This window comes from Gadus macrocephalus, chromosome 12, assembly GCF_031168955.1.
Source record: "Gadus macrocephalus chromosome 12, ASM3116895v1".
NCBI lineage: Eukaryota > Metazoa > Chordata > Actinopteri > Gadiformes > Gadidae > Gadus > Gadus macrocephalus.
Genome location: NC_082393.1, coordinates 11040835 through 11112923, shown reverse-complemented (window position 1 = coordinate 11112923; position 72089 = coordinate 11040835). Strand labels below are relative to the sequence as shown.

The following is a 72089-nucleotide window of genomic DNA, read 5'->3' as shown; positions in this document are numbered from 1 at the left end:
TGGGTTCTGAAGCGTCACATTATGCACCAGGAAATGCTTAACGTCATGTGAGCGCCCGCTGTACCGTATTGGTCCGAATATAAACACAAACCCCATTGTAAGACGACCTATATTTGGAAAAAAGATTTGAAGACCAGATCCGGTTTTTATGAATAAATAAATTGTATTCATTGAAATAATATACGAAAATAAAAAGGCATAGAATAAAACACTGCATTGCCACTAAACAGTAGTGCAAATAGGCCGTACTGATGTGTACACCAAAGACTATTCCTGACACTCCTCTGCCCCGCTGTGTTCGCTCTGGCTGTGGTCGCTCCGAACTGTTTCGGCCCGTGGCAAAGCGAGTCATCCTCGCTGCTGTCCAAGGCATTTTGAGACGCAGCATTTATTTAATGCTCATATGACCTAGTGCTGAAAAAAGGTTACATGAAAAAGTGTGAGGGTAGCGGTGGTGCGCTAAACTTGTTCTGTGAGCAGCAGGATGTGAACCATGGTGTGAAGGAAGTGAACACAACGATCGATTTTCAACTGTGCGCGCATGCACTGGTGTAATTGAGCTGCGCTGCTATATATCTTTTTTTATCAATGTAACGAGTTGCGAGTCTAGTGCAGGCTGAGTTTTTCTTTTCCAGCACCCCCTGCTGAGAATACGTTCCCGCGGCTATGGTTGCACCAGATGTTATAAACATTAAACGGTCACATAAATCATTACTATTTTTAGAAAATGTATGTTTGTTTCATATAATTGTATTGGAAGTCCTGGTTTTCACTAGGGTTGCCGCGGTGTGGACATTTTCACACCGAGTAATACACTCGTCTCAACACCGGTATTACCGAGTATAAACGGTATAAACTTTGAAACTAGGTCAACCGCCACACAAGCATCGGTTTTTAGACCCTTCTCGTCCTTCAGTTGCCGCCAACGTTCGAAAGCAGCGCCTAGGATTATTCTTGATTTCAGTTTTTCTCTTTCAGCGTTTTTATCATCAATTACTCTCTGAAAAAGAGTTTTCCTTCTCTTTGCTGGTGGTGGTGGTGGTGGTGGGGATGCATGCCTGCCATCGAAATTGTCTTCTACTGCTAGGTCCAAATGTGGATTAACTAGTTCCAGTAGCTACCGCAGGATAACAACAAACAGGAGCTTGCTCTGGGTCACGAGTACTGCACGAAGGGGTCGCGCGCGGGGCGCGGGGGAGGGGGAGTGCAGTACGACTGTTTGATAGACGTACTTACTGTCCAATGCAACGAGGTGGCAATCCAAATGATTGGCTGGAGTTTTTCGAGCCCTGCCCGTTCCACAGATGATTGACTTGTTTAATTTTCATGTCAGTACTTCTAACTCAGTGGCTGTAAGCGGGTTATGATAAGGATTTCAAGTAATTTTGCAAAAATGGCCAAAAAAGCAAATTCCGTACTCAACCTTTAATATTGATATAATAATAATAAAAAAAAGTTGTATTTTTTTATTTTTTTATTATTATTTTATATAACTTACATAATTATGTATGTCATTGCGGGCCGCCAGGAATGATTCCGCGGGCCGTCATTGGCCCGCGGGACGCACTTTGAGAACAAATGCTTTACATTAAGCAGCGATTTACAATAAGTACATTTGTCAGAAGAAAGAAACAATATATCGCTGTCAGTACAAACTATCCTATATGGCGACACATTAGTGCCATAAAGCACTCATGTGATTAAACATGCATTCGGGCGTATTATATTATATCACACGCGTAGATATTAATTGCGAGTGCGCAAATTATCTCTGCACTTGCGCGCACTCAGAGCGCTGCTCCCCGAGCGAGGAAAACAGCTCCTCGAGAGCATTACCTCGTTGCAAGCGAGAGCGGGAAATAACTTTGGTCGCACAAAACAGCCTCAGCCTCTCGCGAATGATGTTCTGCTCTCGCGCGCAAATTTAGTTTTGGCACTATGGGGAGGGAACCAAGGCAGGGCGGGCTTTCCTATGATTGGCCGTTTCTGAAGCGCGATATTTGATTGACAGCCCTCCTCAGCCCTCCTCTCATTCAATTCTGAATTGTACAGTAAATGGCTGAAACGATAGTTACGTATTGTAACTCTAGATTCTATGAGTATAGGCGCAGCCTTTTAAGTGTCGGCCTCATTGTCCTTTAAATAGCTGAAGAAAAGCTGTTTATTGAGAGCAGAACATCCGCCGGCACGCGACTATATCTGCGAAATGCAGACGTCGTTGAGGCACGCCGCACGCGGACGTAATTGAGGCCCACGCTGTTGGTGGGCGGGGATTACACATTTTTCAGTGCTACGGCTCACGCCTAGGGATAACCCAATAGCGATAGCCTTAAAAGGCTGCGCCTATACTCATATAGCCCTCCTCAGCCCATTCAATTCTGAATTGTACGGTAAATGGCTGAAACGATAGTTACGTATTGTAACTCTAGATTCTATGAGTATACGCGCAGCCTTTTAAGGCTATCGCTATTGGGTTATCCCTAGGCGTGAGCCGTAGCACTGAAAAATTTGTAATCCCCGCCCACCAACAGCGTGGGCCTCAATTACGTCCGCGTGCGGCGTGCCTCAACGACGTCCACATTTCGCAGATATAGTCGGGCGCCGGCGGACGTTCTGCTCCCAATAAACAGCTTTTCTTCAGCTATTTAATTTAATGTAATATTAATGAGGCCGACACTTAAAAGGCTGCGCCTATACTCATAGAATCTAGAGTTACAATACGTAACTATCGTTTCAGCCATTTACTGTACAATTCAGAATTGAATGAGAGGAGGGCTGTCAATCAAATATCGCGCTTCAGAAACGGCCAATCATAGGAAAGCCCGCCCTGCCTTGGTTCCCTCCCCATAGTGCCAAAACTAAATTAGCGTGCGAGAGCAGAACATCATTCGCGAGAGGCTGAGGCTGTTTTGTGCGACCGAAGTTATTTCCCGCTCCCGCTTGCAACGAGGTAATGCTCTCGAGGAGCTGTTTTCCTCGCTCATGGAGCAGGGCACTGATTTCATCACCATGGACAGCACTATGAAATCACGGCCCAACACAAACCACACACATTGACAAAAAAATTCCTCCTCGAACTACAATACAATTTCAAATGCACAATAAAAATCCTCTAAAAACAAAAATCCAACCACACACTTTTGATAAGTTTACATATTGAATTAAAGGCCATTTGCGCTGGAAATGTGAAAGACAACCTCCGCAATAAATACAAATGACTGAATATCCACTTAGCCCGAATGAATCACTGGAAATAATAATCAAGGTGGTTAACATAGGCCTACCTTACATGAAAACGAAATCCATTCGTCTGTCTTTCTTTGTGAAGTGGGCGATGGCAGCGTTGTAAAGTTTGTCCTTTGACTTGAGCTTCAAAATAAGTCCTTTCTCTATGGACATCAGTGCCAAAGCTCCCAGGCGATCACGTCCAGTACTGTTTCTGGCGTACGTCTTGATGTGCTTCAGAGCCGGGAAAGACCGCTACATGGAGGAAGTGGACACGGGGATGGTCAGCACCGGGCAGGTGAGGTGATACAGCTGCGGCATGCTCTCAGTCAGCTCTTTAAGTGTCAGAAAGTGCAGCAGGTCTGATGGGCTCCTTTCCTCAAAGTTTGCCATGTTGTACATTGTTGAATGTTCAGTCTTGAGCCTGGGGAGGTCAAAGTGAAGCCCGTAGTTTTCAGCGAGGCTCTGAAACTCAGAGCTGGGGAAGTTTTCTCTGTATGAGGCAAACTTCTTGGAGACATGACGAGGTTCAGAGAGTGTGCATAACAGTGAACGAAGAGAGCTTGTGGTATTATTTCCTTTATTTTAGCTTGGACCCCTTTCAGTCCAGTGGCCATGACTGCAGTTCCATCGTAACACTGGGCAATTACCTTATTGGTGCAGGCACAGTCCTCCAGAAACTCCCACACTTGTCCAGATATGGCTTCTGCACGCTTATCCCCACTGACATCACCATACTGGAAAAAGCGCTGAGCGGTGTTACTTACGTCAGTTGTCTCGTCTACCATAACGGAGACAAAAGGCATGTTCCTCACCTCCTCCCTCATTGCCTCGGTCATTACATCCGCCACCGATTGAATCAGATCATTCTGAATTTTGCTGGAGGTGTCGATGAAAACAGTGGCCGAATCCAGATGACAGCTCAGAGGGCTGTCATACTCTGATAAAAAATCCATTAACTCCAAGTAGTTCCCCTTGTTTTCAGAATCTTTACTTTCATCATTTCCTCGAAATGCCAGCTCTTGCTTTCCAAGAAATGTGACGATATTGATGAGACGTTTCAGGATCTCTCTGTTCTGCCTGACCTTTTTGTTATGGGCCGTAGTATGATTACGGCACTGCTCATCTAGCTGAAGATCAACTCTTGTGTCCCCAAAAGTTTTCAAAATGACCGTCGCTTGCAGGTGTGCCGCAGAATCTTGCTTACGACCCCGGAAGTAACGCCGACTTTCCCCATGCTGCTTATCGGAGCAGGCAGTAAGTTGGCTCCCCCAGCGCGATACGCCGGAGAGCCGGAGCAAAGCAGGATATTTTTTATTGACTGTTCTATTCATTTTGAATTGAATCCTCATGCGTTTCCCACAGACCGGTCCAAAGTAGCGTTTATGATTTCTCACCTGACCGGGAGAGCTAAGACTTGGGCTGCCGCTGAATGGGGGAGGGGCTCGCCCGTTTGCCTTTCCCTAGCTGACTTTCAAGCAGCACTCACCAGAACTTTTGATCCGGTAACCATGAGCCGTGAGAAGGCACAAGAACTAAGTAGCCTTAAGCAAGGCAGCAGCTCTGTGTGTGACTATGCCATTCGCTTCCGCACGCTGGCGGGGGATAGCGGGGGGATAGCGGGTGGAACGCGGATGCTCTCTATGATATTTTTTTTAAAGGACTTAGCCCCAGTATCCAGGACCTCCTCGTTCCCTTGGAATTACACACCGACGTGGATGAACTCATCGCCCTCGCAATCCGGACGGACAACAGACGCACCCAGCTCCAGCGGCAACGGGATGGGAGATCTACGAATAAAGAGAGTCAGCTTCGCCCTCAACCTTCACCAGGAGCAGCTCTTCACTCTTCACCGCAGGACCAGCTTCATCCGTCGGCTTTCGCAGGGGAGGAGGAACCCACGCAGCTGGGGAGGGCTCGACTGTCTCCGGAGGAGAAGAGAAGACGTCAACTGGAGGGCAGATGCTTTTATTGTGGAGAGACCGGTCATCTCGTCGTCTCCTGTCCGACCAAGAAATCCCTAGCAGTGAGCCACGTCACAGCATCGAGCCCCACAGCTCACACTCTCACCAAGGTCCAGGTAAAGCATCACACCGACACCGAACTTGAAGCCCTCATAGACTCTGGGGCAGATGAGAGTCTGATGAACTGGGGACTAGCCAGAAAATTGGGGCTTAAAATTGAACTTCTGGAACGGCCCGTCAGGGCCAGCTCCCTTAATGGGATGGAACTTTTTCTTATCACACACATCAGTGAACCAGTACACCTACACTTCAATGACCATAAAGAACTGTTACGCTTTTACCTGTTCAGATCCTCCTCCCATTCTCTGGTGCTGGGGCAGTCATGGCTGCTGAATCACAATCCCCACATCGACTGGAGAACGGGAGAGATCAGAGGATGGGGGGACAGTTGTACACAGTCATGCCTTGTTCCCCTCTCTCAAGATGAGTTTGTCACAGAAGATAATTTGTTCTCTACCAACCCGACCTTAGAGGCCGAGTTCCCGGACCTGAACACGGTACCTCCCTGTTATCATCACCTCGGTCAAGTCTTCAGCAAGACCATGGCTCTGTCCCTTCCTCCTCATCGTCCATCCGACTGCGCCATAGACCTGATCCCCGGTTCCACCATCCCCAAGGGCCGCCTATACTCTGTTTCCGGCCCTGAGAAGGAGGCGATGAGGGAGTACATTTCAGCTTCTCTTATAGCGGGCCTGATTCATCCTTCTTCGTCCCCTGCTGGCGCTGGTTTTTTCTTCGTTGGAAAGAAAGACGGCTCACTAAGACCCTGCATCGACTACAGTCCACTCAATGACATTACCATAAAGAACAGGTACCCCCTCCCTCTCATGTCCTCTGTCATCGATCAGCTCCAACAGGCCAAGATTTTCACTAAACTAGACCTTCGAAACGCCTACCAACTTGTCCGCATAAGGGAGGGGGACGAGTGGAAACAACACAGTGTCACACCGTGTCGCGGGTCTGGTGACTCCCCTGATCCCTGATTGTTTCCGCCTGTGTCTCACCTCCTCATGTGTATATAGGCTTTGTCTTCCGTTGTCTTTGTTGGGAAGACAAACGGCGTTCAACACCCCTAGTGGCCACTACGAATATCGGGTTATGCCCTTCGGACTCACTAATGCCCCCGCAGGGCATTTCAGGCCATGATTAATGATGTTCTCCAAGATTTCCTTGATTGCTTTGTCTATGTTTACCTGGATGATATTCTTATTTACTCTCCTGACCTCGACACCCACCGTAATCATGTCAACCAGGTTCTCGAAAGACTGCTGGCTAATCACTTTTATGTCAAAGCAGAAAAGAGTTTATTTCATGCCAACACTGTCTCTTTCCTGGGCTTCATCGTAGCCCCCGGAAGTGTACAGATGGACCCGGCTAAAGCTAGCGCTGTGTCCGAGTGGCCCACCCCCGACAGCCGCAAAAAGGTTCAGCAGTTCCCGGGTTTGCTAACTTTTACAGGCGGTTTGTCAGAGGCTTCAGCGCGATAGCAGCTCCTCTCCATGCTCTCACGTCTCCACAGGGGCAGTTCCGGTGGAGCCCCGAAGCCGAGAAGGCGTTCAGTACACTCAAGCGTCGGTTCACCTCCGCCCCCATCCTCACCTTGCCAGATCCCAAGCGCCAGTTCGTGGTGGAGGTGGATGCATCCAATGAGGGGATTGGGGCAGTGCTGTTGCAACGCTCGGTTGTCCAAGGCAGAGCGCAACTACGAAGTCGGCAACCGGGAATTGCTGGCTGTTAAACTCGCCCTGGAGGAATGGAGGCACTGGCTAGAGGGGGCCGACCTTCCGTTCGTTGTCTGGACAGACCACAAGAACCTCGAGTATATTAGAAAAGCTAAGCGCCTCAACTCTCATCAGGCCAGGTGGGCGCTGTTTTTTAATCGCTTTTCCTTTTTTCTTTCATACAGGCCGGGGTCCCGGAACGTCAAACCGGATGTCTTGTCTCGACTATTCGACCCCGAGCCTGAGGCCAAAGAACCAGAAACCATCCTCCCACTAACCCGTGTGGTTGGAGCGGTTACTTGGCCCATAGAAACTGAGGTAAAGCGAGCGAATGGTGGTGCTCCGGCACCTAGTGGGTTCCCCGCTAACCGTCAGTTTGTCCCCATCGAGCTGCGCCCACAGGTGATCCACTGGGCTCACACCTCGTGGCTTTCATGTCACCCGGGAGTCAAGAGAACGGTGTTCGCCATCTCCCGGCGGTTCTGGTGGCATCCATGGAGGTGGGGCTCAGGGAGTACATAGAGGCATGTGCGGTCTGCGCCAGAAACAAGACTTCTTCCCGGGCTCGCATGGGGCTCTTACAACCGCTTCCCATCCCCTCCAGACCGTGGTCCAACATCTCACTCGACTTCGTCACGGGTCTCCCGGCTTCTCAAGGCAACACCACCGTTCTCACGGTGGTGGATAGGTTCTCCAAGATGGTCCGATTTATTGCTCTGCCCAAACTACCGTCTGCCAAAGAGACGGCAGAAGTCATGATGGACCAGGTCTTCAAGATCCATGGCTCCCCCAAAGACATAGTTTCTGACCGGGGGCCCCAATTCGTGTCATTGTTCCGGAGGGAGTTTTGCCGGCTCATTGGTGCCACGGCCAGCCTGACCTCAGGCTACCACCCGGAAGCCAACGGCCAGACCGAGCGCCTTAACCAACAATTGAAAACCGGTCTTCGCTGTGTGGTTTTCCAGAACCCCTCAACATGGAGCAAGCACCTGGTCTGGGTAGAGTATGCGCACAACTCGTTACCCACTTCTGCCACAGGTTTTTTGCCATTTAACTGTGTTTACGGTTATCAACCGCCAGTATTTCCAGACAATGAGCTGGAAGTGTCGGTTCCCTCTGCCCATGCCATGATCCATCGCTGTCGACGCATCTGGATAGCCGCCCGCCAGGTCCTGATTCGACAGGGGGACCGGGTTAAGAGAGCGTCCGACCGCAGGAGAAGGCCGGCTCCAGACTATCAGCCAGGACAGAGAGTGTGGTTGTCAGCCAAGGACTTACATCTCAAGGTCCCATCCAAGAAGCTTGCGCCACGCTTCGTGGGCCCATTCCCCGTCACCAGGAAGGTCGGGCCCGCTGCTGTACGCCTTCGCCTGCCTCGGTCCCTTCGTGTCCACCCGACGTTTCATGCAAGTCAGGTGAAACCGGTCAGGGAGAGTCCGATGGTTCCGGGAATGCAAACAATAGGTCCCGCTCCCGCTCCTAACAAGAAGCCGAAGAAGAAGTTGAAGCGCCCGTGGCTGACTGCTGAAATGCCCAAATCTTCAAAAAAGCTTTGTAATTCGGTTCTAACCCCCAAATTCAGAGCCGAACAATATCCAAAGCACTTCTATCAATCAGGTGATCAGCTGTTTTGTAGAGTATGTATACATGCTATATATTGGAAACGCAAAGATACGTGCGATCATAGGCGTCGATTACGGGGGGGACAGGGGGGACATGTCCCCCCCACTATTTGAAATATGAATTTTGTCCCCACCACTTTTAAAAATGTGCAAACCAATTGCGACTGAAAAAATCCCCACATACTCAATCGAATTCGTCGAGTCTAAAATCATGCGATAGGCGCGCACGAAGACATCATTTATTAGATAGACCTACCTAATAAACCGTTGGAACACACACGACCGGAACCCATAGCAACGCCGGTAAACAAACCCAGACTCCCGAGAAGCCCAATCCCTATGAGCTCCCCGCGCTACGGCCATCAGGAGGCGCACAGAGCTTTTTGCCATGATGTTATATATACAATTATATTATATGATATACTATTATACATAGAGCTCCGAGAGTCGCAAACGGCAACAATCACTTTCTCCTCCATGCTGCAGTTCACCCCGGACTGCACTGCACCGAGTTTGACGGTTGAACGCTGATTGGCTGTTACGTTACACATGTCACTCAGTGGCCACGCTGTTGAACGCTGATTGGCTGTCATCACGCGAAATTCGTGTCAAAGTTCAAATATTTCAACTCGAGCGAATTTGTCGCGCCACAAATCCTTGTGAACGCGCTCGCCTGTGCACGGCGAAAGTGTGGCGCGACAAATCAAAACAAATCCAAAAAAATCGCCCGATACGCGTCTATACGTTCACTTTGTATGGGATCTTGTTGCCCCGTCGCGTTTGGTGTGAACGCACTGGAGAAGTTTCAAGATAGACAGCCAAAATTGACATTTTTATTCAGAAAATAGCCGGTCCTTTTGCTTCCTGTAAAAAGCATGTTTGTGACACGATATGGATACATCATTTAGCCTGCATGTGGAGGGCCACATAAGGTAAGAAATTGGTTTACGTAAACTTTGCTGCTGGTTCTGTTTGCTCGTGATGACCTGGCCAAAGGTTACCCACGGTCCTAAGCAATTGTGATCTGATTCTGGTTGGGGCTCCAGCTAGTATGCATTGTATAGATTGCAGCTAGTAGCAGCTACACACGGTGCGATTGCTATGCCAATGTGGTTATAGTTGTTTTGTCTGATTGAGATATGTGACGACTTGGAGCCTGGTAGGCCTATCCTGACATAAATATGTTCTCGCATAACCTGTGTGATTATCCTAAACTGTAGGGGATTTTATCTGCGGGCAATTTGCTAATGATGTTGCAATGAGTGAAGTCTACATTGGTCCTTCGCAAGTGTTTACTGGTGGTCAGGATTTGGCAGATGCAATTCTCCTCTGGGCGCTTGTTTTTTTTGTTTTTTTTAATGCAGCATAACATATGCTACCAGCAGCCCTTGCTCGTCTTCAAAAGGCTGATGCTCAGTACCTCGTTTCATTTCGTACCCCCTTTACAGTCTGGCATTGTTTGTCTGGTAAACTTTGTTGATTTCAAGATAAGTGTTAAATTGCCAACACTGTTCTTTGTCCTGTGTGTATTAGTATTACATATCCCGAGCCAATACCATGGTGTTTCCAACGCAGTTTTAAAAAACAATGAACGCCGTAGCCAGGGCACGCCCCTTCAAACCACAATTTGAGTTTATAAAAAAAGAGTTTATAAGCACTTTATTAATTAGGTCATGTTTCTATTTGAAGCACTAAAAACAGTGCAATGTTGTGATGTTTTAATAAATGTAGTCTTCTATCTGATTAAATTGTAAGAATTTTATTCGTTCGCACTTATTTGACACTCGTTCTGATGATTTAAATAGCTTAAAGGGGTAGTTCGGAATTTTGGACATAGGGCCTGATTCCCAAGTGAGCATTGGTATTCTATATCACTGGAGACAGTTTTCAACACATTTCATACAGTCCTTCTAGTTGCAGAGTTCGCTCGTGCTAGGCTAGCGCAAGTCAACGGGCAATGCTAGCCTGCTATTAAAAACAGTCTTACCCACTCCACAGTACACCCGAGGTAAATCAATTATAACGCCAGACTATAGATTTAAATGTCTGTGTTGATAGAATAATGTTAGAAATAAAACTAACCTTGCATCGCATGAATCATCGAGGGACTACTCTCTCAGCAGAAGCGGAATTTTACTATGCGCTGGTTAGGTTTGTAACCGAATCACGACAGAAGAACGTAAACAGAGAAGCGTGGGACAGAAGCGCAATTGAACGACTAGGCAACATGATGGTTCAGTGTGCTTTTAGAAATTGTAGAAATAAACGGTACAGATGGGCACCACAAAGTTTCCACCAATTTCCAGTGCGAGATCCAGAAAGGACTCAACTGTGGCTTGTTGCTGCTGGCTTGGACATCAAAACACCGGCTCGTACATGTACGGTTCGTTGGATACAACAAATTCCTCATAATCGTCTTCAAAAGCAGATGCATCGCTAACTCCTCCAAACGTGGGCATATCTTGTTAATTGAATACGCTTATAGAATTCCTTCGTTCACTGTACTCTGCGTTTGTAGCAATGACAGCGGCAGGTAACCTAGGTATCAGTCCGCCGCTGCCGTAGCCTACGTACAGGAATATAAACACTGCTGCTGAGACCCCGCAATTCCCTCAAAATGCAATGCAATGCAAGGTTGGTTTTATTTCTAACATTATTCTATAAACAGACATTTAGATTTATAGTCTGTCGTTATAATTGATTTACCTCGGGTGTACTGTGGAGTGGGTAAGACTGTTTTTAATAGCAGGCTAGCATTGCCCGTTGACTTGCGCTAGCCTAGCACGAGCGAACTCTGCAACTAGAAGGACTGTAAGAAATGTGTTGAAAACTGTCTCCAGTGATATAGAATACCAATGCTCACTTGGGAATCAGGCCCTATGTCCAAAATTCCGAACTACCCCTTTAAAGTGTAAAAACTGAATTCATGAAAATTAAAACGGAAAAAACAGAATTTGGAAAAAAATAAAACGGAATTTGGAAAGAAATAAAACGGATTTCATAGGGCCCTATTATTGTCCCGCCCACTTAAAATCGAACCGTTTTTGGTCAATTTTACCATCACTCTCCAAACCAAAACACATAGCTTGGCCTTCCCTGAGATTCGTGAAGTCCTAACCAATTAATGAGCCAGCTAACCGGGCTTCGATAGAGACAGACTATTCTGATTGGATAACATGTTTCAGGACAGTAACCCATTCATTGCTGATGTGAACTTGACAGTAAACTTTAGATTCTAGAACATAGATGAGAGAAAATGTATCTAATGTATTGTATTAAATTAAATTAGTAAGATTTTTTTTAAATATATACATATATTATTTAATATTTTTTGGTTCTGAATTTTTTAAGGCCTTCTCTGAAGGCGTAGAAGGCCCTGAGGGTTCCCCTCTGGTAGTAACGCGTTGCAACTAACGCAAATGAGCAAAAAAAGTTTTTTTTCCGGGTAATGAGTACTTTTCACGTTGTTTTTTACTCATTTTACTCTTACTCAAGTAAATATTAGATTTAGAATTCTACTCTTTACTCAATTACATTTTCCATTGTGCCTTCATTAAAATGAGTATTTTGATAAACACATTATCTTCATTGGCTGTAATACAAGCTTACACAACGCACCCTCCCTAGGTTGCAACATTGTTGCGATTCCATAGCTGAGACAAGTCGATGCTGCTTTCATATCAAAAGACACATTTGTGGACCGTTCGCGTTGTCGCCCAATTTTTGTCATGGGACAAATCATAATCTGTTGCTGTGCAAGTTTTATCAGGCGAATTTGTCGCGCCACATCTTTTGCCCGCCAACTGTGCTTCATGCCAATTCATTCTCAACCATGGCCGAGATGACCGCCATTGCATGTCTTTACCTGTTTTGGAAGAGGGAGAGACGTCGGAGAACCAGACGCAGTCTATTCATAATATTGTAATGACCACGGAAGAGGCAGTGAATGAAGTATTGATTAGACAGCGATTTATTAGATACCTAATAAACCGTTGGAACACACAAGACCAGTAACCATAGCAACGCCGGTAAACAAACCCTGCAAAGCCCAATCCCTACGAGAGCTCCCCGCGCTACGGCCATCCGGAGCCACACAGAGCTTTTGGCCGTGATATTATATATACAATTATATTATATTATTTACTATTATGTATAGAACTCAGGGAGTCGTAAACGGCAACAATCACTTTCTCCTCCATGCTGCAGTTCACCCCGGACTGCACTGAAGGGAACGGTTGGCCGGTTGAAGGCTGATTGGCTGTTATGTTACGCATGTCACTCAGTAGCCACGCTGTTGAGCGCTGATTGGCTGTCATCACGCGAATGTCGCGGTAAAGTGGAAATATTTCAACTTGATCGAAAGTGTCGCGCTGCAAATCCACGTGCTCGCTCGTGCCGGGCAAAAGTGTCGCGCTGCAAATCAAATCTTGTCGCGGGTTCTCTCTAGCGAAAAATTTGCCCGATTCACGTCTCTACGTTGACTTTGTATGGAATCGTGTCACCCCTTCGCGTTTGGTGTGAACGCACGACTAGAAACGCCGGGGGGGGAGTACAGTCCACATAAAATGTATAGAATTCTAAAGATACAATGTTACATAGGCTCTGTATTCTGCAAACCACTCTAGAACTTGTTGTTGTAGTTGTTGTGTCTGGCTGTGAGTGTGCGTGCATGCTATGCGTAGGCTGAATCGCAATCGCGCCAAGACAAATCTGATTGGCCAATCAGCTAACCAAGCCATCCTGGATAGTGTTCCTACAAAGCTCTTGCCTTTTGTCATATGTACAGAGCTGAAATCAATTTAAATTTTTAGTGTGTCAATTTGTTTGAAATGACATGAAATTAATTTGGTTTTATGTATTGTTGTATGTATGTTTAATGAACAATACACACAATGAAGAAATGTTTTAAGAGTACATCTTTCTCTCTCTCATTCACTCACTCACACGTTATGTCTTTTTCACTGATCCAAGCACTGCAATACAAAAATGTGAAGTAACTTGTAATTTGAGTAACTTTTAAACAGCATACTTTTTTACTCAAGTAGGTATTCCAATTGGAATATTTACTTTTACTCAAGTAGATTTTGAAGGAAGTAATTGTACTTTTACTTTACTTTTACTTTTATCAACAATCTTCATATGTACAGGACATTGTATCAAGCCGGGATGTACGAAACAGCTTTAAAGAAACACTTTTTCAGGGGCGGCGACCCTAAACCGGCACTAGTTTCGACAACATTGTAGTTCATGTCGGCACCAACGATGCTAGGTCGAGACAAACCGAGGTCACAAAAAGATAGATTCATAGATAACTGTTCCTCCTTGTGGGGTTGCCCTGGTGTGCTCATGAGAGACGGCCTACACCCTACTGCAGGCCTATTCATATGGCTGTCCGCGGGCCACATCCGGCCCAGAAGCCCCTTCCGAGTGGCCCAGCCCGTGGTCCCGCAAAAAGCGCATAGAAATAGTACAGACCGTGAATGCAACACTCAGCGCAAACTAGCAACAGGAACCTAGCATCATCCAACCCTCAATTCCGCGCGTTGTGTTTATTATGTCCATGGTCTGTCAAGAAAGTGTTTGAAGGCAAGTCGTCTAATCTGATATAACATGGCTTTGTCAACTCAAAAACGCCAAGTGGACACTGAAAACCGTCGGTTCAACCCTGCCTGGACTGACAAGTATTTATTCATTTTGCCGCCAAATCCAAACGCCAAACCGATGTGTTTAATTTGTAATGAGTGTGTTGCGGTACTTAAAGATTACAATGTGCGGAGACACCACATTGATAAACACTCAACTTTCCGCTCAAGCTTTCCTGAGGGATCTCAGGATAGGGCTGCAAAGATGCAGAGTTTGCTGGCATCTTACAACCGGAGCTGTGCTACTATGATGCGGACATGCACGGCCCAAGAGAGAGCTACAGCTGCTTCCCTTCGTGTGTCATGGATCTTGGCAAAAAAGAAAAGGCCATTTACAGACTCTGAAACCGTGAAAGAGTGCATGCTGGCCGTCGTGAATGAGGTTATAAATGACGACAAAGTACAAACAAGCGTGACCTCTGCCATTAAAAAGGTACCCCTGTCAGACACCACAAATATTCGCAGGGTTCAACTTCTTGCTACTGATGTGTTCGAAATGCTTTTAGAAGACCTGAAGAAAGCTGATGTCATGTCTATAGCAGTAGATGAGTCCACAGATAAGACGGATACCGCCCAACTGTGCATATGTCCGTTTTTTTGATGGCAAATGCTTCAGAGAAGAACTGCTCAGCTTACTGCCGTTAAAAGGACACGCAACAAGCGAGATTTTCTTTGAGAAGATTTCTACTTTTTTTGAAGACAATGGCCTTGATATGAGACGTGTGTGCATGCTTGTAACGGATGGGGCTCCATCCATGACGGGAAAAGTTAATGGTTTGGTTGCACGTTGGTCCGCTGTTGCACTTCAAATGATATCCCTACACTGCATTGTACATCAGACGGTATTGTGCGCAAAACTAAGCGTAGAGCTCAAGTCAACAATGTGATGGCAACAATTAATTTTATCCGCTCCACATCAAGCCTCCAACACCGCTTATTCCGTATGATGCTGTCAGAAATGTCTGCTGAGCACAATGACCTGCTTTTGCACAACGATGTCAGGTGGCTGTCCAAAGGCAAAGCGCTCGAGCGTTTCTGTGATCTAAGAGGGGAAATCACAGCCTTCCTCGGCAGCAGCAAGCATAAAAAATCCGAAACACACTTGAACCGAATGCTGGATGACAACTTCATTGGCGATGTCTGCTTTCTCAGTGACATATTCAAACACCTGAATGACTTAAATGTGGGACTACAAGGCAGAGACAAAACTGTCATTGAACTGGTGGAACAGATGCGCGCATTCCAAGTCAAACTGGATCTTTTCAGAACTGACTTGAGCACAGGCCGAATGTTGCATTTTCCGACGCTCTGCAAATGCATCTCATCCCCGGCACGCATTACCGCTGTAATGACGGATTTCGTTGCGAGGTTAAAAGAAAACTTTGCTGATCGATTGGATGGACTTGCTTTGCCAACAGAGGTGATGTGTTTTGCCAGAGACCCGTTCACTGTCGCAATAGAAGGGGCTTTATCCGCCAAAGCAAAGGAGGTGGCCGTTCCCATTGACGAGGGGAAATTCATTCTCGAACTTGTGGACATGCGGTCATCCTTAACCATGGCACAGGAGCTGCGCACAAACGGGCCTGCCAGGTTTTGGGCTGATGTCAACCCACATCAGTTCCCTAACGTCAAGAGAGCAGCAGTCCACGTGCTAAGTATGTTTGGCTCAACATACACATGTGAATCAAGCTTCTCACACATTAACTCAATTAAAAGCAGCTCTCGTTGCTCACTGTCTGACGGTACACTTCACGAATGCCTTCGAATTGCATTGACATCTTATGAGCCCAGAATCACTGCTCTCATTCAGAACAAAAGATGTCACTTCTCCCACTGAGAACTCAGCAGTGAAACTGTTGCATACATAGCAACAAAATGATGTGTAACTAAGTGAGTAACAAAGTATTCATGTGTGTTAAGCTAGTTGGTTATTTCTTTTTTTTTTTACCAAGCTTTAATATGGTTCTGGTTCTGTTTTTTTCATGCACTTTGTCATATTGATCCAAGGGGGGATATGCTTGTTTTAATATGTGACCCAAATGTTTATTTTAATTATTTAAATAAAGAAAAATCAGATAAATGTGCAATATTTTGTTTTCAATGCACCTTGTATTTTGCTTATTGGTCAGATATGACAAATATTTATTTTATTTTGTTTCAAAAAGGAAACTGCCTATTGATAGGCCTAATATTTTGCACTATTTTGAGTGCAGAGTTTTGCCTAGGTCAGATTCACCAAAGATGTATTAATGTAATTTTTCAGATATGACAGTTAATAAAACGTTTGTGTGTTTCAATACATTCATTTGTGTTGGTCCAAAATTTGTCATTATTTGCTGCTGAAAATGTCTGGCCCAACAGAATTTCTTGTTTTGAAAATCTGGCCCAACTGACTGGGTTAGGCGCCTCAATTATGTCAAAGATGTCTTAGCCAGGCGTGACTCATCCAATCACAGCACGCTGGAAAACCTGCTAGCAACATGAAAGTTTACGTTGCAGAGTCTTGAACAGCAGGCGGGTTAGCTGAACCAGTTTACCAGGATGATGTGTCTATTGCACCAACCCTTTCAGAGCTCGGTGTTAACTGGACTATCTCTGAAATTAATGATGTACCTATATGTACGGTGGTGCAAAATTGCATGTCAAATCGCATGACAAATCGCATGTCAAATCGCATGACAAACCGAATATTAAACTGCATGTCAAATTGCATGTTAAAAACTCTTTCCGACTCCCTCTGAAAAAAAACCTGTACCTATGTGTACGGTGGTGCGGCCTCGCGCTGTGTCGATGTATAAAACGCGCAGGCGAAGGCCACGACCAGTTTGTCGAAATCTCGCTATCCCACTGACCGCCTCAGAGCTTGGTGTTAACCGGACTCCCCCTGAAAATAATAAAATGGAAGTAGGGATGGGCGATATGGCCTAAAATCCATATTGCGATATAAATTGCAGCCCCTTGCGATAACGATATATATCACGATATAAAATCATAAAATAACCATTTCAGAAAAGGTTACATAGACCCTAAGGAAAGCCAAACTGCTAAATGTATTTTAAAAAAAGAGAAAGATAGTATGTCGTTTTGAGAACATTTATTGTGCAACACTGTAATCATTCAACATAATGTTGCAGATAAATAAAATTCAAGCACAATAGCTGCAGAGACTTTATCAAAGAAAAAGCGTCAAGTATTGGGTTTCTTTCCTTTAGTGCAAACCATTCTAAAAGGCACGACACTTAGTTTAAGTCCTTGGTTCTTAAATGCCACCCAAGATGCAGAGAACAGGAAAAACTGGTCTCCTTTTAGATAAGGAACAGACACTGTACTGACAATTAGGGATGGCTATGATTAATTGATGATCAATCATTGATTGTTAAGAATTTTGTCGATCACGTGATATTTTTTATCGATCAAATGGAGGTTGTGTTCCATAGTGTGAAAGCGGAACAGCCAAGCCGTTGCTTGTCTATTTGATACAGATTTTGTCTTTTTGAATTGATTCCTGTGTTTAGTGCGCACTAAACGAGTTCGGTCCCTTGGTGCGGACATTCTGGGCTGTTGCAAATACAAACCATCAAACTCAGGAACGGACCAAACAGCCGGTCCGAGACCCAGCCGGAGAGGTGGTCTCGGTTCGCTTCAAAACGAACCCTGGTGCGGTTCGCTTGAGATGTGAAAGCGAACGCACCTTGGTCCGATCAAGTTCTAAAAATCATACGCCTTTTTGGACGTAACAGGCCGCGCGCATTATAAGAATTATTGATTGACTGGCGGTAACTCCAAGATTAGCAGAACATTGTTGGACCGTCGGGTGAATTAGTCGTGGCTCAACATGGAGCAAAGAGGAGACGGAACGTCTATTGGATATTTGAGTCTGATATCCTAAAGAAATTCCGTCTCCTCATTGCTCCATGTTGAGCCACGACTCAATTTCACCCGACGGCAGGGGCGGACTGGCCATCGGGAATACGGTGGGCCGATGGCCCAAAATACTATTATGTACCGGCCCACGCCCATCATCGCATCAGCCCTACAATGGTTATCACAGCGGCACAAGCGTAATTTTCTCCAAGAGCTATACCTATCTAATCACAATCTCACTGACTGACTTTTATACTGCTACTCGCAATCGGTCTTCACACTCATGGTGACTATTTTTCGATTTTTTTTTAAGTGTCTTCTAATATGTGTTTTACAGACTTCGGAAGTCCAAAGTAAGAAAAGATCTCCACCTTATCAATAAACACCTCTAAATTGGTTCTTACACAGCCGAAGTGTTCTCAGCTGTGCGGATTGAGGTAGAGAATTTGGATTTGCATACATACACGCAACGCGGCACCCAGTTCTACGCATGCGCTCAACCCATGAGGAGAAAGGGATTGTTTGCGGCGAATGTCTCCAGCTTGAGACCCGCTGAGGGACCACCGCCGGAGGCGGAGGTGCCTAAGCGCTGCCCGGCAACGATCCCTTTCTCCTCCTTGTCGTGGTTCAGTCTACTTCACATTGATGAGGACGTTGAATAACCAGGAACGTCGGAGAACCCAACGCGGTCGTTTGAGATTCATAATATCGGCTCACACATATTTTGGCCGTTATAATATTATATGATATAGATATCTATGTAGGCTATATGATAATATTTTGATATAGAGCTCCAGGACTCCTGTGTGTTCTAGAATATTTACAGAACACGGCTAAAGGCTGTGTGAGCCTCGCCATTGCGATACATCCACTGTAAACAGAGCGAATGCTACCGTGGCTGCAAGCTGCTCAGGGCCACACCCCCACCCTCCTCCTTGACCCGCCTCGCTCCTCCTCATTTGCATTATAGCTACAGCCACCAAAACAGCGCATTTGGGGGAAGCTCAATGTGCGACTGGCTCGGAGTGGCTATAACTCTGCACCACGGCTGAATTTCGGGAACGTCGTTATGTAACTTACTGTTTTGTTATGCACCTTCAGCACCCCTACACACACAAACAATCACACACCCAGCATGCAACACTACTGATACCACTGATGTTCACACCCCATCGTATGTTCTGTTCTGTTCATTTCTAATATATTGTTCATGCTAATTCTATCCTCTGATTCCAGTTTCTTTATTGTGTGGTCTTTCTCTGCTGACATTCATTCCTTAAGGCTTTGTAGTTATACTTGTATAACCATCTGATACTAGCCAAGAGTTAAGCATATTCATCTAGCAAACTATACCTACCTTGGAGTGTTACAATAGCCAATAATCATTTTATTCCATGTGTCCATCCAGGCAAATTGGTGGATCCAAATGTTATTAAAAAACAAACATACATATATGATGGAATTTCTTTGTAATCATCCAAAATAATGTTAAGTGTATGGGTATTTTTCCCAGAAGGCCACTGACTGTTCGATACGCGCAATCCATTGAGTGGGCAACGCGGCGTGTACTTAGTGGGCCGCGCGCCGTGTATTGAGTGGGCCGGTCTGACAGAAACTCCCGGGCCACTTTTTTCCCCCAGTCCGCCCCTGCCCGACGGTCCGACAAAAGCAAGTAAAAAGTATGCTGGAAAATATACATACAAATGGAGATGCATTTAACACATTCTGAGTCAGGATGAGTGAAAAGTCTTGGACCGGTCTGCAGATCAATGTATATCACGCTGGATATCCATGATTGTTAACTTTCACCGGCACTTTCTCCTCCTTTTTCCTTTAGTACTTTACCCCGCCCCAGACCTTTTTGTCCAATGATTGAACGTTCTTTGCACACATGCAGGTTTGTTGACAAATTCTGGCACTGTTGCGAAAATTGCAATGTGAAATGGAACCGTACCAAACCAAAAATTTAAATATTTATTTTGCGTCATCAACATGCATTATCGTGATAGAGCGATATAATTAAAATCACTATCGTAGGCCATTTTTTATCGTTCATATCGTATATCGTTTATATCAGAATAGCGCACTCGGTCCAGGATCTAATTGTTGATAATAAGATCGACATACTGGGCCTTTGTGAAACCTGGTTAAAACCAGATGAGTTTCTAGCCCTAAACGAAGCTACTCCCCCCAATTACGTTAGCGCCCAAGTATATAGAGAAGTAAAGAAAGGTGGTGGAGTAGCCCTGATATCTAATTCTAAGCTTAATTTAAAGCCAAAGAATATATATATATTCAGATCCTTTGAGGTGCTCGCGTTCTGCTCCTCAGCTCCCCGACAAGCGAGATGAGTTCCAGACTCTTTCGTTTTTCGTCTTTCGCTGTAGTATACCGTCCCCCAGGACCGTATTGACTATTTGTTGATGAGTATTCTGATTTTGCAGCTGATGTGATGTTTTGCTTATTGGGGATTTCAACATTCATGTGAATAACCCATCTGATGCCCTCGTAAGGGCTTTTCTGTGCATTACAGATACGCTTGGCTTCAAACAGCTCGTCCAGCACCCAACCCACATTGATGGAAACACGCTGGACCTCGTTTTGACCCGCGGTGTAGACATTTCACAGCTATTGGTCTCTCCCTACACCTCAGCATTATCAGACCATTTTTTGCTCACTTTCCAGGTGGTGGTATCCTGCAGCAGGCTACTTTCAGCTGTCGCCGCATCACCCCTGCAACCAGCTATGGCAGATAAGTTACCCCGTTCACTTGCTCATCTTTGTAACTATAGGGGTCTGTGGAGTGCCTTACTGATGACCTCATCATTGCCTTGTCTGCTGCCATTGACTCAGTTGCTCCGCTCATAATTAATAAACGATCATTGAAAAAAACGGATTTCACGGATTTCTTTGAGAATAAGATTCAATCGATTTGAGAATAAATTGAAGCTTGCCGTGCAACTTGTCCTACAAATCCTTCGGGGCAGGATGGGGAACTCTAACTGTCCGTCCACACCAGAAGCGAATTGAGCGACCAAATCGCCGGAAGTCATTCACTTTCTATGGGCAAGAGCGACCAAAGCGACCAAAGCGACCAACGCTACCAGCGGCCAAAGTTGAGCGACCAGAGCGTCAAAAAGAAGTTGAAAACTTTTTAACTTTATGCAAATGACTATTATTCGCTTCAGCGACCAAACACTGACAGCCAATCGGAATGTAGACGCTCTTCGCTTGCGTGGATCCCAGGGAACATCGGCAGGCACTTTGGTTCCTACCTACCTTTATTCACTCACTGAACAAAATGTCGGCTGAAGTATTAATCGCGGCTGTAACTGGGCACCCGGTGTTGTACGAACACACCCTTTTTCAGTTCAGTGATCGAAACGCCATAGTGGTTTGGATATCAAGTGATGATAAGCGGGAGTATTTATAGGCTACATCTAGAACGTTCGTATTTAAGCGGGAATCATTATAATTTGCTCTACATGCCACCAATCTAACCAACCAATCGCGTGTAGCATGCTTTAAACAAAACCGTCACATAAACAAACTAATCGACAAGACGAGGGATAAATGACAAGGGATATATCTCTTGTCTTTTATCCCTCTATTCCCCACTATTCACGGAGCCTGAGGTGAATAATTTTTAATTAAATAGTCAGATAGATAGATAGTCAAGTCTTTATTAATACCAAACGACACAAATCGTCGGGAATTCATTTAGGTGGTTCGTCCCACACAGGACAGTAGCCTACAAGACCACACAGAACAAGTCTGACTGGACATACACACAATACATCACATTAAAACTAGACACGCGTTGATAGATAGATAGACAGAAAGACCTAGATAGATAGATATGTTCCATTATTTGCCTTGCGGAGCCAACCAGTCCTGTGCACGTATGCAAATTAGCCATGTGCGCTAACGTCTATTTGTTTTAAATGCGACGAATGAGTGCAGATCATGATTTGCAGATCCAGATCAGTGAAACATATTTCAACTACTACAGCACGCAGGGTTTTTTGTTCTCGGTTGTAATTAGCCTACATTTTAGGATTTTTATATTGGGGGGAATCACTGTCCTACTTGTTGTCGAAGCACTTTATCGAACAAGCAAAACCGTCTCGGCAATATGGCCAAGGTGTATGGGAGAGTTCAATATTTGATATGGCTGACTGTAGGGCCTACTAAACGCATACGGCTCCTTTAAATGCGTCTGCATAATTGAATTGTACGTCATGAGCGACCAAAGCGACCAAAGCGAACAGAAAAATTCGCAGCGAAAATTCGCAGCGACCAAAGCGTCTTTGACGCTTTGGTCGCTCCTGGTGTGGACGTACAGTAATGCAACTCTCCGGGAGTTCAACGCAATTCCTCTGGTTGAACGTGAAAGGGTGATAAAGGCATCGAAACCAACAACTATGTTGGATCCTCTACCTTCCAAGGTTCTCAAAGAACTTCTTCCCACAGTGGGGCCTGCAATCCTCTTGCTTATGAATCTCTCGCTTTCCACAGGAATTGTTCCCTCCAATTTCAAGGCTGCGGTGATAAAACCGCTACTCAAAAAGCCTGGACTAGATCCTGAATTAGTCAGGAACTATCGGCCTATATCGAACCTGCCCTTCCTGTCCAAGGTACAGGAAAGGATTGTAGCAAAGCAAATCGTCGATTATCTGATGAGGAACAATCTCTTCAAACTTTTCAAGTCGGGGTTCAGGAATTTCCAGTCAACTGAAACTGCTGTTACAAGAGTTGTAAATGATATCCTTCTTGCTTTGGATAAAAATACAAGCTCAATGCTTGTGCTGCTGGACTGCAGCTGCTGCATTTGACACGATCGACCACAGCACTCTTCTTCACCGTCTTGAGCACTATGTTGGTTTCGGGGCTACGGCTCTTGGCTGGCTTGAATCGTACCCCACAGATAGAACACAATTTGTGCTCCATGAGGGTTCGGAATCAAAGCACTGCAAACACCACAAGGGTCGGTCCTTGGTCCATTACTTTTTGCAATCTACATGCTTCCATTGGGTTATCCGCAGCTTCGGAATTAGTTTCCACTGCTACGCGGATGACACCCAGCCCTTCATTCCTGTATATTCAGGGGACTCGGCCCAGATCCAGAGGGTGGAGTCCTGTCTGGCTGCGGTGAAGAGCTGGATGGCACAAAACTTCGTACAGCTTAAAGGTGCCATGACATGCTATTTTATGGATGCTTTAATATAGGTATTAGTGGGCCACTAACACAGTATTCAAAGACGTAAAATTCAGCCGTGGTTCAGTTACAGCCACTCCGAGCATCTATATCATATAATATATATTATCACGGTCAAAAGCTGTGTGAGCCGATATTATGAATCTCAAACAACCGCGTTGGGTTCTCAGACGTTCCTGGTTCTTCCACATCAATCTGAAGTAGACTGAACCGCGACATGGAGGAGAAAGGGATTGTTGCCAGGCAGCGCTTAGGCACCTCCGCCTCCTGCAGCGCCGAGGCGGTGGTCCCTCGGCAGCGGGAAGTGGGGCTCAAGCGCGAGACATTCGCGGCCAACAATCCCTTTCTCCTCCATTTCGTGGTTCATGTTCTTGAGTAGGGATGGGAATTGATAAGAATTTCACGATTCCGATTCTGCTTATCGATCCGATTCCTTATCGATTCTCTTATCGATTCTCATTGGGTGAGAAAATAAGTACAAATGTGTTTGTTTGTATTAAATCTCTTTAATATATGATCAGAAGTGCGTCTAGTATTAGGAAATTGTACATTTTCAAATCAATTGGTCCAGACAAAAAAATATGTTTGGGTTAGGGTTAGCCATCATTATGTGCCATAAAACTAAAAACACAGAGTGAAAACAGTCAAGTAAGAGCTTCTGCCTTTTGGAATACTCCTTTTGGAATGTTACAAGCTCATTTGCATTCAACTTGTAACAAAATTCAACTGACGTATTGATTAGACAGAGATTTATTAGATGGGCCTACCTAATAAACCGTTTGAACACACAAGACCGGAAACCATAGCAACGCCGGTAAACAAACCCAGAGAAGCCCAATCCCTATGAGCTCCCCACGCTACGGCCATCCGGAGGCGCACAGAGCTGTTGGCCGTGATATTATATATACAATTATATTATATACTATTATATATAGAGCTCCGGGAGTCGCAAACGGCAACAATCACTTTCTCTTCCATGTTGCAGTTCACTCCAGACTGCACTGCACTGAGTTTGACGGTTGAACGCTGACTGGCGGTTACCTTACACATCACGCGAAATTCGCGTCAAAGTTGAAATATTTCAACTCGAGCGAATTTGTCGTGGCACAAATCCTCGTGAACACGCTTGCTTGTGCACGGTGAAAGGTTGGCACGACTAATCAAAACTTGTCGCCGGTTTTCTCTCGCGAAATATTCGCCCGATACGCGTCTCTACGTTCACTTTGTATGGGATCTTGTCGCCCCGACGCGTTTGGTGTGAATGCACAATGCGCTTCGGCGGCGCCATGTTTGCTGCGTTCTGAACCAAAACAAAGAAGCGCGTGTGTGACGTCATGACGCATTTGCCGTGACCGGAACCGATAAGCGGAATCGTTAAGCAGGCTTGCTAATGATTCCAAGGAATCGGTTGACTCTGCACCGATTCTGAACAAGAACCGGTTCTCGATTCCCATCCCTATTCTTGAGGGAGTCAAAGTCAAAGTTCCTTTCCCCCAATTCATTCTCAACCATGGCTGAGATAACCCCCACTACGATTCTCGTTGTAGAGATACCAGAGATGAGAGTCCGACGTGTTATGCGCCATAACACCAAAAGCAGAACGGTTATCCAAATAACCAGGAAGTGTTCAACACTTGCGTTACAGTCCTGGAGCTCTATATCTAAATAATATATAATTATCACGGCCAAAAGCTGTGTGCGCCTCCAGACGATATTATGAATCACAACGACTTTGTCGGGTTCTCCGATGTCTCTGGTTCTTCCACTTTCACATCAATCTGAAGTAGACTGAACCGCGGGCAGCCGGCAGCCGGGCGGTGGTGCTTCGCGGCGGTGGTGTCTCACAGCAACCGGCGGCATGTCGCAGTTCATGTACTTCAGGGAGTCAAAGCCAAAGTTCCTTTCTCCAGATTCCTTCTCAACTATGGCTGAGATAACCCCCACTACAGTCTCGTCGTGGAAATACAAGAGACGTCAAAGAACCGACAAGCAACACTAGCGTTTCAGTGGGTGTTTTCACACACACACACACACATGTGGCGCTCGCAAGGTCGTGTCTCATTTGCGGGCCAAATTCTCTGGGCGGGCCAAGCTGAGTAAGGGGAGGAGCTTAGATGCTATGTGACGACGTATGAAACCAAACCACATTCCAAATCAGCGCGCTTGAGCCTCCGTTTTTTCAAAGGTGAGCAGAACACCTAGTGCTCGTTTTACACCGAACGCAAGTTTTAGCCACTGGGGGACCATAGGCAGGCTAGGGGAACTCATATTTATGTTAGAAAACCTCATAAAGTGAGATTTTCATGCCATGGCACCTTTAACACTGGGAAGACAGAGCTGATAATTATCGGCTCAAAGCGGGACCAGAGAGAATTTGAGGATGTCTCACTGTGGTTGGATGGCCTCGCCATCCCAATGAGTGCATCTGTCAAAAATATTGGTGTCCTGTTCGACCCTCAACTGTGCTTTGACCAACATGTTAGAAGTAAAACTAGAATTGCCTTTTTCCATCTGAGAAACATTGCAATAATCAGACCAATGTTATCTGCAGCGGATGCAGACACTGATTCATGCATTTGTTTAATCAAGACTGGATTATTGTAATGCACTGTTCTCCGGACTACCAAACTCTACAACGAAAAGTCTACAGCTTGTACAGAATGCTGCAGCTAGACTGCTGACTAGAACGAGAAGGTTTGATCACATCACACCTATTCTCGCCTCTTTGCACTGGCTACCAATAACTTTCAGATCACACTTTAAGGTGCTACTGCTACCCTATAAAGCCTTGCATGGATCATATCCATCCTACCTGAAGGACTTGATCATTCCTTACAGTCCTTCTCGGTCCCTCTGGTCTTCGGGAGCTGGCCTTCTTTCACTGCCGAAGGTTAAAAAAAAAATCGGCTGGACAGAGAGCGTTTGCCTATGGAGCCCCCTTCCTATGGAATAGGCTGCCACCTGTGATCAGGGAAGCTGACTCTGTGGAGCTATTCAAAGGAAAGCTCAAAACCCACTTCTACAATCTTGCATTTGTAACATAGGAGTGTGAAAACGACACAGATGCGATGTGAAGACCACTGTGTTTGTTTGTGTTTTTGTTAATACAGCATACATTCCCACTATATACTCCGTTCTAATTCACTTTGTCTGTTCTAGCGTGTTGTGGTGACTGGACTGGATGCCTGGACTCTCCTCATTGTTAACCAGCCAGCAACACATCACCAATTTAATATGATGTGCATGTATTTACCTGTATATCAATTATGGCACCCATTGCGCTCACTCTGACCATCCCCGGAAGAAGGGATCCCCTACTATGCGTTTCTTCAAGATTTCTTCCTTGCTGTTTTTTCTTGCCCTTGTGAGGGCCTGGGTAAAGGGGGGTGTCATAACAATTTGGCCTGTTAAGCCCTTTGAGAATGTAATGATGATTAAGGGCTATAAAAATACAATTTAATTGAATATGCAATAGGCCAGGGCCGCCGCCGGTTAGGGGTACTCCAAAATAAAAGAAATAATGGGGGCGGTTGTTAAGACACGAGCCGTACGCCTCCGGTGTGTGTTGCGCTTCAGGCAGTACTGGAGAATAAGCGCTGTGTTTCTTCCTAACTCTGCAAATACTACTCACATTACCCACAAAAAAGCCACCTGCTATGCCGAAAGAGATGCAACCACCCAAACTGGTGCAAACATTGAATTAAAAAACAAAAAATAAATAGTGAAGTAGTCCTACAAGGGCTTGTACAGACACATTTTCTCGAACATTCTATTTCATGAATCATAGCACACAACTATTATTCTGTTCCCTGAAATGAAAGTCAAAAGAAAACTGTTTTAATATGGTTTTTTTTAATTGCACAAAAAAAATACAGAAATTGTTTTTGGGGGTTTGAGGTGGAGGGGTTTTGTAACCCAAAATATTTCCTTAAGTATCGTGTTTTGTACAACTGTCACTAAAATTAATTTGACGCATTTCACAGCTTGAAGCAACCTGTCAAATATTGACAAAAGAAGAATTGCTGCCAATGGTGACATCATTCATTCCGTCATCACCTCTTCCTGAACTACAGTACATACATTTAAAAAGGAAAAAATAAAAAAGTAGTTTACCATTTAAAGAACATAAATACAAAAACTGTTTTTAATAAATGGTGCCCAGCTCTACCTTTGAAACTGCCTTAATTGTAGTTCTCAAAAGTATGTAATTTCATTGGTTGATTTGTATGTGAATAACATTACTGAAACCTTTACAGCCAGATTATATATGTTGAATTCATCATTCATCTCAGACATGACCAAACAGGCATTGCTTAACTGTAGCATGGATAAAGTGATGATTGTATCCTAAAAAATGTATGGTATTTAAGCAGAGGTTCACCTTCGACAAAACATGAAACGACAAAAGAAAGAAAGAGAAAAAGTGGACACTTTCCGGTATGTAAAACTAGAGAGGAAACTACTAAAGAGAGATCACAGACTCTGTAAGAGGACCGTATCAGAAAGTCTCTCACAAAACAAAAAAATGCAGTTCCATTAGTCACACCTTCATGTACACATATACATAGGCAAAGATACACCTTTGATTTACCAACTGGAACTTTACAATTATGTACAAATGAGCGGGGTAATCCTGCTTTGAATCAAACAGCATCTGGTTTGATGAAAAGGGCGGAGAAAGCAAAGGCCAGGAAAACTATTCCTCCAATGATGGTTACTACATGAAAAGAAAATATAGAAAATACAATATAAGGCTCAACACTTGTATTTATTATTTTTGATAATGTGGGAAAATAAAACCTTTTCACACTTTGACATGCTTTAGTCCAAAGAGAGTAGACGACAAAGCCGACATAGTATCGCAAAGCTGAGTGAAGGCTATGGAATCAGCCCACTAGGGACAGAATGCTTACCTGTTCTGACAGAAATCTTCTGGGCAATCATTCTTCCTCCGATGACAGCTAATCCTGTGCAGAGGCAGTGTCCAATTGTCCCACCTACTGCTACTCCAAATGGATCCTTTATTTCAAAACAAATAAAATAAAAAGGTATAACTTCAGGGTTTAAGATCTAAAGCTTTTGTTTGGCCACTGTTAACAAGACAGCACATGTTACTGCTTTAGAACAAAGTCCTTGAATCTAATAACCACTTCTAAAGAGACACAGACAACAAATAAACAAAGACAACACAGACACGCATGACAACAAACAAACAAAGAACTTGGCGGGGTGCAGACAGACCTCCCGGGCAGCCAGGATGATGGTGGTCAGCTGGGACCTGTCACCCCACTCGGCCACGAAGGTAAGGGTGAGTGCCTGCAGGAAGATGGGCGAAATGAAGCTTTGCCACTTCCTCTGGGGCTGGGCATTTCCGGAGCCGGCCTCGACGTCCGCTACACCGTTGGCTAGCTTGGCCCGCTGGAGCTGCACGGAGCAAACAAAGCAGGTATTTTTGTGCCTTTCCCCTAAAGACTACCTCTTGAGGAAATCCTTAGTTTAGATAATTGAAAACCATAGCCCCGGCCCCACCCATTGCTGCTCTTAATTCTCTGAGTAAATTGAATGGGGACCTTCACATAATGGCACTAGTGGTGCATTTCCATCAGCGGGTACGCCTCTGGCCCAGCACGCCTCAGTCCAGCTCAGTTATGGTTTGCATTTCCACCGCCAACAGTACCCTTATGGTAGGGTTTAGGGTTTAAGCCGGATGGCGATATCCACGGCAGCTACGTAAACATCGTGACCTTATAGCAGCCAGACACAGTGTAACCTCCAAGGAAAAAGAAGAACGAGACACAATAAATAAAGAGGAACAATGTAGGACGTCCAAGAAAGATGTCAAACTTCTGCGCAACATTTCTTGAATAAACAAAGCTTTTGCCGATGTCCAGAAATACCTTGCGCGTACTGCGTTTGTTTGTTGTTATTATCCCCCAGTTGCATGGAAGTGACGATTCTGACGACCAATCAACGGACGGCGTGTGTAGCTTGAACTTGTTGGCACACTTTCAAATGTCTAAGTACCCCAACGGAGGGGTAGAGCTCAGTCCGATTCAGTACCACTTTTGGCGGTGGAAACACAAACCGTGCCGTACCTTTGCACACCGAACCGACCCGACGGTGGATATGCGCCACAGGTTAGCATCATGCCAAAACAGATACATTTCAACTGCTTTTATTTATTGCATTAATGGGGTGTATACTTTGATCGTGTAACTTTTATGAGGTAATTAGTGTGTCCTATTTTCTTATTGAGCTGAGAGTCACAAAGTTACTTAGAGATGGTGGTTATTCAACTTGCTCAAGGATGCTTGCAGGTAGACTGCAGACATGGAGGGTTGAGCCCAGTACCCTATCCGGCCCTCATCCTACGCGTTGGGTGGATTAAATAAGGTTCAGATTCTGTACCTCTTCATCTTTCTTCTTGATCTCTGCCTGCACCTCTTCCAGCTCCTCCTGGCCTTCATCCGGACTCATCTTCAGCCCCTCTCGGAGCATCCGTATGCCAAATATGGCAAACAGAGCTGTGGACACGTAGTATGTGTAGATCCTTGGGATGACGGTGGTAGCGTAGCCAAACAGCACTTTGAAAAACCACAATACATCAACTGTTTATGAAAATGGTCAGAAAACACTGACATTTTATAATGCTTTTCACCTAGCACTCTTACCCGAGAGGCAGGTCATGACGCCCAATGCCAGCATGGCCCCCACTAGCACAGTCAGCCGGTTATAACGCATGGCCATGATGGCTGCGATGAAAAATGTCTTGTCGCCCAGTTCAGACACGATGATGACAGAGAAGGATGCCACAAAGGCATGAATGAATCCCAGGTTGCCCTTGGTAGGATCATCTCCCCTTACTGGAACTATAGGATGGGGACTTAGTGCTTTCTGCAGAATAAAGGAAGAAAAAAAAACATTAAAAAGGAACACACACAGAAGTATTTGTGGAGGTTAAAATTGTTTAAGATAGACCTAGAAAAACAAGAACGTTTTAGAATATAGTATAGCCTCTTACGAAACATGACCCAGAACATAGCCCTGCATATGGAATCTTTGTACCGTCACCATGTCTACTTTATTTATATTTTGTCTGTACGATTCCCACGAATGGTTCCTGCATATAAATAAAACCATACACAGTATTCAAAATGTACCCGGAAATCTGTTTGGCATAGCCGTTTACCTAGCACTTCGTTAGCAGTCTAGCGCTAAGGAAACTGGACCTTCCGCTTTTAGACCATTCAAATAACTTAACGATGAAGTGCTTGAAGTACAGTGTGTACCTCTTGCTGAGAGTGTTGGACTGGTTGCGGTTCCTCTGCGATGCCGTGGACCCCGAGCGACAGCAACAACACGACAGCAGCGAGCCGCTGCACGAGGATCACATCAGCCGAGCCGTCTCTTCCGCCGACCATCCGAGGCATTTCAACCAAGCAAAAAATCTATTTGTGGGTGTCCCACAGAAATGCAGCTAGTAGGTCAATTAAGATTTGTTTCTCATGAATAACACGCTGTACTTAGGAGGAAATTGGTTAACTTCATATTAGCTACCTAAACATGTATAGCGAATAACTCCGTTTACCATCAGGGAGCACTTGAAAGTGGAAAAAAACTTGCTGCTTCAAACGCAAGCATTCCGCAACCCAGATTGGACGATAGAATGAAGGACGCGCCCTCTGTCTGGTTCACGTAGCTTAAAGCTATTGGTTCCTCCGACTTTCAATACAACTCGTCATCGAGAAATAAATATGGCGAAGTATCAAAGTCACTAACTATCTTTAGTTATAAAGTATCTCGTATACAATAGGCCTACACACAAATATTTTGCCTTGCTCTCCAGCAAAAAACGGAAGGATTAAGAATTAAAATATGCTTGCAGATGTTATTTATTAATAGCTATTTAGACTAAGTTGATGGTTATTTACAAGATGTTTAACTTGTTTCCTCTCCGAGCAAACTAATTTTCGCCTTCGTAAAGATACACTTCGTCTAGAACCATATCATTGATCTTTGGAAGCTATCAATATTGCACTCATTTGATGGATTCACATTATGAAAATAAAGTGCACTCATCCATTTATTTTAGGAATTTGTACAAATGTGGGTTAACCATTGTACACATTTACATCAAAGTTTTAATGCATTACATATATTAGTTCCTGTAAAGTTAATGTTGAGTGAGATAATTGTGGACCTATTGATATATTATATTGTTTGTTATGGGGGGAGATTTTTTACATAATTATTAATAGCAGTCAGCTGAACGTGGGTCTTGCAAATGAACAATTTAATGAATGTGCAATGTTTATTAGAAATATTTATACATTTCTGATACTGATACATTGAGTACGTAACTTCTGTCTTTATTGTATACATTTTATAAATTTTATTTAAAAAGAATTTAAATAAAAGTTAAAAAACGAAGAACAAAAGCACCAAAAATTTGATGTGTCATAAGATAAACGGTATGAATGCATAGCGATGCCTTGGGTAGCCTTCAAATTTCGTCATGTAAAACTCCTGGCAGAGCTGAGCAGCCAGAGCCTGGTTGAACAGGACATAGGAGACAACAGTCCACCAGGTTAGAGACAGGCCTCCGAACACCAAGCCGAGTGAAATGTAGATAAGCAGCTCTGCAAAGTAATGCGGACAGGACACCAGCTCGAACCAGCCTCCATGGGGAACGCCATGGACAAAGGTCTTCACTGTTCCTGAAATATAAAAATAAAATAAACATGAATTAGACTGAAATGTTAGTTCTCTCTAGCATTACTCTAGCATTTTGGCCTTCACATTATTTAAAGTTAGAAATTAATCATCACATCAATTCCCATCCAACCCTTCTACGTTCAATTAATCTGCTGTTCTACTGCAGTGTTGTTAGGACATCGTCTTTCATCAGATACACATTTTCCTTCTGATCAAATAATTGAGTGAATTATGAAAGTCAGTCGAGTTTAATTACGGACTAAGCCACTAACCTGAATTCCCAGTACGGAGCATGGCCAACGTGACCAACGAGCTGTGTTGGAGCAGTGATGCACTAATGAAGAGAGCTGTTCCTGACAAATGGCCCAAATCCAGCTGGTGGAAGAGAGAGCCAAAACCTGGAAGGAGTCGGGGTTATATTTAGATCCCAATACAGGTAAGAATACTAAGCACTATAATGCACCAGTATACATTCGTTGTTGTATATTTACTGTTTAGGATAATGTATCCTAATAATAATCTACAATTATTTACAAAAATATATTACCTTGTTTACAATGTTACTGTTTAATTTTAACTGAAAACTGTAGCCACCAAGTCTGATACTGAGAAAATGCCAATCTTCTGACTTATATTTTGTGTACATGGCTTTATTTGCATTGCATGCTGCATGCTGGGGTTAATGCTTCCAGTGTGTCTTCCCATGATCATGTTCTAATATATAAAATAATAAGCTGTCAATATTTGTCCTCAAATCAATAATTTGTCATAATTTACAAAGAGATAACATTAAAAACATATAGAATCCATACCTTTTGCATCAAGGAAATTATTGGAACAAATGACTGTCAATCCAAGTATGATGTAATATCCAATGCCAAACATATATTGTGCCATATGTATGACCCCCTCCGAGTAAACACTAACAAATAGGCACTCTAGCAGTCTTCTGAGTGAATGGCTCCAGAGAAACAGTTGCACCAGCAAAGTAGATAATTGTGGAACTAGAAGACAAAACAATGGCATGAATATCAGACTGACAAGTGTCATATCTGTTGACTAAGTGTCATATCAAGCTAATGAATGTTGACTATTATAAGAAAACGCGTTGAGATGTACCTTGACTCTCATTCCATTGCATTCCACACAAAAAGCTCAAAAAATACGTCAACCACTGCGGGTATGATTGGTTCTGAAGCTTCAGATGAAGGGACAGGACTAGAAGGAGGCCGTTCCAAACAACGGATACCGCATAGAAGTGCCAGAACCATCTGAAAATGGGAAAGTATTGGATTATCACTAACTTAAAATTTTCAATCCATCCACAAAACACTTACATGTTAGTTGTCCATGACCTATATTGGATATATTTATTAGTTCAAATAACTAGCCGGCCGTCACCTTTTTGGAACATCAAGTTTATGTAGCCAATAGTCCCGATTACATTGCTTTGTTTTGCCGTAACGGATGAGATCCTGGAAAAACAGAAACAGCGGATTTTGCTCATGTTTCGTCTGGAAAGGAGGTGACAACTTGTGAATCAACAAAGCTAAAAGAAACCCTAATGCTAGGCATAACCATAACAAAACAATCACACACATCTCTCATATCTGGCACAACCTGCCGAGCCGTGTGCGCGTCACATTGTTGTGTGCAGCATGTAAAGGAGTCCGTTGAGAAATTAATGCTGCGTTCAGGTAAAGATTTTAGCAAACCAGCTCGAAAACAAACAACACAACATTACATTGTATTGCACGCAAAGCAAGACCGTGCAATGCATTTATTGGGGACAGGAACAAAGTAGCAATGTAATCAAGTGTATTAAAGCATTTGAAAACGACATTAAAATAACCAATGGGGTAAAAATGCAAAGAAAATAAATCTCTTCAAAGGGGCAGCCATTTTTGTTGAGAGCGTCATCATCACCAGTGTTGCCAACTCTCTCGAGACAAAATATTAACTCTCACATCACAACGAAGCCCAAAAGAAGCCCAATGCCTACGTCCACACCAGGAGCGACCAAAGCTCACAAAGTTTCGCTGCGAATATTTCTGTTCGCTTTGGTCGCTCAAGTCGCTCATGACGTACACTTCAATTATGCAGACGTATTTAAAGGAGCCGTATGCTTCTAGTACAGACAGCCATATCAAAGAGTGAACTCCCATACACTTTGGCCATATTGCCGAGACGGTTTTGCTTGTTGGATTAAGTGCTTCGACAACAAGTAGGACAGTGATTCCCCCCAAAAATAAAAAAAACTCCTAAAATGTAGGCTAATTACAACCGAGAACAAAAAACCCTGCGTGCTGTAGTAGGCTAGTTAAAATATGTTTCACTGATCTGCATCTGCAAATCATGATCTGCACTCATTCGTCGCACTCAAAACAAATAGACATTGGCGCACATGGCTAATTTGCATACGTGCACAGGACTGGTTGGCTCCGCAAGGCAAATAATGGAACATATATCTATCTATCTAGGCCTATCTGTCTATCTATCTATCAACGCGTGTCTAGTGTTAATGTGATGTATGGTGTGTATGTCCAGTCAGACTTGTTCTGTGTGGTCTTGTAGGCTACTGTCCTGTGTGGGCCGAACCTAGGGTTGCCAACCGTCCCGTAAAATACGGAATCGTCCCTTATTTGGCAATTAAATGTTGCGTCCCGTATTGAAGCAATACGGGACGCAATTTGTTCCGTATTTCCATAAATGTCCAATACACATGTCTGTCACACACACAAATTCTAAATCTAACAATAATGATCAAAACAAAACACAGGGAATACTACGGTCAGCAAAATTGTCGCGGCGGGATCTACGCAAGACCGGCTCCGGTCATCTGTGTGTCTGCGCATGCGTGTGGTGGTCACGGTTGCCTAGCGACAGACACCACACACCGGCGCTGCTCACAAAACCTGCGCCTTTTAAAAATGTCCGCTACACCCGATACTCCACCACGTCCTCAAAAGCGTAAACGCTTGCAGAAGTACGGACGTGAGTGGGAAGACGCACATCCTTGGCTGGACAGCGTCAGTGGAGATGTTTACAAGGCAAGTTGTAAAATATGTCGGCGAGTGTTTTCAGTGGCGCACGGTGGGCTGTCTGACATCAGACAGCATGCAACTGGACAGCATGCAACCTTCTTCTCTGCAATAATATCCTCTCTCTCTTTGAGGAAGTTGTAAAGAAGCTGGAGAGTGATGAAACCACCTGTGTTGAGTTATATTCCATCATGGAAAACTTCAAGCAAAAGCTCACACAGAGACGAGATTAACAGTTCTATGGCTACTTAACTAAATTGAAGCTGCAGCGTCTCCGTCCACTTGATGCTGACATGGCAAGGGCAGATTTTACTGCATTCCTCAACACAGCACTCTCATATGTTGAGAAATGGTTCAACTTTTCTGAAGACTACTGGTTGTTCTCACTGCAACCTCTCTCTCTGCACCATGGCACCATGACCTTTACTGACATTGAGAGGGTGACCACCAAGCTCAACCTCATCCATAAAGTCAACATGGATGAACTTTATGATGAATGCTCCACAGCAAAACCCATTCTGAAGAGGCTCAAAGAAGATGCTGAATATGAATGGAAGTCCAAAGGTGTGGCTGCCAGGTGGGTGGCTCTCTTTCGAGTAGCTGACCTGCCAAACATGCTGTCTATCACCAGACATATCCTGAGCATCCCAGCATCCACTGGATGTGTGGAAAGGATCTTCTCCAGAATGGCCAACAAATGGAGTGGGCCATTCCGTTTATTTAGTTTATATTTTAAAAGTTCATTGCTGCACACGCCACACAAAGAGATTTCATTCAAGATTTAATTGACTGCACTTTATAAGAGAATGTTATGTGGTAATAAAGCATTTCAAGATTTAAGTATGACTAATTCCTTTCTTGATCAACCCTTTACTAAAAACACCAGCACAAAATAAAACATACCACTGCTGCGGGCGCCCCGCCCCCCAGGAGTCGGGCCCGTGGTGGGCGTCCCTTATTTTAATTTCTGAAAGTTGGCAACCCTAGCCGAACCACCTAAATGGATTCCCGACGATTTGTGTTGTTTGGTATTAATAAAGACTTGACTAGGCTATCTATCTATCTAGACTATTTAATTAACAATTATTCACCTCAGGCTCCGTGAATAGTGGGGAATAGAGGGATAAAAGACAAGAGATATATCCCTTGTCATTTATCCCTCGTCTTGTCGATTAGTTTGTTTATGTGACGATTTCAAAAACTGTTTTGGTTTTGTTTAAAGCATGCTACACGCGATTGGTTGGTTAGATTGGTGGCATGGAGAGCAAATGAAAATGATTCCCGTTTAAATATGAACGTTCTAGATGTATGAATACTCCCGCTTATCATCACTTGGTATCCAAACCACTATTGCGTTTCGATCTCTGAACTGAAAAAGGGTTGGGTCGTACAACACCGGGTGCCCAGTTACAGCCGCGATTAATACTTCAGCCGACATTTTGTTCAGCGAGTGAATAAAGGTAGGTAGGAACCAAAGTGCCTGCCCGTGTTCCCTGGGATCCACGCAAGCGAAGAGCGTCTACATTCCGATTGGCTGTCAGTGTTTGGCCCTTGAAGCGCGTCATAGTCATTTGCATAATGTTAAAAAGTTGTCAACTTTTTTTTGACGCTCTGGTCACTCAACTTTGGCCGCTGGTAGCGTTGGTCGCTTTGGTCGCTTTGGTCGCTCTTGCCCATAGAAAGTGAATGACTTCCGGCGATTTGGTCGCTCAATTCGCTTCTGGTGTGGACGTACAGTAAAAAGGCGCCCAAAGCCGCTGTAACCTGTCACAGCCATAACAGCATAGCCTATTTGTATAATGAGGGAAATAATTACTTTTCCAAAGCCAAACTTACTTTATTTTCAAGTTTTACAAAGAAGAAATCTAAAAATCATTGTGCAAGACACACATTTGTGTGTGTGTGTGTGGGGGGGAAGAGAGAGAGAGAGAGAGAGAGAGAGAGAGAGAGAGAGAGAGAGAGAGAGAGAGAGAGAGAGAGAGAGAGAGAGAGAGAGAGAGAGAGAGAGAGAGAGAGAGAGAGAGAGAGAGAGAGAGAGAGAGAGAGAGAGAGAGAGAGAGAGAGAGATTAAAATGGTTACTTGGCAACGGTGAATTATCAAATACAATTCACCGCCGGAGGATTTGAAGTGCCCATGCAAGTGAACGGAGCATAAACAAAAATAATTGACAGCTGAACGTTGGAAAGGCCCATGCAAGTGAATGTAGCAGTCTACAGCATTGAGAAGAGCCGTGTAATAATGCTAATTTGCTAGAAATGTATTTACAATTTTTAAATATTTAAATATTTATTTTGCGTGTACTCTAAAGTCACACATGTGTAAAAGTATATCTGAAGTCGTAAATATTTTTTCTACCATTGTAAACACTAAATAGGGTATACGAGTTCAAAAGTCTGTGTTACAGGTGCACAAATCCTATCCTGTGCATCACAACTTCAAAGAGTCATGCAATTTATACTTTTGCTACAATCATTGCAGCGCAGTTGGTGCAAAACACATTCACACACCCGTGTTTCATAATCTGAGAGAACATGCCCAAAATGTGTGCAGTCGAAACCCAAATGTGAACCAAATGTGAACAAATAAAATGATATTGAACTCTATGTTGATTCAGCATTTTAATGAGCAAGTCCAACAAGTCCATCGCTACAACTGCTCGAATCTGCTCCTGCAAGTCTCAGCTTTGGGTGCTTTTGCAGGTAGTTTTGCAACACGTCTAGGTGGTACATGTGTAGCAAAAGTGATTTGTATCCGTATGAGGGCGGGGGCGAGACAAACTTGCAGCAGTAACCAATGAAAGTCGCCGGCAGGTGGTGCACTTTTCAAACTACACTTGGACCATCCAAGCAGACCATTAAAATACATTGAAGGACACTTGCATGTTAATGCAATCATTTGGGGGGAATTCAGTTGAACTAAGTCAGTTGAATTTTTTTTATTTTTTTTTAAAGAGTATCATGTGTAATCATGCATTAAGATGAACATAAACACAACCATTATATACGGATAGACAGATAGATAATGACGGACGGATAAATAGATTCATTCATTCAGAATAAAATAAAGTCCAGCAGCTTTGTTTCAGCTGTTTTGTACTGTACTTATCCAACCACATCTACCACCTTTTGTAGTGTCTTGCAGTGTAATGATATGAGTACACAATTAATATTAAGATAAAGACTACCACCAACCAATAGGTTGCGGCACCTGTAACCAATTGTATACTTACTAGATATATGCGTTATTAGAATAAGACGATGATAAGCCACGCTTGAGTTACTAGCACACGAGTTACAACAATAAAGCCATGTTCCTAAAGTCACGTTCTGATTAATGAAGAAACATTACATTGCAGCACTGGCATCTACTGTCGAAAACAGCAAACATGCCTGCTGTCAGCAAAATTAGCCTACCCACTGCATCTACAGCAGTGTTAATTTAGAGTGTTGACTAAGACTATCACAAAAACTAAATAAAAAGTCAGATATGATGACAAAGACTGTGAAAAATATAACTGACTATAGTCAACGAATAATAGGAGGAGGAGCAATAATTAATTATGTGTGAAAAAGGAGATTTTTACACGTGTAAAAGACATTGTCAATCATGTTTTTAATCAGTGCTGCTGTAGCCATGTTACCTAATTTATCATTCTTATATATATATCTCCACTGTAAAAAATGTCCGTAGATTTTACAGTGAGACTGTCAAATCATGACATAAAAAGACTGTAAACTTAAAAAAAATGTAATGCCGTTTTTGTAACAGTGAAATACCATAAATATATATATCTGCCAAAACATTAATTTTAGAATTCTTAATCTGTAAAAAATACATTTGATCACTGTTAAACATATTAACCATTGCATTTATTACGGAAATATCCCGTATTATTGATAACAGTCAAAACAGTATCTTTTGTGGTTCCTTTTTGCAAAACTTACATTTTATTACTGTTTAACTTATTAACCATTGTGTTGATTACGGGAAAATACCGTAATATTTATAAGAGCCAAAACTGTAATTTTGGGGGCAATGTTTTGTAAAATATACATTGCATTGCTGTCAAACTTATTAAAGGGACACTGTGTAAAAAATGCTCCCATCTAGTGGTACAATTGTATATTGCATTCAAACTAATAGTGCTCGCTTGTTCAAAAACTACGGTGGGCAGTATGTACCAAGAAGCTGTGTCATGACATCCAATGCTACCTCATCGAGTCATTCGAGTGATGATGAGGTTCGTTATTTCAAACAAATTTCAAACTGCATTGAATCATTAGTGTAAACTAATGATGTATGAGTAATTACTCCTCGAGCAAGATAGTGAATTATTTCAGTCATCATTCACGCTGGCTCAGAGTGAAAATGCATTTGCATTTCCTGTACCACGTCGTGCTTTTTGTCCCTCTCGGCAGTTCATAGACCGGAAGAACATGGAAGCCTCCATGAAGCTTACCCGTCCTATGTAACTACATATTAATTATTCTTCGCTCAGGAAGATAAGTGAGATTTTTGGTAGAGATAATTTTACACCAATGAGGACCTATTTATGAATGAATACGTTGATTTGAGGTAATAAATGACTTAAAATATTACACAGTGTCCCTTTAAGCATTGTGCTAATAACGGAAAAATACTGTCATATTTATAAGAGCCGATACAGTAATTCTTGCGGCAATGTTTTGTAAAAAATACATTTCATTACTGTTAAACTTATTAAGCATTGTGCTGATTACGGAAAAATACCTTCATATTTGTAAGAGCCCATACAGTAATTTTTGCGACAATGTTTAGCAAAGAATACATTTCATCAGTGCTTAATTTGTAAAGTGGGAGGTCCCGGAACGCAGAGGGGGGGTGGATCCGGCGACTTTGTACGGGGGTTAGAGGTAATGGAACAAAGAAAAATACACTGCCTACTAGGGTTGTGCCGATGAACGATGTCATCGTCCGTCGTGATGGCTGACTGACATCAGGATGGAGGGCCACCATCGTGATGGCATGCCCCCCCCCCCCCCTTTCAGACGCACACTAATCCTAGTCTCTATTGAAGATTAACTGAGATTTAAAACACTTAGACTAATTTAAGAGAGAGAGTGCAAAAGAAATCGAGGGGTCCGGAGCAAGAATTGACAAAAGACTTTATCGTGCAGAAAAACAACAACGATAACAGCCTGAGTAGGTTTGCAAAGTCACTGGCTGGACTTCGGTCCCAGCCCTCCTTTATACACATACAGGAACTTCTTTAATACAATGGAGGTTCCCTTTGTCCCTAATGAGGTTTTCCGCCTTGTCTCTTCGTCTCAGCATGTTATCAACCGTGCCCCGGTCTGAGGTACGCAGGGATTAGGCTTGTCAGTCAAAATGACCCACGCCTGAAAGGTGGAGGTCAACATGACTTGACCCCGCAGTTCCCAGGGCATTTCTACGTACCTACCATCTGGTGTGAACCCAGACTCAGGCGTCATGTGCTTTTCCACTATTTAAAATATTAAGCCTATTAATAATCATGGTTTACTATAGAATATACTCACTAATTTCTACCACATCTCTTATAGAGTTAACCTAAATACTTTGCTGGGATTGCTCTGTAAATTAAATTGAGAATATAACTGATGCATATTATGCATGCTATTTTAAATACGGCAGTCTTTTCCAGAGATGTGACGTGTTAGTCTTCCGCGATCTGATCGCATTTCTCGAGTCAGATTACGCAGTGCCATGTCGCCAAACTAGGACTGTGCGGCTGGAGAAAATGTACAGCGAAGCAGCAGCCTCCCTCCGTGAGATCCTGTCCTTAGCGGAGAATGTTGCCATCACCACGATGCTTGGAAAGCGTCGGTTACGGAGTCGTGCTTGACCGTGACTTTTTCAACGACTGGGTTGTGCAGAGTGCGATCCTGAAGACCCGCTCAATGCCAGAGAGGCACACTGTGGGAAACATGAATTTTAGTTTCCAACTATTTATTTAAAAACTAAAATATCTGTTTTAATGTGTGTATGTTCAATCAAATGTTTTTATATCTTAAACAAATTCCGTTGCAAAGAGGAGGCGCGGAGGTTCAATATCCTAATGAAAAAGAGTTAGTCGGCCAACGCTGGCACATTTTGCCAGAGATGGGGGGACTCGAGTCAAAGACTTGACTCGAGTCCGACTCGAGTCGCCAGTTTTGCGACTTGTGACTTGCTTGACCAACACTAACGAAAGACTTGACTTGACTTTGACTTGCCCCTTCCTGACTTGTGACTTGACTTGACTTGAGTCATGTGACTTGCCAAGTCATTGCAGTCTGGTTAAATATTTTAAATAATAATAATAAAAAAAATATTAGATGAACATTGTTTTATTGTGCGCGAGTGCTCCTGACCTGCAACCTGGCAACCCGCCCTCTTCCACGCAACGTGACATTCCTGCATGAGTCTAGTGAGTGATCATGAGCAGAGATGGAAGGCGCTCCGACCAACATCCCGAAAATAATACATTTTGGCTATAAAGATTACACAACAACACAAAATAAAAGAGGAGCGACATGCAAAATCTGCAATGTCAAAATTACGGATTTGCCAAGCACCACGTCGAATTTCATCCGACATTTCAGGACGGCACATAAAGAAAGGTGAGTAACATTAGGCTGACCAAACGTCCTCTTTTCCCCGGACATGTCCACTTTTTACGTCCCGTCCGGGGCGTCCGGGGGGGTTTTATTAATTGATGATAATGTCCGGTTTTCGGACATTATCTCGTCGCATATTTGTTTTTGCCTCGTCGCATATTTGTGTTTCTGGGTCTTTCACATAACCTACTAGTTATTACCATTGTATATGTCTATGGTTATTACGGCCTTCCAAGTTCTGGAAATGGTATCTCCCTTACGTTCCACCTTCTTGCGCGAGCTGACTGTAGAGAGAGTCTGTCATTGGGCGACCGATCTCAGGGTTGCCAGAGCCACGATAATTATCCTCCAAATACGACCATTTTGAGCCTTTGGTACGTTACTTTGCCATTTCCAATCTGGCAACATTGAGCACCTTGCCGCTTCCACTCTGTTTACAACAGCACATTACATCTGCAGCCATGCCTAAACGTAAATGTAAGTTCACGGACGAACTAAAGAAAAAATACCCATGTTTTCGCCTCCCCCCCCCCCCCCCCCCCCCCCCCGCGACGAAGTGTCCTCTTTTTCACAAACTCAAATCTGGTCACCCTAAGTAACATGTTGCAAACCTAGATGGATTAACGTCCTTGATTGTCATTTTGCTACTTGGCTGCTGACATTAGTGAGAGTACTAGTAGGCTAGTTGTTATTGATGATTTTACTTAAGCTAAAAAATATATATCTGAAATTGCAAATCTGGTGAAAAGTAGCTGCTATTCTCGAAGCGCGAGCTAGCTGTAACACCAGAACTGACTAGCTAGTTGCTAAATATCAATGCATGCACGCCTCTAATGAGGTTACACGGAATCAAAACTTTTTTTGCGTTTGCATCCCTGAGCTTGAACACTAAAACTGCATGCCTAGAATATAATGAGGCTATACGGAATGAAAACTTCATTTTCAAATGTTATGACTACTTTGTAGGCAGTGATGGCAAGCTCCCACATCATCCTCTGGTTTGCTCTCTTGCTTCGCTAGGCATGCATGCATAGATAGAAGTTAGCAGGCGGTGTTTGTTGGGAAAAACGGTCTGTCTAGTTACTGGACCAGATGAAATGAGACGGAGAGGTAATAAAGTCTATCGGCACGAGGACCTTGGATTTATTAAGTAAAGTGGCAACGGTTATACAGAGTCATAAAGCGTGAGAAATCGAATATGTCTAAGTCCCTAATCAGCGCTGATGGTTCGTCCAGAGCTTCGCCTCCGTGGAAGGTCTGCTGCAGAAGAAGGGGATGAGTTCCTGTGTGATACACTCTTATGCTGTATCCTCCTCTCGATGAGGTGTGTGCGTTTGAGATGTGTATGGTTCTGTGTGTTTTTGTTTGACCTTGCCTCCCAGGCCCTAGTGTATGCATGTGTATCTTCTTGTGTTCTTCCTGATGGGGGAGAGCCTCACAGAGTCTCCTGTTTGTGGCCCTCCCGTTCTGAGGATGAAACGGTGCATTGTCTGAGTGTTTACCATTTGCCGGGAGGAGAGATGGGGCCTTGGTTCTGGCCTTCACCTGACCATGTTCTCATGTGTGTGTTATGTGTTAAAAATTGACTATATTGTAACGTGACTGCCATGTGTTGTGCTCCTCAAGCTAGGGTGGGAGTTAGCTATATTTATAATGTACATGTGATGTGCTCAGCAGGTTATTTTTCCCAACATATCCCCTTCAAGTCGTCGCAAGACGACTTTTACTCATTAGGGGTACGAGGGATAGGACTTCAGCGCGGGACTATCATCATAACACTTTTAGAAATAACAGAAAGAAGGCAAAATGATCATAAAAACAAACAACCACGAGCATGGGACTAAAACAACTCGCTGGACCGGGTGTATGGGGAACCACGTGGGAGAAACGCCACCCATGCTTCAGACATGGGTATGCCATACACACCCCACCTAGGGGGTGGCATCCACCCCGGCCTTATATCGCGAGCAGACAATACCAACAATGCTGGATAACACACAAAAAAAAAAAATAATAATAATAATATATACCACAAGCATACAACAATACAAAAAACAAATATCAAACGATACCAAAAAACAACAACTAACAACAAAGCTGGCCATACAGCAAAACCAACACTAAACCATAATAATAACAACAAAAATGCAACAATAATACAAACTCCAAACAAAAACAGTATCAGCAAAAAGCAGCAATAAGACTAACAGTAAACAATCAACAATAAAACAAACACTACACTAACGGTCACAGGAAAGAAATGTAACCATGAAACGTGTCCCTAAATAATAATAATAACATCAGAAAGATATGAGGTAGACAACGAATGGCAATCCCCCTCAACCCATCCCTAGATGACTACACACTAAGGATGTGAGGAGGGGTTAACTGGTCGTGTAACAATAAGCAATCACACGCATGGGGTAGTCAGGGTAGGCCCGGGGCACGGGAACAACTGAAACCACGGAATAGTCCTGAGCGTCATCATGGGCAGGTGGTCGCAAGGCGCCACCTGAGCATTAGACCCTTTTATTCAACTGCGCTCAGGACCTCATCTGATAAACGGGCAATCAAGGCCCCTGGAATCTCGCCCGTGTGTATCCCCGAGCTCCATCTAGTGGGACAGCGATATACACAACAACATTTATGTTCCCGGCGTCGGTTGCGTAGACGCGGGCATAGATATGGGAGCGGCTAAAAACAGTGAAGCGTACAGAAGCGAATACAGCCAGGGGCGCCCTCAAGCCTTAAGGGAACGGGCCGCAGCCCCTGGTACCGGAACGCAGATCCCTGGTCCGGGCGACGTGGGTGCATCAGGTGGGAGGGGGGTGGTGCCGTTGGCGGGGTTTCAGCATACGGTGGTGGAAACAGGACGCCGGGGCCGTGCACCTGGAGAGGCCACTAGCACTCACGGGTAGATGTCCGGCTCGGCGGGGACGCAGTCGATGGTGGGGGTTGGAAGTGTGTAGGGGAGCTCGTACTCAAAGTCAAAGGTTGCAGGGTGAGGGAGGCCATACTCACAGTCAAAGTTTGCAGGCACTATCTGGTCGTCCAGGGGAAGCTGGTCCAGGCAATCCAGAAGGGGCATGAGGGGGGCCGCTTCGGAGTAGGGAGGCTGTTGTTTCTCCTTTTCGAGGGCCGTGGTGATGAGGCGTGAGCAGAGGGTGCGGGCGCAGGGGATGCAGCAACACCCGCAGCAGACCACAATCCCGACAAAGCAAGCCAGGGATGACAGGACGGCCATGAGAAGGGGGTTGTCGACCCCAGAGTCCATGGGGTTGTCGACCCCAGAGTCCTCTGCCATCTGGATGGAAAGAGCTCGAAGGCCGGCCAGGGCCCTTGTCACTGACCCGTCAGGGGCCGTGTTGTTGGGATAAAAGTACAACATGTTGTCCTTATCATCCCACACTCCCCTCCTTGCTCTGCCAATAGCATATCTATATTTATATAGTCCCTTGACCTTATCCGTAGAAAAATTGACAAACCGTTGCTGATTATAGTATATATTATTTATCCAATTAACATTTTTGTTAATAGTGGACCACCAAAACAGGACTGATTCAAACCCTGCCGAAATTTGATTGCATCATTCTTGGGTAGTTCGTTGGCTCCGGACGTGTCTGCATCTGGCTCCTCCTCCGGCCCTGGAACTTTGTGTTTCTCTTGCTGGAATTACAAACTTATGTACAACAGTTAGATGTTCAAACATATTTTCCTTAATTCTATTTCTACTTACTCTAATGGAAGTCCCTTTTGGGACCCTCGAATGTTAAGTGAAGGCATGGGTCGACCCTTAAGCATTTAATGCGGGGTTAGATGCGTCGTTCTGTTAGTTTTCATGCGATAACTCATTAGTGTCAGTCGTAGTGCATTAGTCCTTTAATTTAGTACTCTAATTTAATTTTGTTAATCTTTGTTTTAAGCGTCCCATTCCTCTCTCCACCATACCTTGTGGTTTGAGGATTGTAGACACAGACTAGTCTTTATTCAACATGCAAATGTTGAATCACTTGTTTGAGTGTTTTCTGAATAAACACTGCCCTATCACCTGAGCTAATTTGTGACGGAATTCCAAACCTTGGCATGACTTCTCTAGTCAGAACCTTGATTACCGTAGCCGCACTTTGGTCGTCTGATGGGACTGCTTCTACCCCTCTGTTGAACACTGTTTTTTCAAATATTTCACACTCATTTAGCTGGATGTCAATCATTGTTTGCAAGTATGGTGAAGAAAAACCTTGTTTTCAAAAAATGTCCTAATTCTCCTCAAAACCTCCCCCTCCTTGCGCAATGGTCAAAACCATGCGCATTAAATGATAAGCAAATCTAAGAACGCCGTTGGTGCAACCAACGTCGAAACGTCTAACTTTAAGCATCAGCAAACTGAAACCAATCTTTTGGGAAGGGAAATCGAAACCAGTATGTCCAAATCCAAAGCCGAATATGGGTGGGTTTACCATCAGCCGCCTGAAACCACGCTGTACCAAAGTCATGCACTAAACCGAAAAAACGTTCATGCGTTAGTGGCCTTCTATACCACAAAGGTAAAATAAAATAAAACGCGACATGCCCCGTTCCAAGACCACCTCTGCTGCCAGAGCTGACATATCTGACTCCTGTTCCCCCTCCACCTTTCATCAGCCGGCTTTTCCTATGATGGTTGCAGTTCGTCACTTCATGTTCAAGTGAGCCAGTGCTCACAGTGACTCTGCCAAGTAATCGTGACTGTGCCTGTTTTAGGTTGTCCCGGGCTTCAAGGTGGGATCTTACCCGTCATTGGCTAACCAGCCTTCCATACTGGCTTAGTGCAGGATGCCGTACCTGGGATACGATCAATCCCCACCTATATGGTGGTATAGATCGCAAAGTGGAGGGATGGAGACAGTCTTCAGCCGCATCTGCCCTATGCAGCGTGTGTGTGCGTAAAAGATACACATCAGGGCAACTATAAAACAAAAGGTAATTTATCAGAGTTAAAATTATTAAAGTGTTGCAGCAGCAGTAGTGGCATTTGAAAGGTAAACCCACTACTTCCGAATCCAATTTGACAACATAGCATGTATGACTCCTTCCCAGCAGATGTGGCGTCAATCCACCTATTGTCCTGAACTAGGGAGATGTGAAAGAAAACAAAATCACAATATTAAAACTTGCATTTTCAATATTGGGCGACATACTTCTGTCTTAACCGTTACTTAAAATCACAATTCTCTTCATAATCCTACCCGATTGCCCTTCACTATCCATTTAAATTGGACGACCTAATTAAACCTTTTATTCTACCTATTGATTGCATTTAGTGTTTTCCACATTTTGATTCACTACTATGCCAAACCCAAACCCTCTACGTTGTCCTTATCTAGTTTATTCAACACTGAATTGATACATTGTTTCTATTTACTAATTAACCATATTGTTTTATCTGAAGTGTGCTTGTGTATCCCCTTGTGTACTCCATCACTCGGAGTAGGAGAGGATTCTCCCCTACCTCGGCAGCCCTGACACACACACGAGAACAGGCTCACATACGCATCCTTTCTTATTTTATTTTGCTTATTTATTTTAAATGACATTTGTCATTGTGGATAGCCTGAATTAGAAATTTGGATAACGTTTGATCATACTTATTTGGTCTAATTTTTAAATATTGCCGATTGTTTTTTCTAAATTATAAGATCACTTTTAATAAATTGTCTATTACTTATCATAATCTCTAAGGAAATATTTTATTTGTGTTGTTATCTTGGCACCTAGACCTCGTCAGGTCCAAGCACCAAAATAACATCCACCTATCCACGCAGAGTCCATGGGTTGGGTCCGCTCCTCTTTTGATGAGTCACTTTACCCTGGCGCCATTGAACCCATTGACTCCTGTGGAGTGGTGTGCAGACAATTTTTAACGCTAATTGCTCATGTTTTGATTTCTAGATAATTATTCCTGAATCCTGTGATCACCATGTAACTTGCTCAGGGACACATCAACACTCGGCTAGGAGGAGCTGGTCCAGCAGGGGGCGGTGTAGTTGGGGAAGGGTAGGGTTGGAGTGGTCCAGCAGGGGGCGGTGTAGTCGGGGAAGGGCAGGGTTGGAGTGGCCCAGTAGGGGGCGGTGTAGTCGGGGAAGGGCAGGGTTGGAGTGGTCCAGCAGGGGGCGGTGTAGTTGGGGAAGGGAGTGGTTGTTGTTGTCCAGTAGGGGGCGGTGTAGTTGGGGAAGGATATGGTTGTTGTTGTCCAGTAGGGGGCGGTGTAGTTGGGGAAGGACAGGGCTGGAGTGGTCCAGCAGGGGGCGGTGTAGTTGGGGAAGGGCAGGGCTGGAGTGGTCCAGATTTGGCGGAGGGAGAGGTGTGGCTTGGGACTGAGTGAGAGAACTCAAAAAATGGCGGCCGTGATGCTATAACTCTGTGTGGCCTGTCTAACACACGAGAGCGGATGAGAGACTAGGGGGTAACTCTTGTCACTCTTGGAGGAGGAGAAAAGGAGGAAAAAACAGGGGGGGGGGAAGCAAAAAACAACAACAGGGCCTAGAGGCGTCATTCAATACATCCAGACATTCCTCATAGCCAATAATCGTTATCTATCCTTTATTGATTAATCTGCTTCAACAGACTAAACCGTCAACCAATCGGCAAAGAGATGTTGTTTAGTACCGCAGTTTATCTATGCGACAGGTCCAGCAGTAATTCAAAGAAACACAGTAAAAGAGATATCACTTATCCTTGTCAACTTATCTAGGTCTAGTTTTTAACGGGTCCAACAGTAAATGGAAGCAACGCCGTAAAAGGTTATTTGTCATTTGTCAATTTATCTAAGTTTTAGTTTTAACGGGTCCAACAGTAAATGGAAGCAACACAGTAAAAAGGTTATTTATCATTGTCAATTTATCTATTTCCACAGGTTAAGCCATAGACCGAAGCAATACATCAGAGAGACATTATTCATTATTATCAATCTATCTATTCTTTCCTTTACCCGTTTTAACGGGCGAAGATAGAGCGGACCACGCATACACCCACTGACTCACTCACAGATTCTCTCTTTCGCGCAGACGCACACAGACACATATCAACAGACCTTTCGTTCTGTCTCTCACAGACGCACACAGAAACATAACAACGGACTTTTCATTCTGTCTCCCACAGATGCACACAGAAACATATCAACGGACCTCTCATTCTGTCTCTCGCAGATGCACACAGAAACATAACAACAGACTTTTCATCCTGTCTCTCGCAGACGCACACAGAAACATATCAACGGACCTCTCATTCTGTCTCTCGCAGATGCACACAGAAACATATCAACAGACTTTTCATTCTGTCTCTCACAGCCTCTTACACACACAGAAACATCACCTCTTGCGTACACGCGCACACAAGGAGTCGCTCACAGCCTTTCTCTCACTCTCACGCGCATACACACTGTCTCTCTGTCTCCTATTCTTCCACCCACGCCGACTCTCGTTCTCGACTCCGTACACACGCACTTGCTCTCTGGTCGTGAAGGTGGGGGTGAGAGGTCTCTGCTATCCCTAGTCTGCGTCAGTTCAGGTGTCTGTCCGTCAGTCCCCGCATATGCAATGAATATATGGCCAAGAAATCGTTGTGCTTCTTCGGGCGCCTCAGATTCACTTATCAAGGGCGGCGAGCCTTAGGCCTCGAGGGTGTTCTTTCACCACGCAACGAGCCTAGTTTATCTTATTCTCTTTGTGTGTCACTCATGCCCTAGGCACCGTTTCCTCTGCAAAGGGACTCTAACCCTGATAAAGGACTCTAACCTTCTTACCACATAGAATTATTTAATACACAAACAAAGAAGGGGACTCTAACCCCCCTTAAGACATAGGTGGGGACTCTAATCCCACCCGAGGGACCCTAACCCCCTTAAGACATAGTTGGGGACTCTAACCCCCTTACCACATAGAATTATTTAATACCCAAACAAAGAAGGGGACTCTAACCCCCCTTAAGACATAGGTGGGGACTCTAATCCCACCCGAGGGACCCTAACCCCCTTAAGACATAGTTGGGGACTCTAACCCCCTTACCACCGAAATTATTTAATACCTAAACAAAGAAGGGGACACTAACCCCCCTTAAAACATAGGTGGGGACTCTAATCCCACCCGAGGGACCCTAACCCCCTTAAGACATAGTTGGGGACTCTAACCCCCTTAAGACATAGTTGGGGACTCTAACCCCCTTACCACATAGAATTATTTAATACCCAAACAAAGAAGGGGACTCTAACCCCCCTTAAGACATAGGTGGGGACTCTAATCCCACCCGAGGGACCCTAACCCCCTTAAGACATAGTTGGGGACTCTAACCCCCTTACCACCGAAATGATTTAATACCTAAACAAAGAAGGGGACTCTAACCCCCCTTAAGACATAGGTGGGGACTCTAATCCCACCCGAGGGACCCTAACCCCCTTAAGACATAGTTGGGGACTCTAACCCCCTTACCACCGAAATTATTTAATACCTAAACAAAGAAGGGGACTCTAACCCCCCTTAAGACATAGGTGGGGACTCTAATCCCACCCGAGGGACCCTAACCCCCTTAAGACATAGTTGGGGACTCTAACCCCCTTACCACCGAAATTATTTAATACCTAAACAAAGAAGGGGACTCTAACCCCCCCCTCCCCGAGGGACTCTAACCCCCTTTAAGACATAGCTGTCTCTATTACACATCCATTACTTGGCCATCGGTAGTCTTGTATCACTATGCCCGATTCTTATAGGCCCTATGGTCTCGAGGGTATTCTTTCACCATGCAACAAGCCGATATTCGATGTGTCACGCGTTCAGGGTCAATTGGGTTTATGGGGAAATACTGGGATGCAGTCCTATTCGTCCCCACGAGATATCCCGTAGCGAACCGCTCTCACAGTCTCACCTCCTAATGTGATTCCTATATAACTATGCAGAGTTTGGATTTTATCAACAGGTTCTGCCTACCTTTTGTTGGGCGTACGCGAGGTGAGACTGCAGGAATCGGTCCGGTGCTCCGGGGTCCCGAGGTCGTGCCGCTCTCCGTCTCTCGTTTCCCAGTTGCGTGTTCAATTCAGAAAAAATCACGTCGTGGGTCACCAAATTGTTGGGAAAAACGGTCTGTCTAGTTACTGGACCAGATGAAATGAGACGGAGAGGTAATAAAGTCTATCGGCACGAGGACCTTGGATTTATTAAGTAAAGTGGCAACGGTTATACAGAGTCATAAAGCGTGAGAAATCGAATATGTCTAAGTCCCTAATCAGCGCTGATGGTTCGTCCAGAGCTTCGCCTCCGTGGAAGGTCTGCTGCAGAAGAAGGGGATGAGTTCCTGTGTGATACACTCTTATGCTGTATCCTCCTCTCGATGAGGTGTGTGCGTTTGAGATGTGTATGGTTCTGTGTGTTTTTGTTTGACCTTGCCTCCCAGGCCCTAGTGTATGCATGTGTATCTTCTTGTGTTCTTCCTGATGGGGGAGAGCCTCACAGAGTCTCCTGTTTGTGGCCCTCCCGTTCTGAGGATGAAACGGTGCATTGTCTGAGTGTTTACCATTTGCCGGGAGGAGAGATGGGGCCTTGGTTCTGGCCTTCACCTGACCATGTTCTCATGTGTGTGTTATGTGTTAAAAATTGACTATATTGTAACGTGACTGCCATGTGTTGTGCTCCTCAAGCTAGGGTGGGAGTTAGCTATATTTATAATGTACATGTGATGTGCTCAGCAGGTTATTTTTCCCAACATGTTCAAGCTTATGGATGCAGACACGTGTAGAGAGAGAGAAAGGCAGAGGACGAGGGAGCACATTTAAGGAGGCACTATATCATGACTTCACATATCAGGGGTGCAAACCTGTCACAGTTTTTAAGCCAAAATAGGTAATTTGTGTGATTCATATAGATCTGTAATAGATCGGGGGGGGAGGCATTTTCAAAAAACTTTAAGGTAATGTGGAACGTTGGTACGCTGCAAGAACATTTGGCTATGTAACGTTGGCTAACCTGCTAATGTCAGACAGTTCTCTGACAGACGCCTCGCAAATCATATTAACCATTTTTGCTGGTTAGTGGTTACAATAACGGTGTTAACGGACAGTGCAATGTCTATTTCTCGGTCACTCTGGAAAAATCTTAGGCGCATTGGTCGCCCATTATGTATTCACTGCAGGGCTCCAGAGTGCGCCTAATTTGGGCGCACATGCGCCTAGAATTCGAGGTAGTGCGACCAAATATTTTATTTGGGAGCACCGGTGCGACTGAAAATGTATCTGGTATAATTTTATTTATTTACAGAGCAGTCTATTCATAATATTGTAATAACCATGGAAGAGGCAGTGAATGAATTATTGATTAGACAGCGATTTATTAGATACCTAATAAACCGTTGGAACACGCAAGACCGGTAACCATAGCAACGCCGGTAAACAAATCTGCGAAGCCCAATCCAGGGGCCTGTACCACGAAGCTCGATCAGAGGGTTAGCGAGGTATGTTGACAGTTTAAAGCCCAGGCTGACAGCCTGGGTTAGCTGTACCATGAAAGTCGATCTCTTTAAATGTCGCTGTCTCACCATGGTGACTTACGCTCGCAACCAAACCTGGTCGGGAGCAGCTTTTCAGCGAGTCTACCCGGAGATTGGCTACTTATATCGGCGTGCGCAGCTTCCTAGCCCCTCCTCCGATAATGGCGTCACCATTTGTGGGCGTTCCCATGGACCTCGGCGCACTTATCGTACAGGCGTCTCTCCGGGTTTTTCGGGACAGAACCGATCCCTTGGCATTGTCTGACGATATTCTTTAAGAGAGATACAGATTCTGCATCATTTAAGGCATTTATTTAATGGTCAAGATATTATTAATCAATGGCGTAAATATCGACGGTGCAACCGGTGCAGCCGGTGCAGCTGCCCGGTTGCCCCCCCCCCCCCCCCCCCCATCAACAACTCAGCGCAAGGAAGGCACTTAAACACCAAAACTGACTAGTGTGCCTTCTAAATATCTATGCATGCATGCAATGAGGCTATTGGGAATTAAAACCTTACTTTCAGATGTTATGACTACTTTGTAGGCAGTAATGGCAAGCTGTGGAGTGAATACATGAGTTTAAAATGTTTATTTTCTCCCCCCTCTATCCCAAATGTTTAGATATGAAGAATACCTGCACTCTAAAGCAGCTCCAACGCAAGACTCAAGCCAGCCGCAGATATCCCAGTTTGTCACAAGCAGCAAGCAACAGTATACGTCAAGCCATCCCCAGCAGAACGCCATCACACGTTCAGTACTTTCAGACCTGGTAATTGATTGCAACTTGCCCTTGTCCATCATAGAGCACCCAAGTTTTCGGCGCTTCTTGTCTGTTGTTGACACAAGGTACAGCCCTGTAAGCCGAAGAACTCTTACATCAAAATTGGATGGCGCAGTGCTGGAAAAGCAAACAAAATTAAAGAATAGTCTTGCAAATGTTGAAGATATATCAGTTACAGTTGACATATGGTCAGATCGCAAGATGCGGGGCTTCTTAGGAATTACTGCTCACTGGTTGGATGATGGAGAAAGTGGAATAGTCCTGAAATCCACTTTGCTGGCTTGTAATAGGTTCAGCGGTTCCCATACAGGGGAAAGAATTTGTGAGGAATTCGAGCAAATATGTGAGGAGTACCAGATCAAGAGAAAGCTATTGCACATTATATGTGATAATGCTGCAAATATGAGAAAAGCATTCAGCACTTGTTTTCCACAACATGGAGGCGAAGAGGATGAAGAGGAGGAAGGAGTTGAGGGCGATGACATGTGGACAGACTTGCCAGTTGAAGACCAAGAGAGGGTGGATCTTTTTCTCCAAACTAAAGCTCAGACAAGACAGCAGTGTTTTGCCCACACGCTGCAGTTAGTTGTGGGGGACGGCTTAAAAGACACCAAAATAGCTAATGCAGCTCTTGCGAAGGCCTGCAAATTGAGCAGCTTACTCCACAGCAGTACTTCTTTCAAGGACATTTTTGAGAGAGAGTTTGGGCAATCTGGCATTCCCTCTTCAGTTGTCACACGTTGGAACTCAACGCTTAGGCAATTGAAAGCAGTCCTGAAATGTGACGCCATGAAGCTCACAGCCATTCTTCAAGAGTCTGGACACAAAGAGACAGCATTCACATCAAGAGAATGGAGTCAAATTCAAGAGTTGGTGCGTGTCCTTGAGCCTTTTGCCGAGGCCACCGACCTCACTCAAGGTGAAAAAATGGTAACTATAAGTGCAGTGGCCCCCTGTGTCCTCTCCCTCAACCACCACCTGGAAAACTTAAAAGGCACTTTGTGCTACTTGGGGGGCTTCATCAAAACCTTACAGACATCTCTTCAAAGGAGGTTCAAGGGGATCTTCGTAAATGGGAAGATGGCAGAAAACTCATCATCTGATAGCCAGCCATTGCCCTTCTCTGACCCACTGTATCTGAAGGCAGCCATGCTGGATCCTTCTTTTGGCAGCATGTGGGTGACACATGATGTTTTGGTCGATGACAACACTAAGGAGGAGGTGTTAAAGATGATCAAAGGTATGTTATAGCTTTACAGTAAATACATGTCAAGTTAACCCATGTATGTTATAGACATCATCATATGATTTGGTGATTAAGCAATATTGTTTTTGCTTTTGCTCAAGACAGTGAAAGTCGGCCCAACAACCCCACGCGTAGAAGAGGAGGAAGAGGTCCAGGAGACAGAGCCTCAGTCAAGCCTCTTTGCGTCCTACCATAGCAAGAGACAAAAGAAGGATTCAGCTTCAACGCCTCATATGCAGCTCACACACTTCTTTGAGATTTGTAGTGGACAGGACTGCCTCCACTTCTGGACACTAAACAAGCACACCCTTCCGTCTCTCTTCATGGTTGTGGTAAGACTGTTGCATGTTCCTGCATCCAGTGCCCCGGTTGAACGTGTGTTTAGCCATGGCGGGGTGATCATGAGACCCCATCGGTCACAACTCAGTGCAAAAGTTTTGACAAATTTGATTTTTTGCAAGTGTAATGGCCATTTGTAATGGCTCACAACTGTCAGTTGTTCGAATGAACATGTTCTGATGTTCACCCCCTCTCTCTCTCTCTCTCTCTCTCTCTCTCTCTCTCACACAAACACACACACACACAAATAAAAAGCTGTTTGAGATTCATTCATGTTGAGCTGATTCATTACGTAACTTATCTTCTTACATTTAAAAAAAATGACTCTGAAAAACAGGTTTGATGAAATACAGACATTTGAAAAAAACGAATTTGATAATGACTTGACTTGACTTGACTTGACTTGATGATGAGACTTGACTTGACTTGCTTGACTAAGGCCCAATCTCAATACTTCCCCTTACCCCTTATCTTCCCCCTTACCCTTGAAGTTGCGCGTTCATGTGAGAGCTAGTGGTGTCTCAATACCCAATTTGATCAAGATTAAGGGATAAGATTGAGTGCTATGTACCCCTTATTTTTAAGATGATTTGAGAGCTCACTTGCTCCTCCAAGGGCTATCCCAGAGCACATAGCGAAACCGGGAATTTTCAAAAAAACATGGCTGCTTGATGCGAGGAATATTTTACAGCTATCTACACAACTTTTTATATGTTTATAATGACTCGGTTTGATCTGAAATGTGCTACACGAACGATGCACAGTATTGTAGGTCTTAACTGAAGCTTTCAAACTGTAGTTTTAGGATACAATTAGCGCGTATACCACCACTCCATTGGCTTATATGGTAGCTTGCCAGCTAGATGCTAGGCCTGCTGCAGCGGATTCGAATTGTATCCGAATCCGTTCGGTTCGTTTACCACAGTTCGGAGCATTCTGGAGATCCGCGGATTTCGGTTTCATGAAGGCATTGCCTTATGTAGCGTATTTTGCCTACCGTAGCCTACGTCCGATACAAAAGGGTGTTTAGGACCCAGCGGAATGCATTCTCTCCAGTGCTGCCCGAGCCAATGAGACGTTTCCCGCCCCTCCCTTCAGCCTGTCAGCGTTCAAAACAAACTGGGCTTTAAACTTCGTTGCGCTCGTCGCCAGAGTTCTAAGCCTCGTCGTCCGTTATCCCTTACATGTTACACTCAGTGCACCATGTTTTCAAATGCATTTAGGGGAACATTTATTGCACAAAAAAGCCTTGCAAGTTGTCTGATTGCAGTCAATTAACACATTGCAAATAGCCTGTGGGTCTCATTCATTTTTGTGTTTCTCCCCCAAACCCTCCGTCAAAAAAAAGTCCGCCTTTTTACTATCACGGACATGATCCGAACCGTATCCGAAACCGAGGCCCAAAACGGTTATCTGAACCGAACCGTGGACACACTGATCCGTTTCACCACTATGCTACACACACCCTCAACTCTTCAACGATGGCGGCAGCATCTAAGATATATATATATATTAGGGCTGTCAAAATTAACGCGTTAACGCAGGGTGATTAATTTGTGGAATTAACGCATTAATTTCTTTAACGCATTAACGCATGCGCAAAATGACCCGCCCAATATTTCCCGCTCCAGCACTTGCCGCCGCTATTTGCCGCTCTAGAGTTTTGACTGAGACACAAGATGGATACTGAACCGAAAGAAGTTGTTGGCCCTTTGGATGGAAAGTTTGAATTTAAAAAAAACAAAGATGGAACACTTAATAAACAAGAAGTGATTTGCACACTCTGCAAGAAGGAGTTTTCGTTTCACCGAAGCACTTCCAGCCTAAAGTACCATATCAACGCTAAGCATGCGTTTGTCGGCTCTTCAAGTTCTGGGGCAAGACCAGGGGGCTTGGTTCAGACAACGCTCACCGAAGGCCGTGCATTAAGTAAGTCTATTTCTGAGAACTTGACCCAAAAAATTGCCAAATGGATTGCAAAAGACTGTCGGCCGATTAATATTGTCGAGGACAAGGGCCTCGCGGAAGTGTTACAAGTTGCTTCACGCGACGCATTCTACAAGCCACCGTCAAGAGGCACAGTAATGACTAAAATCCACGACCTCTACAAAACGGAAAAGAAAAAGAAAGAAGAGGATTTGGCTGTAGCTGACTATGTCGCCCTGACAGGAGACCACTGGACCTCTGTGAGTAACAACAATTACCTGGGTGTAACTGCACATCATATCACTAAAACATGGGAACTGAAGTCGTTTGCGCTAACTACAATGAAAACAGAAGAGCGTCACTTTGCAGAAGCATGTGCAGAGCAGTTCCTAACAGTAGCACGCAAGTGGGAAATAGAAGGAAAAGTCACAACTATAGGGACCGACAGCGCACGCAATATGATCGCTGCGGCTAGACTTTTGACATTTGAGCACATGCCTTGCATAGCTCACATCCTACAGAGAAGCATCACGGTGAGCCTCTCTGACAGCGGATTTGTGCATGCATTGTCCAAGTCTCGCAAAATTGTGGGCCACTTCAAACACAGTCCGGCAAACACCGCGGAGCTTCAAGCACAACAAGCTGCCCTTGGACAGAAGCAGGAGCCGCTGATCCAGGACGTTCCAACACGTTGGAATTCGACGGTGGATATGGTCAAGCGTCTGAACCGCAATCAAGCAGCAATAAAAGCAACCCTGGACCAACAGCAGCACAAACTCATTATGCTGACACCACCAGAATGGGACAAGGTGCAAATACTTGAGACTCTTCTAGAGCCCTGTCGGTAAGTAATCCACATATGAATTATTAATAGGCCTATAGTTTGAAATAAAATGTAATTAATTAAATTGAAATTATATGTTACCTTTTTGTAAACTGCCAACTTCTGTTGTAATAACTTAATGATGTGTGTGTGTGTGTGTGTGTGTGTGTGTGTGTGTGTGTGTGTGTGTGTGTGTGTGTGTGTGTGTGTGTGTGTGTGTGTGTGTGTGTGTGTGTGTCATTCAACTGCAGGTATGTAACTGAGATCCTGGGTGGGGAGGCCTATGTATCCTGCTCTGTTGTACTGCCTGCCCTCTGCCACTTGCGTCGTGTAATGGAGGTCTCTGATGAGGACCCTGCATATGTGGTGCGATTTAAGACGGCATTCAAAGAAGACCTAGCCTCCCGCCAAGAAAAGACCAACAACGCATGGCTCAAGCTTGCAACGGCCCTGGATCCACGCTTTAAAGACTTGAAGACCCTGCCCAAGAGTGAAAGAGAAGAGGTGTGGACCACACTGGGAGGCATGCTGCATGAACAATCACCAAGAAGGTCTCCACAGACTTCTGAAGATGGGCCACCCAAGAAGAAAATGAGCCTGCTCCTACAAATGTGCTCAGATTCTGATTCTGATGAGGAGGTGCAGCCTGGCAGAGACATACACAGGTACAGGGCAGAGCCCTGCATTAGTATGGAGGACTGTCCATTGCAGTGGTGGTCTGCTCATTCAGGAGCCCATGACAAGCTGGCCCTGCTGGCTCGCAAATATCTAGCGACTCCTGCATCCACAGTTCCATGTGAAAGACTCTTCTCGGTGGCAGGCCACATCGTGCAAAAGAAACGGTCAGCCTTACTTTCAGAAAATGTCAACCAGTTAGTTTGCCTCAGCAACTGGCTAAAAGAAGAATAGCCAAGAGAGACACATTTTATTGTACGAAGATGTGGTAGTTTGTTAATTTAAAAAAGGGAAAATGTTCAACCAATGTTTAACCATTCTAAACTTAGCAATGGCTAAGATGCCCATAACGTTTGGGATGACTGTTATCTTTAAGTTTGATTAAAAAAATAAAAATAAAAATGTTATATGCTCATAGGCATTGCAAAGAGACTGGCACAAAACAAAAATTGAAATATGGTTTGGCATGTTTAAGTTCGATTTTATTTTTCATTATTAATAACACCATCATCTGGATTCTTTCATGAATAAAAGAACATGCTAAATGCCTATATATCCACCTTCTGTCATTTATCTTTCCGTTCCTACAACAATATACAGAGAAATTCAGAAATTCCGGGCATATTTATGAATGGTAATTAATCGTGATTAATCGTGATTAATCCACAGCTACCCTGTGATTAATCAGATTAAAATTTTTTATCTTTTGACAGCCCTAATATATATATATATATCGCTCTTCTTCTCTGGCTTTTATTGGCGTTTCGGCGCTCTGGTGACGGGGCAGCCAGCTGGCGACGATGAATGATGACGTACCCGAAACCGAGTGGCGTCTCATTTCATAGGGGAAAGATCTCAGCCCTTGGCCCTTACACTTGCAAGTGCTAGGGTTAAGACAAAGACAAAGACAAAGCAAAAGGGGCAAGGGGAAGAATCGAGATTCGGCCTAAAGCTGTGCTTGGACTTGACTTGCTTGATCCTCCTTACAGACGACTTGGACTTACTTGAGACTTGCATGTATGGGACTTACTCCCATCTCTGCATTTTGCCGATTGTAAATTGACAAGAGAAATTGTAAACGTTCACAATCCTGCTCTGTGATATTTAATTTATCGTAATTTCTATTAACTTGTGCGTGGCGCACATGCATGTGTTCATGCATCGTTTTTTCCTCGCTGCTTGCTCCTCAGATGCGGCGAATTTCAAAACTGTCGGGCGTGGTAAATGTTGGCCCACTCCTTTCAGTGCGTCAACAGATCTCCGACATTTTCAAATGACGTTAAATCTTAATAAACAACATGAAATTCTTAGGATTTGTTCTGTACATTTATGTATGCATATTATTATTTTAACAAATTTTTATTTTTTATATGAGAGGTACCGGATCTGCCCAAATAAGTACCGGAAGACAGGGAGGCCAAAATTAAGAGGTGCCGGATCTTGTTCCGGCAGGATCCGGCTCAAATTAACCACTGCATTTCATTACTGTTAAAGTTAATAAGCATTGTGTTGATTACAGAAAAATCCAACAAAAACTGTCATTTTTGCATCAATGTTTTGTTAGATATACTGTACAAATTCTTACTATTTTTCAAGATTAAAACCTGCGGCGCGATTCGATGAATGGAGCGGCATGAACGCCCTCATACGGGCGAGTATTTTTCAAATTTACTCACCCTGCACTTCGCTCAAGTTGAAATATTTGAACTTTGCGGCGACATTTGGTGATTTGGTCATGACAGCCAATCAGCGTTCACTCACTGCAGTCCAGAGTGAACCGCAGCATGGAGGAGAAAGTGATTGCTGCCGTTTGTGGACTCCTGGAGCTCTATATATATATATATATATCCCACAAGGCCCTCAACAGCCTAGCCCCCCCCTACCTTGCCGACCTCCTCCATCACCACGCCCCCTCCCGATTCCTCAGGTCCAATTCTGCCAACCTGCTACAAGTTCCACGGACTGAGCGACGGACCCTTTGGAATTCACTCCCCTCCCACATCAAAGTCTCTCCAACCCTCTCTTCTTTCAAATCTGCCCTCAAAACATACCTTTTCACACTAGCCTTCCCCACCTAACTCCCACCTTATTCTTCATGTTTAACCTCTGTTTTTCTTTTATTCCTAGTCTGTTTTACATAGTTTTGATAGGGCAATATGTAAAGCGTCTTAGAGTACCATATTAAGCGCTATATACATTTTATTTATTATTATTATTATTATTATTATATCTAAATGGTATAATATATAGATATCTATATAATATAAAACATAATATTGTAGTGACTACATTATGGGTTTGTGTTCCCCTCTTACTGATCGAGTGGGAGGGAACTGGTTAGACGTCACGGGGGCTAGAGGGACGCGTTAGAGTGTTGCACGCGAGATCTAGCCATGCACTGTGACTGATTGTTCTGATCTGTTTTATTGGATTAAACAGTTATAATTAAGTTGCCTACGGCCTCCTTCTCCTTCGGCACTACACTGGTGACCCCGACGTTCGTTATTGTTATTTATTTGTTTACAAAAACAAAGAACACTGCGATTCTCAACATGTCCGCCCGAGGAAGACGTTCACGGCGGCAGACATCACCGTCTCCTGTCAGGATGACACAGGCCGTGCGCACCCCCACTCTTAAACTGCTGGAGTTCTGGGACTCAACGCCTGCTGCATGGTTCGCTATAGTGGAGGCACATTTCAATAAAAGCGATGTTACCGACGACGACGACCGGTACAACCATGCTGTGGCTATGTTGGGCAGCTCCACCGCAGCGCGTGTGGTGGGGTTTCTCTCCGCCCCCCCGACGACAAACAAATATGAGCGCCTCAAGGCCCTGCTCCTGGAGACATTTGAGCTTTCCACCGCGGAGAGGGTGCGCCGCTTATTTGACGTGTCGGACTTGGGTGATGAGAGGCCCTCTGCACGTATGGAGAGGATGCTAAACCTGCTCGGTGCAGAAGACCCCATAATCCTCTTCACGGAGCTGTTTATGCGCACGCTGCCAGCTCAGGTCAGGATGGCGCTGGCTAACACCACCATCGTTGGACCCCGCGCCCTGGCCAGGGAGGCGGACCGGTTCGTCTTGGCCATGCCTCAACGGTCCCCCGACCTGCTTGCTCCCGCGGCTGCCCCGCCACCGGACCGTCGCAGGAGGGCGAAGGACGACGCCGGACCCTCTGGCCAGCAGGGTAACGCTGCGATCCATTGTTTCTACCACGCCAATTTTGGCGCCAAGGCCAAACGTTGCCGCTCGCCCTGCTCCTTTGAACGGACGGGAAACGCCAGGGCCGGCGCTCAGTAGAAGCCCTGAGCGCTGGTGTCACCAACAGGCTGCTCTTCATCCCAGACACCGTCTCCGGTCGCAGATTCCTCTGTGACACAGGTGCCCAGTGGAGCATCATTCCATCAGGGGGATCGGAGGTGGCGAAGGGGGAGCACGGCCCGCAGTTGGTGGGTGCGGACGGCACGCCTATCCGTACCTATGGCACTAGAGCGGTGGACGTGTGCTTCGGAGGGCAACGCTTTACCTGGGATTTTGTCGTCGCAGCTGTTACATTTCCCCTCCTTGGCGCAGATTTTCTGTGCGCCCATAACCTGTTAGTGGACGTGGGGAACAGGCGCCTGGTGAACTCACAGACTTTCGCTTCCTTCGCCTGTACGCAGGGGGAGGCAGGCTAAAACGGGTTGTCCAACACGCTCGCTGAAAGTGACCAGTACCTTCGGCTGCTGGCAGAATTCCCTGACCTTACTAGGCCCACCTTCTCCGCGCCCACGGTGAAGCACGGGGTGGAGCACCACATCGAGACCAATGGGCCTCCACGCCAGAGCCAGGCGCCTCAACCCGGAGAAGCTGTCCGTCGCCAGGGCAGAGATCGCGCACATGGAGCAGGTGGGCATCGTTCGACGCTCGAACAGTCCCTGGGCGTCTCCCCTGCACATCGTCCCTAAGCCAGACGGTGGGTGGCGCCCATGTGGGGACTACCGCCGCCTCAACGACGCGTCCAAGCCTGACCGCTACCCGGTCCCGCATATCCAGGACATTTCGGCGCACCTGGCGGGCAAACGCATCTTCTCCAAGGTAGACCTGGTACGAGGGTACCATCAGGTCCCGGTGCACCCAGAGGACGTCCCTAAGACAGCCGTCGTCACCCCCTTCGGTCTATTCGAGTTTCTGCGGATGCCCTTCGGCCTGAGGAACGCGGCGCAGACCTTCCAACGCCTCATGCACTCGGTGCTCCAGGACCTGCCCTTCCTCTTCGTCTACTTGGATGACATCCTCGTCGCGAGCACCACGGAAGAGGAGCACCTGTCCCACCTCCGGACCCTCTTCACGCGGCTCAGCCAACATGGGCTGATTGTCAATCCGGCAAAGTGTGAGTTCGGACGGGACACCCTTAACTTTCTCGGGCATCAGGTCTCCGCGGAGGGTGTGATCCCCCTCCCCTCGAAGGTGCAAGCTGTTGCAGCCTTCCCACGCCCCTGCACGGTCAGCGAGCTCAAGGGGTTCATCGGGATGGTGACCTTCTACTACCGTTTCCTCCACCACATAGCTCACATCCTGCAGCCGCTGTACGCGGCCCAGAAGGGCAAGGCTCTGAAGCAAAAGGTTGACTGGACGGCGGAACGTGTCAAGGCCTTCCAGGACACCAAGGCGGCCCTGGCCCGCGCGGCCATGTTGGCCCACCCCTCACCCTCTGCGCCCACTGCTCTCACCATGGACGCGTCGGACTTTGCCGTGGGCGCAGTGTATGAGCAGTGGGTTGGGGATGCCTGGCAACCACTCGTATTCTTCAGCCGCCAGCTGTCTCCCAGAGAGCGTAAGTACAGCACCTTCGACAGGGAGCTCCTCGGGCTGTGGCTCGCGGTCAGACACTTCCGTTTTTTATTGGTAGGCCGTGAGTTTACTGCCTACGTGGACCACAAGCCACTCACACACGCCATGTCCAAGACAGCGGAGCCGTGGTCCGACCGCCAGCAGCGCCAACTCTCCTACATCTCCGAGTTCACCACAGACATCCAGCACGTGGCTGGGAAGTCCAACGTGGTCGCGGATTGTCTCTCCAGGGCGGTGGTCGGTGCAGTCCAGCTGAACCTGGACTACTCCAGCATGGCTGTGGATCAGGCCGCCGACCCCTCCGTCCAAGCTCTGAGGTCGTCGGACACGGGGCTGCGTCTGGAGGAGGTGCTCTTCAGTGATGCAGGGGCCAAGCTCCTGTGCGACGTTTCCACGGGTCAGCCAAGGCCTGTAGTCCCCGCCAACTGGAGACGCCCCGTCTTCGAGGCGGTACACAGCTTGTCTCACCCAGGTCAGAAACCGTCCTCGCGGCTGGTGTAAGAGAAGTTCGTCTGGCACGGACTCAAGAGAGATTTGAGGGCCTGGGTCGACACTTGCCTGTCAACGCGCCAAGGTGCATCGCCATGTCAAGGCCCCCCTCGACCACTTCTCGGTGCCAGAGCGGAGGTTCGACCATGTCAACGTGGACCTGGTGGGACCCCTACCCACCTCGCATGGCTTCACTAACCTCTTCACCATGGTGGACAGGACGACGCGCTGGCCGGAGGCAGTCCCGCTCTCCTCAACGACAGCCCCCGACCTGGCCCGGGCGTTCATCGCGGTGTGGGTCTCCCGCTATGGCACTCCTGCTGACCTCTCCTCTGACCGTGGCCCGCAGTTTACTTCGGGGCTGTGGGCGGCAGTGGCGGAGAATCTGGGGGTCAAGCTCCACCGCACTACCGCCTACCACCCGCAGGCTAACGGACTTGTTGAGCGCTTTCATCGCTCCATGAAGGCCGCCCTTCGAGCCAGCCTCACGGACAGCAACTGGCTCGACAAACTGCCGTGGGTCATGCTAGGGCTCAGGACAGCGCCCAAGGAGGACCTCCGGTCGTCGTCGGCCGAGCTGGTGTTCGGACAGCCGCTGCGGGTCCCTGGTGACTTCATCCCCAAGTCGACGGAGCCCTGGTCCGCCTCCGCTCAGCGCGCTTCCCTGCTGGACGGCGCCAGGACCTTCGCCCCGGTCCCAACCACGCAGCAATGGCGTCCCTGCTTCGCGGGTGCCCCCGGAGCTGCAGTCTGCGGGTTATGTTTTCCTCCGGCACTACAATATCACGGCCAAATGCTCTATGCGCCTCCGGATGATATTATGAATCTTAAAGACTGCGTCGGGTTCTCCGATGTCTCTGGTACTTCCAAAACAAGTAAAGACTCATAGTGGTGGTTTTCTCGCACATGGTTGAGAAGGAATTGGGAGAAAGGAACTTTGGCTCTGACTCCCTGAAGTGGAGATTGAACCGCGACATGGAGGTGAAAGGGATTATTGCCGTACACGGACTCCCGCCGGCCCCCTGAGCTGAGCTCCTGGACTCCCGCCGGCCCCCTGAGCTGAGCTCCCGGACTACCGCCGGGAGTACGCAAACGGCAACAATACCCTTTTCCTCCATGGCGCGGTTCAATCTGTGTTTCAGATTTATGTGGAAGTATCAGAGACGTTAGAGAATCCGACACAGTCGGTAAGATTCATAATATCATCCGGAGGCGCACACAGCTTTTGGCCGTGATATTATATTATATATCGATATCTATATCCCCGAGTGTTCTAGAATATCTTATAGATCACGGCCAAAAGCTGTGAGTGCCTCCAGATGATATTATGAATCCTAAACGACTGCGTTGGTTTCTCTGACGACTCCACAACAAGTAAAGACTGGCCATGGTTGAATATGAATTGGCAGAAAAAACATGGTGGTCACAAGAGGAAGCCTCTCATACACACGCACGAGTAAACTCGCATGATCAAACTTGCACAAATCACTCCAGCGACTGATTTGTGACTTCTCGCGCAAGCAAATTCAGGCGACCACGCAAACAGGCGACAAAATGGTTAACTTGTGAACGCAGAATAAGACTGCTCGTCCAGTGCCGCTACAGGTCGGCTCACACGGGTCGGTTGCAGTGCAAGGTTGTCGTGCAGTGCCCTAAGGCCTAAGGGTTTGATCAGGTTTGGCTGCAGAGCAGCGTTTGTGTGCACTGCACTTGAGCTGGGGGTTTGCGGCGAATGCCAATACTGCCCAAGAAGTATTCTGGGAGAGATGGTCTAAATCTATATTAACCCACCTGTGCTCCCGTCCCTCCGTCTCCTAAAAATTATAAAAAGATAATTGATTGTGATTCTTCAGTGTCTTTCCTCTGTGGAAGCGTTGAGGTGCTCTCTATATCGTCTAACCCAGAGACAAGGTTAATTACAATATGAAAAGCCTAGTTGAATTTAAATGAATGAATGATGAAATGATGAAACAGTTGTGTAGAAAAAAAAAAAAATTTAGATATATTTGTATACACTGTCCCTCTAAGGTTCATTAAATAACCATTGCAATTTATCCATTGCATTTCAAATGATGATTTGAAATGCATGCAATCATTTCAAATCATTTCAAATGCAACCTTGAAAAAAGCGCGCCTGAAGTCAAACATTAACGCTCGCTTCTTTGAGGGGACGTCCAATCAGCGCCATCGGTAGGTTACTCCCATCAGAATATTCTGGACTGCTTCGACGTTACAACTTCTCCAGTTACCGTCAAGTTCAGTTGATGTGAATTTGATAAAGGTAAGCACAGAAATATCATTGGAATTACTTTGTTATCAAGATGTTTGTGTTTAAAATGTGCGCTTTATTCTGAGTTTGTCGGGTCAAGTTGGTAACGTTGGCTTTTTCTACCGTGCTTTGTGAAAAAACTGCAGTTTCTAGCAATGTGAAGGCATTCCTGTACCTATTTCAGGCTGCAGTGCCATTCCAATGTTAGCGACGCTATTTTATGGTCAATATGTATATTTGAATTCAGTCTCAAAAGGCGCATGTTGTGCAGCAATGCTGGACACCATGTGCTGTAGGCCTACCCGCAGCAGCACGGTTCGTTGCGATGCAGCTTGCAGTGCTGCCAGCACTGCAAGTTGCATCACAATGAACTGCGTTATATTCGTTAAGTGCGTTGAAATTGGTTGTATTGAAAAAAATAAAATTATATGTATATATAGCCTGGGGAGCTCAACTGCCTCCAGGAGATACTGCATGTCACGGACCCAGTCCTCTACCAGAATCTTGCTGTCTGCATTACCAGTGAAGACTTGGACATTTTTCACCTGGTGAGTTTGCATGAAACCACCATAGGCAGCCGGCGGAAGGCCCGGGTTGGTGAGAGCTCTGCTAGGTGGTCGTTGTAGTGGCTCAGAAAGACTGGGGTGCATATGTGGGATGGATGATGGATGAAAGGGTGTGGGCTGGGGGAAGGCATTGGGATACATGCCGGCTTGAGGGTATGATGCAGATGTTGGTAGATAGGCTGGGGCAGGGGCATGGGTAGGAGCTGTGTGGTCAAAAGCTGCATAAGTTACATTCAGTGGAATTTGAACTGTAGATTGTGACATATGCATTTGGGGGTTAGGTCCATAATCTGTCTGTTGGAGGGTCTGCCCAGCAGCATGGGGATTACTCGTAATGTTCATTACTTGGGGTGGTTGAAAGCTTGGCACGGGTACTTGGGGTGCTGGGGTGGGATATGCATAACTGGTGTAGGCCAGGGAGTTAGGCTGAACAGTATGGATTGGATAAGGGGGGGTAATTGGATGATTAGTGGGCTGCAGTACAGCTTGCATCTCCGGGAAGCGGGGGCGTGAGAAGCTTTGAGGTGGCAGCATGGTTGTGGAATCAAGCACGCTGGCTTGAGGCAGGGGGGCAGAGACCATCGGTGACTGGACCGCGGCCTGGGGCACTAGAGAGGTTACACTGGACAGGCTGTATTCTGACCTGTTGGTCTGGTAACTTGGTCTCGCACCAGGGCTGTTGTCAAGACAGAGGGGGTACCTGCATTGAGGCTCCAGAGCCTGGTGATGTGTACCTATGAGCGGGAGTACTACGGGGATCGGTATAAGGTGATAGAATTGGAGGTTGTGGGGTAGGCTGTGAGCCTGCGCCTGAATCTGTGGGGTTCCAGCTGGTCTGATGGTCTTGAGTGTGAGACTGTAGAGGAGCATTTGCAAACCTGATGGATCGGTTAGTTGTCTCCGGCCTCACTGATTGGTGATGGTTTACTGTGTTCCCGAAGGCTGTTGCACCCTGACTCAAAAGGGGGGTTGGAGGACCATAGTCGTGGCTTGTTTCAGGCACTGGGGAATGTTGGAGACCTGTTGCCACAGCAGAGGGGCCCTCGGGCTCTGATGGGGAATCTACATTAACACTCCACATTCTTGTGTATTAATGTGTTATCGTTAGTCAAAATCCCGTTTGTAGTATGTTGTAAAGGAAAGAAAAAAAGTAAAATAATAATATATATATGTATATATACACTGCGTGACACAATTATCAACCCGGAATAAACCTCAAGTCAATTAAATCAAAAACACAGCTCTATCCCAATAACAATGAAATAAACCAACAACAACAGCTTAATATCAGTCACAGAACGTTCACACATAATCACAATTTACGTGTCTTGGTAAAAGAAAAAAGAAAAACAGAAAAATACTCAAATGAACACAGTAAACCAAGGTTCGTAACAGCCTTTGAAGGATATATTGCAGAAGGTTGGTATCCTGCCAACACAGCTTCACAGGCGATAGTCGCTTGGTCCAACACCGTGTCCACTCAGAAATGGCAAAACAGTTCAATACCTTAGTAAAGTAGGGGATGTTGCCGGTGGTCAGTTTCTTTGCGGTCTCGGAGCACCACAATCCGGGTCACGGCACCAAAGATGTAACCCAAATGTCCCGCTGCCTCTCTATGACCCTTGGACTCTGCGTTGTGTTGGATTGTTTGTATGATGGGTAGAGAAGGACCACGGGACACAGTTGTTCGGGATTGTGGAAGACGCTTGGCAATTTATTCCCCAACAGTGGAAATTCCTCATTAGTCATCTTGGAACTTGCTCACCTTGGAACCATTAGGGTCAAACATGAAACAAGATTTAAGAAAATACTCTTTGACCCAACAAAATGTAAAAAATAAATACATATAAACATAAACTTTATAATTAAATAAACATTCTCTTTCAAATAAAAGAAGAAAAGGACGATAACATTAAACTAAGCAGTAGACAAAATCATATTGTACGAGATCATATAAGACGCAAACACACACACCACATATAACACTCAACAGGTAAACGAACATCCTATGCAACATATTGACCAAACAAACTGAACGGATGAGTGGTTTAAACTTATATTTAAAATATAGATTGTGCAAGACAACTAAAACACTGCTCACCTTGGAACCATTAGGGTCAAACATGAAACAAGATGGCGCACACACGAACTACGTTGGCCCACAAGAGACACAATATTCAAATCGCGGTAAACAGCGCCACATGGTGGCCTGTCTAATTAACAACCTTACATATACTATAGCAACCCAGTCGCCAAGAAAAAACGTTGACAGTGTACGTTTCCATGAACACTGGATACGTAGCATTTCAACGTAAAATAGCGTGTTATACCTACAGTATCCACGCGTGCCGCTGTGGAGGCGGGTTTCGGGGTTTGGGTTTCACGGGTTTCGCGGCAAATTGTGGACACGATTGTTGAGGGGGGGGGGGGGAAGGTAGACTGTTGTTGATCGGGGAGGGGGGGGGGGGGGAGACACGTTTGTTGAGGGGGGGGGGAACACGTTAGTTGGGGGGGGGGGGGGGGGGCGGAGACACGTTTGTTGAGGGGGGGGTGGGGGGACACGTTTGCAGGGGGGGGAACACGTTTGTCGAGGGTGGGGGGGGGGGGACACCTTTGTTGAGGGGGGGGGACACGCTCGACAACGAGAGTTGGTTTTTATTGAACGCTCGACAACGAGAGTTGGTTTTTACTGAACGCTCGACAACGAGAGTTGGTTTTTATTGAACGAGACTTCAACATGGAACACCTGCACGAAACGATGGTCACGTCACTCTCGGTGACGGTGTCGACAACAATGAACACACGAACAATGAACATGTTAATAGAACAACACACAACCACATACCATCCCGAACCCATTAAACCCACTTAATCCTAACAACAAAACAAGTTAACAAAAGGAGCAACGTACGTTTTATTACTCTGTTTTCTGGGAATAATTGACGTAAGCAGAAACCAGAAACCAGACGTTTTTTTGTTTTTTCGTTTTTTAAAAAAAACGAAAATCAAAGTTTCTGTTCGTTTATTCGTTTTTTGGTTCTTCTTAACAAAACGGATTTACCACTCAATATCTGGTTTCCGCCGGTGGGCGGGTCCTCTTATTGGCTAGTGTGCTTTGTTGCCCTGTGCTCTTCAAAATAAAAGTTTTTCCGTTTGATAATGTCGACAAAAATATTACTGTATTATAGACACTAGCAGACACAGAGGACCACACCACCCACAGTCAAGACTGACACGGCTTCAAATAACAATAGTATTCATAATCATTTGAAAATGAGAACTTCTGAAGTTATGATGACTTCAGTGCAGTTGATGTTTAGCCACAGTTAATACATGCAGAGTAGACCTGAGGGCTTTACTACGACATCATTGTCCGGCTCTGAACTCTGTGCGCGTTCACATCAAAGGAGCTGCGATCGCGGGCTGCTGATTTCCTCACAGCCTGAGAGCTATGAGGAATACAAGTGATCACAACACATTTCTGACAGCTGAAATTTGCGCATTTGTTGACCTTTATCCATTTACAGTAAACAAATAATTTTTTCTTGTTGAAAGATATTTTATATTGTTTTCATATTATTATTTACTGATGGTGTTTACAGAATGCGAGTGCGTGTTATATTGAAAGCGAGGCTGGGTGTGCCTATGAATATAGGCTACAGTGAGTTTTTTAAGGTGCTGTACAAGCAAATCATCTCGTCTACTCTGTACAGTGACAGGGAGTGTAAAGTAACCTACTTCGAAATTCGCCGCATCTGAGGAGCAAGCAGCGAGGAAAAAACGATGCATGAACACATGCATGTGCGCCACGCACAAGTTAATAGAAATTACGATAAATTAAATATCACAGAGCAGGATTGTGAACGTTTACAATTTCTCTTGTCAATTTACAATCGGCAAAATGTGCCAGCGTTGGCCGACTAACTCTTTTTCATTAGGATATTGAACCTCCACGCCTCCTCTTTGCAACGGAATTTGTTTAAGATATAAAAACATTTGATTGAACATACACACATTAAAACAGATATTTTAGTTTTTAAATAAATAGTTGGAAACTAAAATGCATGTTTCCCACAGTGTGCCTCTCTGGCATTGAGTGGGTCTTCAGGATCGCACTCTGCACAACCCAGTCGTTGAAAAAGTCACTGTCAAGCACGACTCCGTAACCAACGCTTTCCAAGCATCGTGGTGATGGCAACATTCTCCGCTAAGGACAGGATCTCACGGAGGGAGGCTGCTGCTTCGCTGTACATTTTCTCCAGCCGCACAGTCCTAGTTTGGCGACATGGCACTGCGTAATCTGACTCGAGAAATGCGATCAGATCGCGGAAGACTAACACGTCACATCTCTGGAAAAGACTGCCGTATTTAAAATAGCATGCATAATATGCATCAGTTATATTCTCAATTTAATTTACAGAGCAATCCCAGCAAAGTATTTAGGTTAACTCTATAAGAGACTAGGATTAGTGTGCGTCTGAAAGGGGGGGGGGGGCATGCCATCACGATGATGGCCCTCCATCCTGATGTCAGTCAGCCATCACGACGGACGATGACATCGTTCATCGGCACAACCCTAGTAGGCAGTGTATTTTTCTTTGTTCCATTACCCCTAACCCCCGTACTAAGTCGCCGGATCCACCCCCCCTCTGCGTTCCGGGACCTCCCACTTTACAAATTAAGCACTGGTTTTGCTCTTTGCTCATGGCAGTTGTGACAGTCATTTTAACGTGTCAGCAGGCAAGCTTCACTCATTCCAGGATGCATAATGCGCTGTCGTATTGCCTACTTGGAACATGTTTTGGAATGGATCTAGCGTATAGAAATTGGCTCATAACAGGCCAGCTGGAATACAAAGCAAACTCTTTGTATTCCAGCTGTTTTTTTTGTGATGTTTTATGATGTTTTAATGTTGCGTTGGTAATGTGTTAAGACAGCTTAGATGTTCTTAGATGTTTTGTTAACCTGATTCCTATCCCACTCTGTTTAAGTAAAAGTGTGCTACTACTGCAAAATCTCTTTGCTTTTGTTTTTTTCTTTTCTTAAATGTGTTTGGAAATGACTTTTAATGATGTTAACTAGATCTCATAACTGGCCTAAACACATAACATTTGTATATACCCTATACCGTTTGACTATAAGACCTCTATAAGAATCTCCTCTGTGCAACTATTCATGTAGTCAGTCAATGATCAAACTAGTATATGAATTACAGTCCAAGCGGGTTAGGCAAGGCAAGGCAATTTAATTTTTATAGCCCGTTTTTACAAACAGTTTGTCTCAAAGGGCTTTACATAGCATGAGCATCATAACAACATCCTCTTCCCTTAAACCCTCACATCGACTGAGTAAAAACTCCCAGGAAAACCCTTTTAACAGGGGAAAAATTGCAGTTGGTTCAGACTGGGGATGGAGCTGTGGAGAATATGTGGAAACTGGAAACACAGAGTGACTGCGAGACCCCAAGGCCAAACTACAAGGTGCGAAAGGTGAGGGGGGGGGGGGCTGTACTTAAATTTAGTCAGAGTGTCTGCCTCTCTGACCCATGGGGAGAGCTGGTTCCACAGTAAAGGAGCCCAGTAACTGAATGCTCTACTTCCCAGTCTGTTTTTAGAGATAATGGGAGTCACTAACAGACCTGCATTCTGGGAGCCAATACAAATATTTGATAAGTCATAATAATAATGACTCATTATTGTGCATTTAAAGATGTATATTATTACATTGCAGCATTATTTGGGAATGACAATACAAGACTTCCATGAATGTGCATTTGAGGGAGACTTTGCTTTGTATTCCATGGCACATTTCTATAGGCTACTATAGATCCATTTCAAAACACGTTCCAAGTAGGCTATAGGACAAAGCATAATGCATCCTGGAATGAGTGAAGCTCGCCTGCTGACATGTTAAAATGATGTCACAACTGCCATGAGC

At 45.1% G+C, this 72089-nt stretch overlaps 3 protein-coding genes across 4 annotated transcripts; 1 reads left to right on the top strand and 2 right to left on the bottom strand.

Annotated features, from left to right (window-relative positions):
- Positions 1-25950: 25950 nt before the first annotated feature.
- On the bottom strand, positions 25951-30967 carry tmem165 (transmembrane protein 165). Its single transcript, XM_060068042.1, has 7 exons — positions 30606-30967; positions 29988-30210; positions 29725-29900; positions 28558-28740; positions 28230-28335; positions 27836-28033; positions 25951-27798 (listed from the first exon to the last, which is right to left on the bottom strand). Exons 1-6 carry the CDS (start codon positions 30744-30746, stop codon positions 27960-27962), a joined length of 903 nt encoding a protein of 300 aa, XP_059924025.1. The 5' UTR covers positions 30747-30967; the 3' UTR covers positions 25951-27798; positions 27836-27959.
- Positions 30968-31381: 414 nt separating this feature from the next.
- On the bottom strand, positions 31382-33704 carry srd5a3 (steroid 5 alpha-reductase 3). The gene is made up of 5 exons (XM_060068037.1): positions 33433-33704; positions 33151-33302; positions 32844-33035; positions 32304-32429; positions 31382-32033 (listed from the first exon to the last, which is right to left on the bottom strand). The coding sequence occupies exons 1-5, from the start codon at positions 33630-33632 to the stop codon at positions 31774-31776; spliced, it is 930 nt and encodes a 309-aa protein (XP_059924020.1). The 5' UTR covers positions 33633-33704; the 3' UTR covers positions 31382-31773.
- A 22370-nt stretch (positions 33705-56074) lies between these two features.
- On the top strand, positions 56075-58546 carry LOC132469358 (E3 SUMO-protein ligase ZBED1-like). Of its 2 annotated transcripts, none has more exons than XM_060067314.1 (2): positions 56075-57304; positions 57570-58546. In XM_060067314.1, exons 1-2 carry the CDS (start codon positions 56249-56251, stop codon positions 57579-57581), a joined length of 1068 nt encoding a protein of 355 aa, XP_059923297.1. In that variant the 5' UTR covers positions 56075-56248; the 3' UTR covers positions 57582-58546. The 2 variants fall into 2 exon arrangements, 1 of the variants encoding a protein (XP_059923297.1); XR_009528421.1 differs by lacking the exon at positions 56075-57304 and adding an exon at positions 57314-57339.
- The last annotated feature ends 13543 nt before the right edge of the window (positions 58547-72089 follow it).

Excerpts from the sequence above, each read along its gene's own strand:
- tmem165 (XM_060068042.1), bottom strand. The coding sequence starts at position 30,746 with ATGCCTCGGATGGTCGGCGGAAGAGACGGCTCGGCTGATGTGATCCTC. Across the intron at positions 28,741-29,724 it reads TCAAGAAGAAAGATGAAGAG|CTCCAGCGGGCCAAGCTAGC; the intron begins GTACAGAATCTG and ends TGCTCCGTGCAG. Across the intron at positions 28,336-28,557 it reads TCATCCTGGCTGCCCGGGAG|GATCCATTTGGAGTAGCAGT; the intron begins GTCTGTCTGCAC and ends TTTGAAATAAAG.
- srd5a3 (XM_060068037.1), bottom strand. The coding sequence starts at position 33,632 with ATGTGTGTGATTGTTTTGTTATGGTTATGCCTAGCATTAGGGTTTCTT. Across the intron at positions 33,303-33,432 it reads AAACTTGATGTTCCAAAAAG|ATGGTTCTGGCACTTCTATG; the intron begins GTGACGGCCGGC and ends TCCCATTTTCAG. Across the intron at positions 32,034-32,303 it reads GCTCCGTACTGGGAATTCAG|GAACAGTGAAGACCTTTGTC; the intron begins GTTAGTGGCTTA and ends TTTATATTTCAG.
- LOC132469358 (XM_060067314.1), top strand. The coding sequence starts at position 56,249 with ATGGATACTGAACCGAAAGAAGTTGTTGGCCCTTTGGATGGAAAGTTT.